General features: G+C 45.7%; 3 protein-coding genes across 7 annotated transcripts; all 3 read right to left on the reverse strand.

Annotated features, from left to right (window-relative positions):
* Positions 1-17,670: 17,670 nt before the first annotated feature.
* Adipor1 (adiponectin receptor 1) lies at positions 17,671-38,775 on the reverse strand. 5 transcript variants are annotated; one of them, XM_036202687.1, is made up of 9 exons: positions 38,559-38,775; positions 34,548-34,614; positions 30,844-31,078; positions 27,074-27,190; positions 26,297-26,468; positions 24,244-24,430; positions 21,216-21,403; positions 18,833-19,026; positions 17,671-18,529 (listed from the first exon to the last, which is right to left on the reverse strand). In XM_036202687.1, the coding sequence occupies exons 3-9, from the start codon at positions 30,982-30,984 to the stop codon at positions 18,401-18,403; spliced, it is 1,128 nt and encodes a 375-aa protein (XP_036058580.1). In that variant the 5' UTR covers positions 30,985-31,078; positions 34,548-34,614; positions 38,559-38,775; the 3' UTR covers positions 17,671-18,400. The 5 variants fall into 5 exon arrangements, with proteins under 5 accessions (XP_036058580.1, XP_036058582.1, XP_036058581.1 ...); XM_036202689.1 differs by having other exon boundaries at positions 34,526-34,614; positions 38,559-38,715; XM_036202688.1 differs by lacking the exon at positions 38,559-38,775 and adding an exon at positions 38,152-38,424.
* A 2,526-nt stretch (positions 38,776-41,301) lies between these two features.
* Positions 41,302-47,166, reverse strand: LOC118593081 (NADH-cytochrome b5 reductase 1). The gene is made up of 9 exons (XM_036202324.1): positions 47,085-47,166; positions 46,678-46,827; positions 46,478-46,550; positions 45,890-45,996; positions 45,354-45,483; positions 44,590-44,673; positions 43,196-43,281; positions 42,429-42,528; positions 41,302-42,104 (listed from the first exon to the last, which is right to left on the reverse strand). Exons 1-9 carry the CDS (start codon positions 47,097-47,099, stop codon positions 41,932-41,934), a joined length of 918 nt encoding a protein of 305 aa, XP_036058217.1. The 5' UTR covers positions 47,100-47,166; the 3' UTR covers positions 41,302-41,931.
* Positions 47,167-55,315: 8,149 nt separating this feature from the next.
* Positions 55,316-58,231, reverse strand: LOC118592823 (alpha-1,3-mannosyl-glycoprotein 4-beta-N-acetylglucosaminyltransferase-like protein MGAT4E). Its single transcript, XM_036201922.1, has 3 exons — positions 58,103-58,231; positions 57,168-57,324; positions 55,316-56,445 (listed from the first exon to the last, which is right to left on the reverse strand). The coding sequence occupies exons 1-3, from the start codon at positions 58,208-58,210 to the stop codon at positions 55,316-55,318; spliced, it is 1,395 nt and encodes a 464-aa protein (XP_036057815.1). The 5' UTR covers positions 58,211-58,231.
* Positions 58,232-68,437: the final 10,206 nt, after the last annotated feature.

Here is a 68,437-nt window from a genome sequence, read left to right on the forward strand (position 1 = left end):
TGTTGCCGCAGTATCAGGAAGCAAGAAATGAAGAGAGAGATGAAGGTGAGTCTCACCTGCTTTCTCCTTCTTACTCAGTCCTAGGTCCCAGCCCATAGGAGCTGCCTCCCACAGTCAAGGGGGACACTTCACACCTCAGTCTAACCTCTCCAGAAACATGAATCATAGACCAGGCAGCCTAGAAGTTGGTCTCCGGGGTGATTATAGATCCCATGAAATTGACAGGATTGTCACAGGTGACCTGTAGCATAGAGTTTAACTAACCTATGGTTAGTTTCTCTTTTTTTAAATTTACTGATAAGAAAGGGATAGAGTCTGATTCTTAGTGCTTATTCCTGGCCTTTAAAATAATAATTCATGTTCTGTCATCATTTACTTCCCCTCCCCTGCCCCACAGGGTTTCTCTGTATTGCCCTGGCTGTCCTTGAACTTGGTCTGTAGACCAGGCTGGCCTTGGACTCACAGGGATCCGCCTGACTCTGCCTGCTGAGTGCTGGGATTAAAGGAGCTCACCACCACTACCCAACGTCATCATTTACTTGTACAGTACCTACCATGTAACAAGTAAATAGGAATTTAGGGATAAGTGAATGAATAGGAATACATAATTGGAGAAAGAAGGCCATAGTTTCTTCCTACCAGTTAGAAATCCTTATAAAACAGAGGAAGATACTCCAATTAGAAAAGGAATTTTTTTTTCAACAGCAAGGTTTATTTTGTTTAAGTTTACCTAGAAAAGGAATTTTTAAGTGATCTGAGACTTTTTTTTTTTTTTTTGAGGCAGGCTTTTACTATGTAGGCATGGCTGACTTGGAACTCATTATGTAGAACAGACTAGCCTAGAACTCAGAGACCTGCTTGCCTCGGCCTTCCAAATGCTGGCATTAAAGGTATGTGTCATCACACTCAGTGATGATCTGAGACTTAACAATATAAAGTGAATCAGAATGGTCTGGTTCAGAGCACCAATCCTGGCTCTTTAGAAAAAAAGATTATCCTTCTGAAGGTGAAGGGATTAAACTCTCCCACTTTCACAACTGAATTCAGGTTCCAGCTCTCTGAGAAGGACAAACAGGTGTCTTTTCCATCAAAGGGATATTTATTCACAAGGCCCTTACATTCAGGGTCGGGGAGAGAAAAAACACAGGGTCTAAGTCAGTCTCACAGTATCTCAAGGACAAACCCAGCAGCCCCCTTCTGAGTCATGTCCAAGCTTAAGCAGATGTGTCCAAAAACTGTAAGACTGTAAAGCCTCAGCCAATTAAAAATATACCAATGTAGCTGCTGCTTGCTTAACCACTTATGTGGTCGACCCTGACACTCTGCTTAGCTGTGCTTAAAAGGAGACTGAAAGTCCCTTCTGGGGTCATCGCTATTTTGTACAGGTGAACAACCCCATATGCATGTTGATATAATAAATGCTCTCTGTTCTTGCATGCTATTTGATTCTGGGGTCTTCCTTCAGCGTTTCCTCAGACCCTACAAAGGCATCCGAGTTGGAAACCATTAGTACAGAACTAGAGAGAAAACTGTGGAGGCTGGTGAGATGGCTGAGCATGTGAGGGAGCTCGCTACCATGCCTGATGACCTGAGTTCCATCCCTGAGACTCACATAGTAGAGAACTCCTGTAAGATATTCTCTGATCTCCACAAACTTGCTATGATATGTGTACACCCTCACATATACACTAACAGGCACACACATATAAAATAAATAAAAATTAGGGCTGGTAAGATGACTTAATATATAAGAGAACCTGCTACAAAGCCTGACAAGATCCATTTGATCCCTGATAGCCACAGGGTGACAAGGAAAACTGAGTATTAGGTCTAAGGTGGTCCCCCCAAATGACAGTGCTGGTGACAATGTCCTAAATGGAAGAACTGTGGCCAACTATACAAAAAGGATTGTTATTGGGTAAACCAAGGCCCAAAGGCAGGTTTCCATTTACCAGGGTATGGCTGCCTAGGGGGCCAGCCTCCAGGCAGCTCAGGGCTCTAAGGGAAATCCATAGCGTCTACATGTACTGGACCTTTCTATCTGAGGGTTTAGGGAAAAAGACACCAATACACTCTCTTGATGGTTTCCTTCTTTATTCTCCTCTGTTCTTCTCATTTCTTTCTGTGCTCTTTCTACTTCATACTTTTTTTTTCTACAGCTTATATACCCCAACAAAGTTTTTCAGGCAATATAGGAATTACAACATGGTTACAGTCCATTTTTCAAGTGATTAAACATTTTAGGTATTACAGGTGAAGAACAAATTATCCCAAGACCCACATACATTCATACCCAAGCAACTCGTTATAGATTAACCAAGTGGACAAGCAAGGTATTCTTCTCAATCAGGTCTTTTCCTGGCAGGCAGTATTTTACAGTTACAAAGAAAAGGCTAATTACTTTATTACTTATCTCAAAAGGTAATCTTATAAGGAATCTTAAAGAAATCACAAACCTAAACTTTTATATATATATATGAAAAAGAATCAGTCAGCTCTACTTTAAATCTTTAGGGTGTATACCCACTCATCAATAGTTTCTTATATCAGGAGATTGAGGGCAGAAATGGGTACAAGGAATTAATCATCACCTTTGGTCATCCTAGCAAGAAAGGTGCATCATCTAGTAATAATTGGGCTGCTTTTTTCTTGTTCTCCTACCTTAATGAGTCCCTCATTCAACTATGCACCTTTCTAAAACTTTAGATTATCTTCTTGGGGTTTTCACCTCAAAGCTATTTGAAAAAAAACCCATCTTAGTCTAACTCTAAGTTATTTTCAAAACTTTGTTTCAGCTGTGATGCACTTTAAAACCTGTGAACACAACTCCTAACATTAAGGTTAAAAGCATTTATGCTAGCTGTGCTAACTGGGACTCAGTTGTTTTCCTTAATCATTAATCTAAGCCATAGTCTCTATGGCTCCTCAATAGAAACTCATGTATTGTAGCAATGTGACACTTCCTTGTTTATATTTTTAATCATCAAAACTCTATTTAAACTAACATTATTTTTTAGTTTTTATTTATTTTTATGTGCACTGGTGTTTTGCCTGTGTCAGGGTGTCCAGTCCCTTGGAACTGGAGTTACAGACAGCTGTGAGCCACCATGTTAGTGCTGGGAATTGACCTCAGGTCTTCTGGAAAAATAGTCAGTGTTCTTAACCATGGAGCCATGCATGTCTTCAGCCCCCTGACCTTATTATTATTATTATTATTATTATTATTATTATTTAGACAGTACAGTTTAGGAAGATAATAATAATAATTCACAGGTAAAAATGCCCAGTAGAATGGGATGTTTCCATGAGATAAACACACTACATCACAGGCAGTGGGGATCTCCCCACACCCATTCACACCATGCCAGTATCAGAGAAAGACAGCTACAGCAAACGTGTAAATGTACAGCAGAAGCAAAAGACATTGAGATCTGTAGTCCCGTGGCCTTGCCTAAACGAGACTGACCCATGAGAGAGCTTCCTCCTGGTGGGCTGACACCTTGAACTTCAGTTGCCACCTGCTGCTCCTCTGACGTGGCCACCAACACCAGGAAGCTCCTTTAATCTGCCAGGAATCTCCCTTAATACACCCTCAAAGGTCAACTACCTTGGGCAAGGGCATCTAGGTTCTAGGTCCAAAACTGCCTGTATCAGCTCAAAGACCACCACCCTGATGACTGTCATAAAATCTCCTTTTCTGCCATTTTAATCTTCTCTCTGTCCCCCCCTCCCACCTGGAGAGATGTCTTTGGCAGTTTGAGCCCCATAAGCCTTTCTTTCTACCCATGGAGTGGTCTAGTCCAGTGGTTTCACTGTGCCCTCACTTACACCTGGTGCCAAAACATAGAAGAACAGTGGGCCCCTTCTAAAGGTCTCTGCCCCTCGTGACTGAACCACACTGCACATTGTAACCCTCCTGGGTGTGGACTCCTACAACCCACTTTATTGACTCCAAAATTTTAGAGTCCATCTCTCCAGCTGTATCTCATCTGCTCTGTCTGTTTCATTGGGTCTCTTTGTCTCTCTTGGCTCCTGGAACCTACTCAACAAAAGTTGCACCTGTGTGCCAGGCAGTCTCCCTATTCCCTCCTGGGTACCCTCATATGTCAAGGACATCTCTCCTCGGTGACTCAGGGCATCTCTCTGATGCACCTCTTTCCCCTTAGGGATGTCCTGAGGTTGAGATTACATCACCACAGTACTTACCCCTCTCCTTCTTGTGTCTTGTTCCTACAGTGGCCCTAAGTCTCTTCCACTCCCTCCTTGCTCTGCTCCTGGAAATTTTTTACTGTTGCCCTTTTAAGGATGTCTCCTTCCCACCTGCTCCATCTCTCACTCATTCCTGGGAACTTGCTATCTCTAACTATGGGCTCCCATTGGGAATTAGACTCATTGTCCCCTCCCTGCTTCTCTAACCTCTTACCCTCCTGGGACTCTGAGATCCCATTTAGGCACACTGTTTTACTGCAGACAGCCTCAGTTCAAACTAGATACAGTCTCGATGGCCGAAGAAGGCACACTGGATTTCCAAATTCTCACAGATTGTGACCACTTCTGCCACCACACAAGCCAATGATCCAGAATCTGTCACCTCTGAGCTTTCTCCAGTCTCCACTCTTGAAAATCTCTGATCTTTAAGCAAACTTCTTTGCTCTCTGCTTGCCCTGCACTTCCCCCATCACTGGATTCAGTATTACAGAGATTTAAATGTCATTTGGGTATGGGTAATATTAATATTAAAAGGTTGTCACCCAATGCTCTACTCTACTAAAAAAACAGGTGCTGGAGATGGAATATGGCCTGCCCACTCCAGCCCCAAGCATGTTTAAAAATTTCCTCCCAAGCCTTTGTCCTGGGTCAGGCTGCCCACCTGGCTCTGTGACAGAGTCAACTGCCCCACTCTGCCTTGGCAAGGTTGGTAAGTTCCCCAACTCCTCCTCTGTTGGAACACCATTCAAGAATGGAGTTGTATGAAGAGAATTCTGAGTGCTTGTGAGCAAACTCCAAGAAAATGAGACAAGAGTCTTGATACCTCAGAATGCAGAAATTTTCTTGAAATGTGCTTTTTGGCTGTTCCTAGGTGTAGCAGATAGGAGTGATTACTCATTATTGCTTGCTGATGTTATTCAATTAAATGTTTAAAATATCCTTTATATGCCTCTATGGAAAAACATGTTTTTGCTATATGCAGCTTGTCCTTGTGATTGTATACAGCTTGAACTCATGAGAATGTTACTCAGGCAAACTCTCTTAACCCTCAGAGTATAAATTGTCTGATGCTCTGAATAAAGTTGGCTATTGCATGCGACTATTGCCTGCCTCATTTATCAGCGCCATTCTCCCACCGCCTCTAGAGTGGTAAACACTCCTCCACAGGTAATTCCCCAGGATCAGCCTTACAGCAAAGTTCAAGACAATATACTCCTTCCTGGGTTGCAAGGAGTCTTGTTGAGTCTGCTGATGAGCCACATGTAAAGTGTTATTGAAGTGATAGGACAACCAGAGCTACCCAGTGAGAGCCTGTTTTGACAAACAAACAAAAGCTTGATATCAAAAGTATGTGTACAAGTAATCTTAGCTTGCTTCCATACGTCCATGTTGATTTCAACTCTTCTTTAAAAAAACAATAAATAGGCATAAAATATTTTAAATGGTATAAAATATAGAGTTGTGTTTTGGGTAACAATAACTACAAATATTTTGGATAGGGTGGATTTTGTATGATTAAGTAAGATTTTGTCCTAGGAAAAAATATGACAGATGTGTAAGGGTTGGGCCCTCAGAGTCAGTACAGAACACACCCAGACACCAAATTCTCAGCACAAAGGAGATGTATTACCTGGAGTGTCAAGCAGGGGCTGGGTGGTGTGGGTGGTAGTGGTGCTACCTCTGAATCAGCAGGTGCTTCTGCCTAAGTGAGTTTTTAAGGAGAAATGGGGAAGTATGTGCTAGGGTGAGCTGGTAAGTGCTGATTGGACAGGCTAGCCAGTATAGCCAAATAATGAATTTTGATTGTTAGACCTTGGTGTTTAGCCTAAGGCATGACTCATCGGCCATATGAGGGGATAGACCTTGAGGGCTAGCTTTAGGAAAGTGATCTAACGGTTTAGCTTGCTAGGGGCTGAGGGGAAAAGGCAAAACCTGCTGGCACCATGTTTACCATGCTCCCGGCCTGTTAGAGAGCCCTTTGAGATGAGGACAAAATACCATGTAAGCTTCAAGTCAGGCTGGGCGATGGTGGCACACGCCTGTAATCCCAGCACTCGAGAGGCAGAGGCAGGTGGATCTCTGTGAGTTCGAGACCAGCCTGGTCTACAGAGCTAGTCCAGGACAGGCTCCAAAGCTACAGAGAAACCCTGTCTTGAAAAACAAAAAACAACAACAAAAAAAGCTTCAAGTCAAGTTGCAGAAGGTCTGAGAACATTATACAGATCCTATCATCATAAACTGCAAGCAAGCCTTGTTACAGGGTTAGATGGAGAGGAAGTTAAGACATGCCAGAAATCTGCTGCCCTGCTCTCCAGCTGTGCAGCCCTGATGAGGAAAATCTCCTCCCCATATATAGGGAAGATGAATTACTCCTCATCTCTCACGTGACCAGGGATGGACTCTAGCCCAATGGAGCATCTTAGAGTCTACACCTACATCCTGTGTCTCAAACAACAGAGAGGCAAGTAGTAATTACTCTGCACTCAATGTCTCCCTAACTGACATCTGAGGATGCCAGGAACAGGGGAAGCTTGTACCCAAGCCTGCCAACCTACTGCCATGGGACCTGCATACTAGTTCAATTGGCCACACCCTCTACTCAAGCTTTCAATTTTCTTCTTTTTAGCAAAAGCTAATTCCAGGGCTGAGATTCTGTAAAAATTCCCCAAGACAATTTTAAATACCAGGAGATAGAAGCTCTGTCACAGGACTAGTCAACACAGCAGGCTCGATTATGGACATTCATTTAAAGACTGAGTTACATGTGTTATCCTGTGGATCCAGCACAGCTGTGTACAGAAAACAACATGGCCTTGAGGAAGAAACCTGGTCTGTGAATGTACACCCAGACCAGGCAGTCTGAGTCACCTTTCAGAGAGGATGGGGACCAGCTCTGGAGCCCTGCTCCAGTCACAACTTGGAAGCCAGTGTGCCTTCTTATGTATAAAGCTTAAGAAATTCAACAGTGGGGTTGGGGATTTAGCTCAGTGGTAGAGCACTTGCCTAGCAAGCACAAAGCCCTTGGTTCGATCCTCAGCTAAAAAATAAATTAATTAATTAAAAAAAAAAAGAAAGAAATTCAACAGCGGATACTTGGACACAGAAATTACGAAGCCCTTTCCTCTCTGTGGACTTATGGTAAAATTAGTCAAATGCTTCTTCCTATAGGGCTAACTGCAACAGCTCACCAGAACTGGACTATGACACAACTTTTTACTAGCTTTGCTATGTCTAAAAATAACAGGTTTATAAGAAATCATGATTTCCTGACTGTGCACACAAATAACAGCTGGCCCCTGACTGAGGGTGGGAGTGACAGGGTGCCACCCTCCACCCCTGCAAAAGAAGAGATGGAGACAGAAGCAGGAGCTGCAAGTCCCCAGGAAAAGGAGCAAGACGACACAGCTGCCATGCTGGCTGACGTCATCGACTGTCCCCATGATGAGAAGCCACCACCAGCCACAGAGCCTGACTCTTAATCCCTTCTGCACCTTTAACCTCCCTTTTAACTACGTGGAGTGGCCTTAATAATTTCATCAATACCCTAACGCTTTGTAGCCAATAAAGTTATGTCTTTAGATTAAAACGAAAAACAGTTGACCCTCATAAATGATAGATAAATAAAATAGACCAACAATCCCTGGTTTCATAGCAAGCTACATGGGCTCTTGTCCTCCTCCTAGGTTTAATGACCAGGCCCTGCTTAACTGATTGCTACCCAGTACCTTCTCCATAAAAATCAAGGACTCAAAAGTAAAAGAAATGGGAAAAATGACCAAGGTAAGACCATCTTGTCGTCCTGACTCCGTTTTGTGTCTGTTTGGACACTTCTCAGCCCTCTACACTCCAGCAGCCATGATGTCCTTGGCAGCACATTTGGGATTGTCCATGACCCTAACCATGGTCCAGATCATTAATGTTTGAACAAACTAAACAAAGTAAAATAACTGGTAAAGGTATAAATCAAAATTAATGTTATGTGCAAAATGACTACTACATCTTGCCAAAACAGATATTGAAAATTTACATCTGACCCTTATCTAGGGTCAGATGTAATTTCGGTCTGTGTAGTCTTTTTGACTTTAAAAGTGCTGTACCCCATGGTGGGCAGTGGCTGCCCACACCTTTAATCCCAGCACTTGGGATGAAGGAGCAGGCAGATCTTTGAGTTTGACACCAGCCTGTTCTACAAAGTGAGTTCCAGGATGGTCAAAACTGTTACACAGAGAAACACTTTCTCAAAACACAAGCAAACCAAAACAAAACAAAATGAAAATGTCTTTGGTGGATGGAGAGATGACTCAGTGGTTACGAGTACTTGTTGCTCTTCCAGAGGACCCTGGTTCGATTCCTGGCACCCATAGGGTGGCTCACAACTGTCTGTAACTCCAGTTCCAGAGGTTCTGACACCCTCACAGAGACATACATGTAGGGAAAACACCAATGATCATAAACTAAAAATAAATCATTAAAAAAATACTGTACCCCTGAACTAAAGCACCAAGAGTCTTTCTGAGGCTCTAGCTCCCTCTTGGTCACTGGCCAAAGATAACGAGCTAATTTGGCTTCATATGCCTGGTGGTCTGTAACTTTCTCACCTATACTACAACAGTTACTGCTGCATTGAGCCCCTGTCAGTGCTGTAGGACAAACCCACTACTGCTAGTTCTGAAATAGCACTTAAGTCCCATCCCACACGGGAATCCCTCCAGCTAATGCAGAAGGTTGCAAGTTTCTAGAAAGAAAAGAGATAATAATGGAAACAAACTCGAAGAAGGCGCGCGCATTCCAGAGGGGGCGGGGAACTCCGCTTTGGCACGTTAGCTACATTTGCCTTTGGTAATTAGGGCAACTCAACCTGCAAATATTTGAAGGAATGCTTGGCTTATGTTTTTCCCAAGGGGAATATTTGATATTCATAAGCCAGTTTTGATTGTTTTGTGTGTCCCAGGCCACGAAGCGAACTATAGAGAATGTACAACCTACTTTAGTTGGAACTGAAAAAGAAGTAAGACATTATGAAATATGTATATGAACCCCTGTCCAAAAAGAAATGAAAGTTTTAGAGACTATGTAAAAAGAGACATTGGAACTGGGGAGATTCCCTGATGGGGAAGAGCTGAGTTAAAAAAAAAGTTAGAAATTGGAGTGTGGCCATATTTGGTAATAACCCCAGAGCTGCAGGTGGAGGGAGAAAGGAGGAGGACCGGGCTTCCTGGCCAGGCAGCCAGAAAAACGGTGAGCTCCAGATTCAGTGAGAAACCTTGTTTTTCAGGGAATAGGACTTAAAGGTGTTACAGGTTTGTGGAAAGTAAGCCAGATAAATTGCCCTTCTGGTAAGTTTTATTAGAATTATTAGCCTCATAGCCATGGGCAGCCATGCTAAGGCCTTCAGGCGACTTAGAGAACGTGACTTCAGGCCTCAGAAAGAGCTTCATTAGCAGAGACAACCGTCATGGACAGCATGCCTGGGGTCTTAAAGAGAAATGAATAGCCTTCTAGTCTCTTCAGCTTTGGAATGTTAGAGTTTGTAGCACCACACCACAGACAGCACAATGGGACCCTGAAGTGGGAGACAGACCCTTCAGCTCCAGGGAACAAAGGGGTTTCAAGCTCTCATAAGTTGGGGATGTGGGAGTGTTGATAATAAAGCACCTGGCCCACATGGTAGCTGCCACAAGGCACTGATAAAAATAAAGTTGCAATTCAAGGTTGTCTGGGGTCTGGGCCATAGGAGGGTCTGCAGCTGCTGAGGTGGGAGTGGGAAGTGGGGGTAGGGATGTTGAGACTGTGAGAGCCGCAAGGTCACAGCAAACTTACCAACTCAATGGAGAGGGAGAGACTAGGTGGGAGTGGGAAGCAGGCTGTGATTTTGGGAAGAGAGCCGCAGTTATATTCCCTTGACCCCCTCTAGCCTCCACACATGTTCGGTTCTCCACCATCCGGCCTGCTATCATGTTACCATGGTGATAATGGACTGAGCCTCTGAAACTGTAAACAAGCCCCCAGCTAAATAATTTCTTTCAGAGGTGCCTTGGTCGATCTGAACAGGAGTGGAGCATGCCTTTAACCCCAGCACTCGGAAGCCAGAGGCAGGTGGATCTCTGAGTTTGAGGCCAGCCTAGTCTACGGAGTTTGTTCCAAGACATCAGGGCTAAACAGAGAAACCCTGTCTAGGATTAAAAAAAAGAAAAAGAAAAAAATTGCCTTGGTCATTGGGGTCTCTTCACAGCAATAGAACAGTGGCCAAGACACACCCTACTAAATATTTTTAAAAATTAGAAGTTGTGTTAAACTCAAGATTAATTCTGAGGAATCTAACTTCTCTACTGCCGTCTGTCCTTTGCCTGTCAGTTTATCATTCCTTCACTCTTTCCACTAGTTATGCATAAAGAGAACAAATTTCTGTCAGTGGAAAATGGTCTGAGGCCTCTTTGAAGAGGGGAAAATGCCTCTGCTATTACCTAAATTCCCTGGGCAAAAACTGGGCTAAAATGTGATTATGAGGTTTCCTGAGCCATATCAGCACTCTGGGGTTTGTTGATAGATTTCTGATCATCCTCTAGACCTATACAATAGTGTTCCCTGGGGCTGGAGAGATGCCTGGTGGCTAAGTACACTTACTGCTCTTGGAGAAGACCCAGTTTTGGTTCCCAGCACCTCACAACGGCCTGTAACTCCAGTTCCAAGAGATCTGATGCTCTCTTCTGACCTCCACAGGCTCCTGCACACACGTGGTGCACATATATACATACAGATAAGGCACTCATAACTTACCGCAACAAATAAACCTAAAAATATGTTTAATAGGACATTCTGACCTGTACTGGAAGTTTCCACTTGCAAAGGAATCTTCCTCTCATGGATGAGCTCTACTGACTGGCTGCTTCATTGCCTGCGGGTTCCTGCAGGCACCCTGTGTCAGGGAATGCATGCGAAGGTCAGAGGTGGGAAAGAACTGACCTCCACACCTGTGCCCTGGTACCCCCCACCCCCAATAATAAACACTTAAAAAATTAGAAGTGTCACACTCGAGATAAATTTTGGAGAATCTGACTTCTCAACTCCATTCTCGTCTGTCCTCCTTGCCTTTCAGCTTTACCATCTTTAAAAAAAAATATCTTTATTATTATTTATTTGTACATGTGTATATATCTGTATTTGTGCGTGTACCTGAGGTTAGGGCCATCCCCTGGAGCTGGAGTTACAAGCAGTGGTAAGCTGCCTGATGTGGGTGCTGGGAATCCAACTCAAGTCCTCTGCAAGAACAATACATGTTCTTAACCACTGGGCTATCTCTCCAGCCCCCAGCTTTACCATCTTTCCTCTAATAATCCATGCACAGGACAGAAGCCATAATCCCTAAGTGTCCCGAGTCAGTTGTCTTCTGTCACTGGATGTCACCTGGTTGGATGATGGAATTGAACTCAGGTCCCCAGGCCTGTGTACAAGCACCAACACTTACGGACTCACCTCTCTGGCCTTGATTAGCTCTTTAAAATAGACAGAGATTAGCCTGTGTCTGCAAAACAAGCACCAGCTTTTGGCCCCCATTTCACTGGGGCCTTTGTTTTAACGAAATGTGTCTATTTGTTTCTACTGAGTGCAATTGTTCCATGAGCTTCCATATTTATAGGAACTGTTGATTTTACCTAATCTAGAGTTTGACTAAATGAACAGATGATCTTAATTTGTTTCAATTTGTTATAAATTTATTCACACTCCTTTTTAAATGACTTTACTTCATTTTGTGTGTGTGGGCCCAAAGTCATTCCTCAGGAGCATCTATCTACCTTGTTTTCTGAGACAGTGTCTCACTGGGACCTACAGCTGCCCAGTTGGGCTAAAATGACTGGCTACTGAGCCTTGGGAATCCACCTGTCTCCACCTCCCCTGCACTGGGATTACTTCTGGGCCTGTGTCCTCCTTTTTACATGGATATTGGGACTCAAACTCAGATCTTCCTGGACTTTACCAACTAAGGTATCTTCCCAGCCTCTGCTTCATCTTACAGGTTTTCTTTCCTTTTTGATTATTTATTTTTATTTTATGTGCATTGGTGTTTTGCCCACATGTACGTCTGTGTGAGGGCGTCAGGTGCCCTGGAACTGGAGTTACAGACAGTTGTGAGCTGCCCTTTGGTTGATGGGAATAGAACCCAGGTTCTCTGGAAGAGCAGTCAGTGCTTTTAACCACTGAGCCATCTCTCCAGCCCCTCATCTTACAAGTTTTAACACAAAGGGTAGCTCATTTTGGTGTATCTGTATACGTCTTGGCATTTGTTATATGGTATGCTCACATGATAAAGTACCCTCACACCCAAAAAGGTTTTGCCATGGAATAGTCTTTCTGTGTACACTGTGAATATGTATTACTGATTGGTTAATAAAAAGCTGACAGGCCAGTAGCTGGGTAGGAAGTTAGGCAGGAAAGCCAAACTGAGAATGATGGGAAGGAAGGTGGAGTCAAGGGAGTTATCAGGAGCCAGAGGGTACAGGAACAGATGCTGGAGGACAGGTAAAACCACTGGCCATGAGGCAAAATGTAGATTAATAGAAACGGGTTAATCTAAGTTGTAAGAGCTAGTTAGTAATAAGACTGAGCTATTGACTGAACATTTACAATTAATACAAGCCTGTGTGGTAATTTGGAAGTGGCTCTTGGGACAGGAAAACTGCTTACAAGGTTTGACTCAAATTGACTTATAAGTAATTAAGCACTCATATAGACTTAGTCCAAATACTTTCAGTTTGTAATGTGATCTGTGACATGAATTTTAGGGCAAAATCTCTAGGTCTGCACATGTGGCTCACAACCACCTGTAATGAGATCTGGTGCCCTCTTCTGGCCTGCAAGGACACATGCAAATAGAATACTGTATACATAATAAATAACTAAATAAATCTCTAAAGGAAAAAAAAAAAAGTAGAAAAAATGCACCTGAAAGTACAAGTGGCCCTTAGATGGGAAGATAGTTTTTCTTGACCAGTAAAGTGAATTTTGCAAGATGCGCTGGGTTGAAAAACATGGATTTTACAATGTGGTGATTATTCCCCATTAAAAATGATTTAAGCCGGGCGGTGGTGGCGCATGCCTTTAATTCCAGCACTTGGGAGGCAGAGCCAGGTGGATCTCTGTGAGGTCGAGGCCAGCCTGGGCTACCAAGTGAATTTCAGGAAAAGGCGCAAAGCTACACAGAGAAACCCTGTCTCGAAAAACCAAAAAAAGATTTAAGTACTATTTTTATATTTGGCATTAAAACATATTGTTTTGTTTTGTTTTTTCAGAAAAAAAACAAACAAACTCCAGGTCAGACAGTCCTCCTGGGCTTGCTCACCTCTCTTAATGTGCCAATTAAAGGGTTGAGTAACACTGAACATCAAAGAGGAAATTTCATCAATATAGCAGTGTTGGCAGGGACAAATGGAGGGGCCCAGTGGTCCCCAAGTCCACTTTTGAGGTACTGACGTATTTTAAATTTGCGTAGAGAAAAAGAAAATGGGACAAGGGTCAAGAGGTGTACATAATTGAGACAGCCTTAGTCGAGGTATGGTCTTGATCACTGAGTTCCTGTTCTGAGAGGCCGGAAGAAGTCCTTTGCTTGAGGAGACAAGGCCATCCTCAAAGATGTCTTCTGTCTCAGGATGCAGTTGCACTTTCAGATAATTGCCCTCATATGAGGAAAGGTCTATTCTGGGAAGCTTTGCTGTCCCTGGAATCCAAAATGACTGATGGTTTAAGATAATTATTTACCTTCATGTTTCCATTAAAACCGGCAACTCGGTGAGTTAATGTGCTTACATATTAACTATATCACATCCAAACAGGATTAGATATTATCCAAACACCTCCTTCAGAAAGATAGAGACACATCTTTATGCTAAGGAAATGTCCCATGAGAAAAAAGAAAAAACAGGAGACAGACGCCAGACTTCAAGGCCGCTTCGTTTTGCTTTGTGAACCCAAATGAGAAGTCAGTGTTTTGTAGCAAGGTCCATTTCTGAGTGTCTGTTATAGGAGATTTAAATCTTCAATAAATTAATCTAAGTTTGTTGATTTCTGATCCACCTACCTCTGAACTCCCGAGTGCTGGTATTACAGACAGCATGCCTACAGGAAACCATGCCCAGTTTACGTGGCACTGGGAATTGACCTTAGGACTTCATCCATGCTAGGCAGGTACTCTCCCAACTGAACATACCCCGTCCATGTTAATGTCTTTTGCCTGTGTTGCAGATACCAATTTTTATGAAAATATAGTAACTTTGTTAAGAATAAAGAACAACAAAAAAATTTTATAAACGGAGTGTAGCAGAAGATGCCTGTAATCCCAACATTTGGCCATTTTAAATACACGGCAAGTTTGAGGCCAGCCTGGGTTGCAAGAGAACCTCTTAAAAAAAAAGAAAGAAAGAAAGAAAGAAGAGAAACACTATTGGAAAGAGTTCTTAAACTGTAAACTACTTCTGTCCTAAAGGAAAGGAATTTTTTTTTCCCAAAAATGGAAAGGGTGAGAGGAAAACTAGAAAGTCCAAGTAGGCTGTAAAAACATTAGTAAAAGATAAAACTTATGATCCCAGCACTCGGGAGGCAGAGACAGGCAGGTCTCTGTGAGTTCAAATCCAGCCTGGTCCACATAGGGTTTTAGGCCCGAGTTACATAGTGAGACCAACTTTAAAAAAAAAAAAAAAAATCCCTGGTTGTGCACACCTGTAATCCCAGGTACTCTTGAGGCTGATGCAGGGTTAGCCTGGGCACTGGAGTGAGTTCAAAGGCAGCCTGGTCAACTTAGTGACACCCTCTCTCAAAATAAAAAGTAAAAAACAATTTCTGTAGTGGGTAGCCATTCCAGCCTTGGCCTGGAAGTTCCAACCCCCAATGAGGCTTCGGTAATGGTCACGCCTACAAGGTGGGGCTGAGGGAGGACACTGAAGACCCAGGATCGAGAGGAGAGGTCTCTCTTGGTTCTGGGACCCTGGATGCTGGAGGTAGACCAAGCAGAGTTCTCCAGAGAACACCGCCGGACTGCGCCATACCTTTCCCAGACCCTGCAACCTACCTATCCCTTCATTTGTAAGTTACCCCACAAAATAAACCTTCCTTTCAACTACGTGGAGTGGCCTTGATAATTCCACCAATAAATTTCTTAGGTCAAAATTAAAAACAGGGATAAAATAGCCGAGAGCTCTACAACTAGATGGGCAGGCAGCAGGACTAGTGACACTGGCCTGGCTTGAGCTCCTGAAACCTCAAAGCCCGCTCCCAGTGACACATTTCCTCCAACAAGGCCACACCTCCTAATCCCTGTCAAGTAGCACCATCCTCCAATGTCCAGCCATCTAAATAGGTGAGCCCATGGGGGCCATTCCTATTCAAACCTCCACAGAAGTACAGTGCAACTTTCTACCTACACTATGTTCTTACCTTTCCATTTAAAAAAAACGGAATTGAAGAACAAGACTTCTGTGTTACCCCTTTCCTATTTGATACCTGATGATTAGATTTTATCCAAATATTTCCTAGGTAAGGATAAAAATGGATCTTAGTGTTAAATTCACATGTTTTCTGATTGGTTTAAAGTCTTCCTTTGCCAGAAAAGGTACCATTGAAGCAGTAGGAAAAATTATGTCACAAAGAATTATTCAATTATTCAGGGTGCTGGAGAGGCTGCTCAGTGTTTAAAGGCACCTGTTGCTCTTCAAGAGAACTTGAGTTTGGTTCCCAGCACCTTGTCTGGCAGCTCATCACAACCGCATTCACCGTCAGCTTCATGGGATCCAACTGCCCTTTCTTTCCAGCCCCTGTTATACTTCCACCTCCCACATAACACTGCTCTATTGACTCTTATCAGAGATACACCAAAATTCCAGGTTCTCTTTATCCAAATCATACAAAACAACCAGTTTCCAATGGCAACATTGACTGGATCAATGCTGGAGCCAAAAGATACCTCTTTGGAGGCATAATAGACTATTTGAGAACAAGCTAAATTTGCTAAAAATAATAAAGGGCATGCCTTTAAAAACACAATAAAAAGCAGTACACATGGATAAGGTGTTACTTAAAAGGAGAGAAAACTTGCCAGGTGTGATGGTGCACACCTTTGATCCCAGCACTCGGGGGGATCGAGCAGAAGCAGATGAATCTCTATGAGTTCAAGGCTAGTCTAGTCTACATAGTGAGTTTCAGACCAGCCAGGGCTGCATAGTGAGACCCTGTCTCCAAAAACAAAACACACACACACACACACACACACACACACACACACACACACACACACACTTTTTAAAAGCTGGGTTTTGGAGCTGAGCGGTCAGTGCATGCCTTTAATCCCAGAACTTGGGAGGCAGAGGCAAGCGGATCTTTGTGAGTTTGAGGCCTCAGTATGGAGACCGAGCTGTTCTCAACTCTATAGCAACCCACCTATTTCTGCCTCCTGGTTGTGGGTATGAAAGGCACAAATCACCATGTCCACTTTTCTCCTTTTGCTTTTAATTTCTATTTCTTGGCCTATGTGAATTGTTTCTTTTCTTTTCTTTTTTCATTTTGTTTTGGAGACTGGATCTATGTAGTCTTAGCTGAGATTCACAGAGATCCTCCTACCTCTGCCTCTGGTATGCTAAGACTGAAGGCGTGCATGACCATGTACGGGTAATTGTTTCTTTATAAGATCATTTGTCCTCAGGTGTACAAACTTTAAAGTGAACATGTAACCCATGGCTCTCAGTTGACTGCTTATTTGCTGAGAATTACTACTAGCTTACAGTACCCAATGAACAGAAGCTCTTAATCAAGTTCTGTATAGTTCATAAAGTATCAAAGAACATAAACCATCCTTTGGTGAGACAATCACATCAACAAAGTGGGCTTTTGTGGGTGGGGTATGTGTGAGGGAATACAGACATACAGGCCAAACGGCCACCTCAGGAGTTGTTCTTCAAGCACTGTCCACTTTTTGTGGGGAGAAGGGGCAGATTCTCTAGCCTGAAACTAGCCAGTTATGTTAGGTTTGCTGGCTAGGGAGGCCCAGTGATCTACTTGTCTGTCTCCCCAGCTCTGGGATGACAAGAGCATCCCTGTTTTTAGATGTCAAACACTGAACTGACTAAGAGTTCTCTAGCACCCAAGCTCTAGGGTATATATCTCTCAACACTTTTGAGACTCTTATAATAATTAATACTACTATAGCACAATGATCTTTATTGTTTGAGAGAGTCTCATAACAGGCAAACACTCTACCAATCTGAGGGACAGCCCCAGCCTGCACAGTAATTTTCCTACCTGATGTCTGTGTGGTTAAGTTGTAGTGGAGATCAGAGGCTGGCAACTGAATTGTGCTTACTCACTGACCACACATGTCTGTCAGCATGATTCAGATTTGTGTCTCAGTAGGAGCTGGAGTCATCAGAAGCCTCAATTCCTTGGAGTTGTGAGCAAGCACTTGAGACAATACACGTTAACTCTTTGAATGCCAAGCGTTGTCTGTACTTTCTTTTATTATCATAATAGTCTTTGCATCAAGGTACATAGCAATGATAGCAGGTTTCTTTTTAAAGCTTAGTATTAAATATTAAATATCTTCCCCATTTTAATTTTACATTACTCTGCCAAGGAAAAAAAAAAGGTTTTAAACTCAAGTTACTTGAAGCCTGGACATACTTCCATGATTAGCCGGGCTACATCAAGGCGGTGACTTCGTCTGTCCTGCCATATAAGCAGATCTAGGCCCTAGAAAGACGGGACCAGGTTATAATTGTTTTTGAAAAGTGAGCTACAAAAATGGGTGGCCTGTTATCAGCCAGGTTACAAAGTAAGGATGGGGGTAAGGGAGGGATATTTTCTTCAAGAAAAAACAAAACATAATTTCTGAAGAATCCCAGTTCATAATTTTTTTTCCCCCAAATGGCTGGAGGAATGGGTGAAATCTCAACATGAGCTTCAAATTCCTATCCCTGAAGGACCAGCAGTCCTTGCTGAGGTGCCTGCCGAGGAGTGTGGCTCCCAGCCAGGGAATGAAAAGGAGGAGGGTTATTGCCTGGTGGCTGTGACAGTGAGCTGAAGATGACTGGACTCGATTCTCTAAGAGGTTTCTTCTAGAAACAGACAACTCAGACTCTCCCTCTTACTTCAGCATAGAAGTTATTTTTAAAAGCACTTGGGAAGTTCCTCCTCTACCCTCAGGTGGGAAGGCTCAGAGAAGGGAGTCGTCGGTACAGCCACCTTCTAGGCCATAACGGAATTCCTGAAGGTTGGAGACCCCATAGAAGTGGACGAAAGCTGCGGCCACCACCAGGACGTGGAAGATCTGATGGGACTGGAACTGTAGGAATAAACAGAGACCCACCTTTAGGAGGACAGAGAGAAGTCGGAGGAAGTATTTGCTTCTGCTGGTTTCCCCTTAAGAACTGTCTGATCTCACAAAAGGGATGCTTGCTAGAGAACATTATAAAAAAAACTATCTGAGAGACACCAGTGTTGACTTTGGTTTTTCTCTTCCTTCAGACACAATGCATAGTCAAATGCTTCACGACCCAAATCGCTTAACACCTCCTCCTCCTCCTCACAGCTTTGACCTTGGGTCAGTCCCTCCCCATCCCGGGCCCTGCTAAGAGTCATTTCTTACCCATATGTCAAATTTTCCGGGAAAGAAGCGCTCAGGAATCCGAGCAGCATACAGGCCAGCTCCGGTGATGTACATCACAGCCATGAGGAAGAACCAGCCCATCTGGCCCACTGTGGTGGCCTTGACAAAGCCCTCAGCGATTGTAAAGTGCATGGTGGGTACAACACCACTCAAGCCAAGTCCCAGGAACACTCCTGAACAGAACAGACATGACGGTCAAGCAGGAAAGACCTATGTGGAAGGCATCGATTTGAATCTGGAATTTATATATTTATGAAAAGCAACTACTTTCTGATAAATAGTACACGTTTAGGGGATTTAGGCAAAGATGACTAACAGCAGACAGTTCTTGTGGGGCGAGGGGATCCTATGCCCTCTTTTGGCCTCTGTGGGCACCTGCACACACATGGCAGACACAGACTCACACATATTTACAAAGAAAATAAATAAGGGGGTGGGACTAGCTGGTGGTGAACTCCTTTAATCCCGGAACTTGGGAGGCAGAGCATTGTGGATCTTTTTTAGTTTCAGGCCAGCCTGGTCTACATGTTGAGTTCTGGGCCAGCCAGGGCCACCTAGTGAGATCTTTTCTCAAAATAGACAAACAAAATTTGAAAAAAATCACAAAAGGTTATTTCAAAAATCATCTATGGCCGGGCGGTGGTGATGCATGCCTTTAATCCCAGCACTCGGGAGGCAGAGGCAGGCGGATCTCTGTGAGTTCGAGGCCAGCCTGGGCTACCAAGCGAGATCCAGGAAAGGCGCAAAGCTACACAGAGGAAACCCTGTCTCGAAAAACAAAAACAAACAAACAAACAAACAAACAAACTCATCTATGGCTTGGAACAGATCATAGAATGCTGGGGCTCAGTGGCTCTGCAGCCAGAAGAGCGGGTTTGCCATAAAGATCACAGAAAGGGATGAAGAGATGGCTCAGTGTGTAACAGTGTTTGCTGCTCTTCCAGAAACTTCCCAGTTTCATGCCCAGCACCCAGGTTAGGCGACTCACAACTGCCTGGAACTCCAGCTTCACGAGATTTGGCACTCTCTTTTGGCTTCCATGGGCACATACACAGATGCATACTAAGACACTCATAATCATAATAAATCTTTTTTAAAGGGAGCATTAAAACTTCTGCATAGGATCAAGCCAGTCAGAATTCCAGCACAGACAGGAGAGGCTCACAACGTCCTTGAAGAGCTGTGGCAGTGATGGATACTGGTAAAGGCAGTCAGTTTTCTTTGAGGGGCGTGGCCAGTGGGAGGCTGTCTGGGCTAAAGTGGATGGCCCCACACCCATGTGCATACAGGCAGAACTGGACTCAATGGACCATTTGAAAAAGAAAAAGGAAAGAAGAGAGAGGCATGAAGCTGGAGGGGGACAGGCTGGGGAGGCCTGGAAGGAAGCTGGAGGGGGACAGGCTGGGGGGGTCTGGAAGGAAGCTGGAGGAGGTAGAATTAAAATACACTGTACACAAGAATGAACTTCTTAATAAAATTTACCTTTTTTGTTTGTTTTTTTAGATTGGGAGAATTTCTGTGTAGCCCTGGCTAGCCGAAACTCGCTCTGTAGACCAGGCTGGCCTCAAACTCAGAGATTCACCTGCCTCTGCCTCCCAGTTGCTGGAATTAAAGGTGTGCACCTCCACTGTCCAGCTACAATTTACATTTTAAAATCATAAAAAGACTGAAGTAAGCCGGGTGCGGTGGCAGAGGCAGAGGCAGGTGAATCTCTCTGAATTTGAGGCCAGCCTGGTCTACAGAGCAAGTTCCAGGACTGGCTCCAAAGCTACACAGAGAAACCCTGTCTCCAAAAAAAAACCAATAAGAAAACAAAACAAAATAAAACAATAGGGTTGGGCTGATTCATCCCAGGGTCTAACCCCTTTACAACATGTCCTCCTACATGCTCAACCTCCTTTCTTCCTTTCCTCCTCCCTCTCTGGTACTAGGGAGTGAACCCTAGGCCTTGTAAATACCAGGCAAGAAGCAAATGCTCTTCCTTGGAACTATTATCCCCAGCCCTTTTATCTTTTACTTTGAGACAGGGTCCTCAGGCTGACCTTGAACTTCTGATCCGACCACATCAATCTCTTGAGTACTTGGGATTAGAGTAGTGGTTCTTAACCTTGGGTCAAGACCCCCTTGGGGGAGGGGAGATGTTCAACAGCCCTTCCACAGGGGTCACTTAGGACCATTGGAAAACAGATATTTACATTGTGATTCAGAACAGTAGCAAAATTACAGTTATGAAGTAGCAACAAAAGTCATCTTTTGGTTGGAGTCACCACAAGTGAGGAACTGTATTACAGGGCTGCAGCAGCATTAGCAAGGCTGAGAACCACGGGATGAGGCATGCAGCACCAAACCCAGTCCTACTCACCTGCTCTTGTCTGCCGGTGCTTAGGAGTGGCAAACCGATCCCACTGTGCCACAATGATGGCAGAAATGCCCAGGACACAGACGATGGAGAGGTAGATGAGCCGTGGCTGTGGGGAGCAGTAGAAGGAGTAATAGAGCCAGGGGACAAAGCTCCCCATAATCAGTAGGGCAATCCCTGAATAGTCCAGTCTAAAAACAAGCCACACAAATCAAGCGCATGAATGGGAGAAGTGAAGAATTCCTGTGGCTCATTGCAGTTAACTGTTTTTCACCTGCACCTAGATTTGACCCTCAACCTTCCCCACAATCTATCCTGGGAACTAAACTGGACTCAATGGAACATTTGAAAACAAAACCAAAAGAAAGAAAAGAGAGGGCATGAAGCTAGGAGAGGACAGGCCAGGGAAGGTCTGGAAGGAAGTTGGCGTGGGGGATAGATAGAATCAACGCACTGTATACAAGAATGAAATTCTCAATAAAACCTACATTTTTTGTTTGTCTGTTTTTTTGAGACCAAGTTTCTCTGTTTAGCCCTGGCTGTCCTGCTCACTCTGTAGTTCCCGACTCCACAGGGTTAAGCACATTTTACCTTCCAGTAAAAAATTCTCTAAGAAAGCCAGGTGTGTTGAGCACACCTATAATCCTAGCACTTGGAAGGTGGAGGGGAAAGGATGGAGAGTTCAAGGCTACAGAGACCTTAAGGCCATCCTGGGCTGCATGAGACACTTTTAGAAATTCTGCCACAATCAAGCTGGTTCTCAGCATCACACTCAGGAAGGGCTCTGAATTATTTCCCCAATCTGATGGAGTTCTGAAAATAAAACCCTTAGATTAAGAGCATAGGGGATTTTTGTTGTATTAGGTAGCCTACACCATCTCCAATTTGTAGTTCATCCTCCTGCCTCTACTTCCTGAGAGCTGGGATTACACTTATGTGCCGCCATGCTTGGAGTAAGGTACTTTTGCTTGTCCTGTTCTTATGGTTCATCATGATGCTATTAAGCTGATAAACACTACTCAAAGATCGGCTTTGGACTACAAACTGCCCAAGATAATTCCAAGGTGGCTGTGAGGGTCCACCATCTTATACCTCTAGCCAGAACTTTATATAAGCTTTGCCCATTACTCTGAGACTGGCTACTAACATTACAGCTAGTCCTTATGAGACTTAACCATTGTTTTGGTTTTCTTACAGAATCCCACACAGAAGCTGTCGTTCCCCAGACAGCAGGAAGCATTTTAAGAAAACAATGGCCTCCTCTCCCAAAAGGTTTTGTTTTCTCAGGGTTCTGGATAATTGTCATCTGTTAGGGGTTGGTTGTAAATTGTAATTATGAGTTGTAAAGGGTTGGGGGTGGAACATTAAGTTTAGACTCAGGATTCTCTTTTGGAAAAGGAAAAAGAGAACTAGATAGGATAGGATAATAAGGTAGATTATTGTATCTATTTATAAACTAAATCAGTAACTATCAGCTTTAGGTAATTCGCATTGGTATGGGTTCTTGTATATTGATATAAATGTATAATTATTTTTCTATTTCTGTTTAAGATAATTTGTATATTAATACAAATACAAAACTATATTTGTCATATTGTACATATGTTCCTACTATTTGAAATATTTTGTATATTGATACAAATGTAAAATTACATTGTCATACTGTATGTATGTTCTACCTGTTTAGGCTATTTTGTATATTGATACATATTAAGGATATTGTTGTCATATTACACTATACATTTCTACCCCTGATTAAGATATTTTTGTATACTGTCACAAATTCGAGGACCTTGGGCTATGTTATGTGGCCCAATAGAGGCTGTGCTTCTTGCCTGCCTATGTGATCTCTTAACAGGGAAGAGAGCCTGGCTAGCCTGAAATGCAAGCAGGAGCTGAGAGCTCTCTTGGACACGGAAGGCTTCCTGATGCATGGTTCAGTGAATTGGTCTGGAGCGTTCCCCATCTGTCTCTGGGAGATGAAGAGGCAATGGCATCATTTCATTTTTTTGTATTTGAGAGTGTGTGGTCCATTTCATCCCTTAATAAATAAGCCTTCTCCCCAGACATCCTAGGATTTCTCAAAATACTTTTGCCTTTAAATTATTGTGTATATGTATGTATGTTCATTACCGCCTGATTATGGAGGTCAGAGTTGGTTCTTGACTTTTACATGTAGCTCCCAGGATTGAACTTGGGTCATTAGGCATGGTGGCAATGCATTTATCCACTGAGCCATCTGACCAACTCTCCTTGTTTTTTGAGTAATTAATTCTTGCTTTCTATCCCGGGCTGACCTGAAATTCACTATGTAGCCTGGGCTAGCCTGGAATGCAAAGCAATTCTCTTGCCTTAGCTTCCTGAGGCTGAGATTACAAATGCTGGCTACCAGACCCGTTTCCCCTTTATCCCACTGGGTAGCTGAGAACACAGGTATAGCCATCCTGCTTGGCACTAACCAAGGTAATAAAGATGTACTCTAGTCACTGGTGTTACTGGGAAGAAATGAAATCATCTATCACCCTTACTAAGAAAGCAGGAACAATCACCACCAGTCAAGTAAACAAATCCCCATGCTGAGCCGGGGACATCAACAGCGCCTGACAGGTCCGATGCGTTTAGTAATGCCTGGCCAACAAAGATAAGCTTTGTGGGGGGTGGGGGTGAGGGTTTAAGAGCACTAGCCCTATGAAGCACAGACTGCCTGCACACGTGACTTTGGCTGAGCCAACACAAAGATAAGCTACAGTTATGTACTTGGCCTTGAAAACAACCCGCTGACACCTCAAGTTTCATCACAAAACACAGTACTGTTTCAGTAGAAACCACAGCCCAGGACTGTTTCCATCTGCTGAGGAGGCTGTGGGAAGTTTACCATGAAGTTTCTCTTGTCATAACAACAGACATCACTCCCTTGGGTACAAAAGGGATTCGGTCATCGTCAGAGCAGCTCAAGCACCTGTTCAGCACTGGGACAAGATGTGACAATAACGCACTGTCACATCTCCCTACTGCTGTTCTGTCAACTTACTTGGAAAAAGTCCGAGAGACTTTCTCTGAATGACAATAGACGGTGTGGAAGAGCCAGGAGAAGCTGAGGCAGAGCACTGCACCCAGAAAGAACATCCCGAAAACCACCTTCTCCTGGAGGGGAGCCATGAAGTACATATTTGGTCTGAGCATGGTCAAGATTCCCAAAAAGAGGAACAGCACAAAACCTGCACAAGGAAAGAGGGAACACAAACCCTGAGGAAAAGTGGAATGTCTGTACCATGACAGCTGCTGCTTCTATCAGTCACCTAGGAGAACCAGCCATGAGAGCTGCCATCAGCCATGAGAGCTGCCATCAGCCATGAGAAACCAACCCAGACACAGACTTTTCATTTTTCTTCTCTAGACAAGGTTTCTTTGTGTAGCCCTGGATGTCCACAAACTCAGAGATCCACTTGCCTCTGCCTCCCAAATGCTGCGATTAAAGGCGTGGGCCACCACCACCCAGCAAGACAGTTTATTTTTGAGACAGGGTGTCATGTAACTCTAACTGGCCCCCAACTCCCTGTGTAGCTAAGGATAATCCTTCCCATCCTCCTGTCTCCACCTCCTGAGGACTGGGATTACAGGTATGCCTAGTGAAATCATGCTAGGAATCAAACCCAGGGCTTCTTGAAGCCAGGTAAACATACTATCAGCAAACATACATTCTCAGGCCACAAAAAAAAAAAAAAAAAAATCTCTGTGAAATGTTGGCATTTTGTTTTTATAGCAGCAAGTTAGGAAATAGGAGTTCCCAACACATGAACGTTCTACCAGGAATCCAATAGGACATACTGTACTATTTTCTCTTGTTTTGGACCTTCTACCCTGTTGCAAAGAGCAGCAGGCAAATGTCAATTAAGGTCAATGGTGATTTAAAGGCAAGATTCCTGATATCAATTATTCAGAGAAACTATATCTCCCCATGGACAAACACTATAGAGTTCCTTAGCAAGTAAAACTGGAATTCCTTTTTTGTTGTTTGTTTCTGTGATTTTGAGACAGGGTGTAGTGGTCTGGAAGACAATGGCCCCAATAGCTCACAGGGGATGACACTATTAGGAGGTATGGCCTTGGTGGAGTAGGTGTGGCTTTGTTGGAGGAAGTGTGTCACTGAGGGTGAGCTTTGAGGTCTCAGATGCCCAAGTCAGGCCTAGTCATGCTCACAATCTCTTCCTGCTGCTTGCAGATCCAGATGTAGAACTCTCAGCTACCTCTCCAGCACCATGTCTGCCTACAGCACCATGCTTCCTGCCATGATGATAATGGACTAAACCTCTGAACTGTAAGCCAGCCCAATGAAATGTTTTCCTTTATAAGAGTTGCTGTGGCTGTGGTGTCTCACACAGCAATAGAAACCCCAACTAAGACACACACCTGTAATTCTAGCACATAGATCTCTGAGTCCAGCCTGGTTTACACAGGAGTTTCAGGCTGACCAGAGCTACATGGTGAGACCCCAGTGTCTCAGAGTTTCTATTGCTGTGAAGATACCCATGACCATGTCAACTCTTTTTTTATTTTGGTTTTCAAGATAGGGTTTCTCTGTGTAACAGCCCTAGCTGTCCTAGAACTCATTCTGTAGGCCAAGTGCTGGGATTAAAGGTGTGCACCTCCACTACCCGGCACCACGGCAACTCTTATAAAGGAAAACATTTAATTGGGTGGTTTATAGTTCACATTATCGTCATGGCAGGAAGCATGGCAGCACACAGGCAGAAATGGTGCTGGAGAAGGAGCTGGAAGTTCTACATCTGGACTGGCAGGCAGCAGGAAGAGAGTGTTACAAAGGGCCCTGCTTGAGCATCTGACACCTCAAAGCCCACACCTAGAGACACACTTCCTCCAACAAAGCCACACCTACTCCATCCAACAAGGCCACACTACCTAACAGTGCCACATCCTGTGAGCCTACGGGGCCATTTTCTTTCAAACTACTATAGTATGCATCACTACCACTAATCGAAGACTAGAGTTCTTGCTGAGAATGTTGCTCAGTGGTACAGCACTTGTCCAAAAAATTGTGTATTTTCCTCATCTAAATCACTCACCAAGCAGATGGGTCCAGATGTTGCCAGTTTCTGTATGGATGCGAAAGATGCTCTTGAAGCAAGCCCGAAAGGAGGGCATAGGTGGTCTGTGGCCGTGTAACAGGTAGTCATTGTCTTTCAGCCAGTCAGGAAGGACATCATATGGGATGACTCTCCAGCGTCCCTCCCAGACCTACAATACACACAGCGCCTTTAGATGGGCCACAGTGTAGACCAGGTTTTCTGAGATACTGCACTGCAGAAGAACCTGACTAGGAGGCTGTCACTCAGGCTTCAGATGGTCCCACAGGAAAATAAGCCTGGACTTGGAGATACCAAGGGGGGGGGGGGGCACTATCAGGGTATTGACCGTATTTTGACCAGTTTATGGTAAACCTCCTTAGGCTCCTTGAATTTTCAAATTATAGACAAATCCTTCTTCTGATGTTCTCCTAGAGAGACCCTTTGTCTCCTGCTCCTCTGTCCCCATTTACATTCTAAGTTCTTACTGGGCTAATACTACATCTTTAAAAGCAGGAATTCTTTCTTCTTTCTTTTCTTAATGTATTTATTTTGTATGCATGTATATGTTCATACATGTTCAAGAGTGGGCATGTGAAGATCAGAGGATAACTTATGGGAATCATTCATTTTTTTACCACAAGGATCAAGGGTTTGAAATCAGGTCATCAAGCAAATGTCCTTCAACCCCAGGTAAATTTGCCAGTTTGAAACATCCCAGACAAGCCTGCTCCCCTCCCCATTCCCCACCCTTCCCTTTCCAGCTCTAGGCTGCACCTTATACACGAACTCCTCCATCTTCTCCATGGCATGGTGGGCTTGCAGAGGAAGCGTCAATACCCGTACCTCCTCCTCCTCTTCCTGAGGCACTGGGCATGTCTGTTCTTCTTCAGCCTAAGGACAACCAACACAATGATCTAGATCTCACCTCCTAACCTGGACTGTTTCTGGGGAGATCCAAAGTAGCTCAAAGTCTCGGCATCCTACCCAGCCTCCTCATAAAGCGGTGCCTCCTCTCCCAAGCATACTGAGTTCACAACACTGCTGTCTGAGATTCACACTTCACCAATACCAGAGTAAAGCTCTATTGGGCATAGAGGAGGCAGACTGACAGAGACTAGCCTTGGAAAGACACAGGCTTAGTGCACCAGCCCTAGATTTTTTTAAAAATTTAATCTCATTTCCTTAAATATTATTACAGGTACATGTTGCTTTACATGTTTTGTACCTGTTCTCTTAAAGCATTTTTAAAAAATTTATTTGTGTGTGTGTGTGTGTGTGTGTGTGTGTGTGTGTGTGTGCGCGCGCGTGCGCGCGTCAAGGCACACAGAACTCAAGACAGTTTGAGGGAGTTGGTTTTCTCCTTCTACCATGTAGGTTCCAGGGATCAAACTCAGCTCACCAGGCTTGGCAGCAAGCACCTCACTCACTGAGCCATCTTGCCAGCCCCCATCTCTTTTGGAGGACAAGTAGTCCACAACTTCCCCCAATTTCCCAAACAGCCTTATCTTCCAGTCTACTAATAATTATCTATCTACCCCTCCTTGCTCCTCTCCCTTTCTCTCTCTCTGTCAGGGTTTCTTTCAATATGTAGCCCTGGCTGGCTTGGAATTCATTATATAGACCAGGCTGGCGCCTCAACCAGGAAGATCCACCTGCCTCTGCCTCCTGAGAGCTGGGATTGAAAACTGTGCACCATCACTGAGCTCCAGTCCACCAATTTTCAAAACAAAACAGAAAGACTGCCTTAGTGATTATGCTGACAATCTCACTTGTTGCTCTCTGATCACTTACTCTGGGATTGCTGTCATAACAACTGTGGCCGGGGTGATAGCACATATGTTTAATCCCAGCACTGGAAGGCAGACAGGTCAATCATTGTGACTTTTGAGGCAGTCTCATCTGCATGGTAAATTAGTTAAGTTCTAGGCCAGTCAGAGCTACATAAAATAACAACAACAAAACCAAATAAAATAAAAATAGGGCAAATGGCATCATGGTTAAGAAAACTTATTTGCGGAGCTGGAGAGATGGCTCAGAGGTTAAGAGCACCGACTGTTCTTCCAGAGGTCCTGAGTTCAATTCCCAGCACCCACATGGTGGCTCACAACCATCTGTAATGAGATCTGGCACCCTCTTCTGCATACATAATAAATAAATAAATAAATAAATCATAAAAAAAAAAAGATTTCAGCGGTTGTTGGTGGCGCACGCCTTTAATCCCAGCATTTGGGAGGCAGAGGCAGGCAGATCTCTGTGAGTTCAAGGCCAGCCTGGTCTCCAAAGCGAGTTCCAGGAAATGTGCAAAGCTACACAGAGAAACCCTGTCTCGAAAAACAAACAAACAAAAAAAACCAAAAACAAACAAACAAAAACAACAAACAAACAAAAAGGAGAACTTCTTTGCTCTTCCAGAGGATTGGGGTACAGTTCCCAGCGCCAGCATGGCAGCTCACAACTGTCTGTAACTCCAGTTCCAGGGGACCTGACACCCTCTTCAAACCTCCACAGGTTCTTGCATGCATGTGGTGTGTGCAGCACCCACATATACACTCACTCACACACACACACACACTCCCCTGACTCATAAAATACATATTTTCTTAAAAAGTCAGTGTCAACCACCTTGACTCTGCAGCAGTTCCCAGGCATGTGGGGCCTCCCTCCAGACTGGTCCACTCCTCCCCAGGCCAATCAAGTGCACCCAACGCAGCAACAGTCACTTACTAATTACTTAAGGAGGGTCTACGTCGCCCTGGCGGTCCTGGAACTCACAAAGATTGTCCGCCTCTGCCTTCTAAGTGCTGGGATTAAAGGATTACAGGTGTGAGTCACACACCCGACTAAGCACAGCAATTCCTGTTGCTGATGTTGTTTTTGAGAAAAGGTGTATATGGCCCAAGCCAGGCTCAAATTTGCAATCATCTTGCCTCAGCCTACCAAATTTTCAAATTACCAACATGTCTTACCATACCCAGTTCCCAGGAAAGTACTTGCCTTAAAAAAAAAAAAAGTGTGTGTGTGTGTGGGGGGGGGGGTTGGGGATTTAGCTCAGTGGTAGAGTGCTTGTCTAGCAAGCGCAAGGCCCTGGGTTCAGTCCTCAGCTCCGACAAAAAAAAAAAAAAAAAAAAAGTATTTCCCCCTTTTAGCTGGGCGGTGGTGGCGCACACCTGCAATCCCAGCACTCGGGAGGCAGAGGCAGGTGGATCTCTGTGAGTTCAAGGCCAGCCTGTTCTACAAAGCGAGTTCCAGGACAGCCTCCAAAGCTACAGAGAAACCCTGCCCCGGAAAATAAATAAATAAATAAATAAATAGATAGATAGATAGATAGATAAATAGATAGATAAATAGATAGATAAATAAATAAATAAATAAATAAAAGGCCCACCAGCACTTGGGAGGCAGAGGCAGGTGGATTTCTGTGCATTGGAGGCCAGCCTGGTCTACACAGCGAGTTCCAGGACTAGGAACAAGAGAGGTGTGTGTCAGGGAGTCTCCACATCAGCTCTGGACTGGTTACTTCTAGGATCCTTTTACCTGAAAGATTTCCACTTGTCAAAGTTGAAGGAGTTTTCTTCTATTACATTAATTCATGTTCACTTAGTGATTATTTATTTTATTTCAGTTCTTCTGCTGGACACTGAGTTTACAAAAGTATTGGTGCTCTTTTGGGAAATTAACTCTCAAAAGCTCACAGTGAGAAAAATAAAGATACCTACAAGTCAGCATGATAAAGACTTGCCTAGAGCTATTCCCAGGGTACTGTGGTTATTTTGGAAGTAAGATGAGATTTTTTTTTTTAATTTTAATTTTTTCTTTTTTTTTTTTCTTTCTTTCTTTTTTTATTTTTCCAGACAGGGTTTCTCTGTGTAGTTTTGGTGTCTGTCCTAGAGCTCGCTCTGTAGACCAGTGTAGTGGATAGCCATTCCAGCCTTGGCCTGGAAGTTCCAACCCCCATTGAGGCTTCGGTAATGGTCACGCCTACAAGGCGGGGCTGAGAGAGGACACTGGAGACCCAGGATCCAAATGCAAGGGATCTCTTGGGGCCTGGACCCTGGACGCTGGAGGTAGACCAAGCAGAGTTCTCCAGAGAACACCGCTGGACTGCGCCATACCTTTGCCAGACCCTGCAACCTAATTATCCATTCATTTGTTAAGTTACCCCACAAAATAAACCTCTCTTATAACTATGTGGAGTGGCCTTCATAATTTCACCAATAGACCAGGCTGGCCTCGAACTCACATAGATCCACCTGGCTCTGCCTCCTGAGTGCTGGGATTAAAGGTGTGTGCCACCACCAATCGTCGGATTTATTTTTTTTAATTAAGGAATTCTTTATTCATTTTACTTACCAACCACAGATCCCCCTCTCCTCCCTCTCCCACCCCTCCAGTCTTTTCCCTCAACCCACGCTCCCATTCCCTCCTCCAACAAGGTATGGCCTCCCATGGGGAGTCAGCAGAGCCTGGTACATTGATCTTAAACAACAGGCTGAAGAGGCTCAGGAGGGTGCCGGGCAAGGGAACAAATCAGGAAGACAGCTTACCTTGGCTGGGCTGGTGGTTGCCCGTTTGCCCTTCTCCTCCAGCAGGGGTCCCAGCTCAGCCAGTTCCACCGTGTCAGTTTCTCTGTTATTAGAAGGAGCTCCATTGCCCTGTGCCACCACAGGCCCTTTGTGGGAAGACATCTGGCTGGTACCTCAATACCCTGCAGCTTCAGCTTGAGGAAAGGTTGGGGTCTCTCAGCCCCAGGGGGCAGAGATCTTCCTGTGATGGTAGACACTGCAAACAAGAACATGAAGGGTGTTGACAACATGGAATTCATTTCTGTCATTCTACACTGAGTATGACATAGCTAATCAGCTCACCCTACCCTAATTGTAAAGGGTAGCTCATGTTTAAATGAAATCTACTGTCTTTTTTAGAATATTATGCTTCACCAGAAACTCTAATCTCAGAGATATAAACCCTCATATACATACATAATCTCATTATATACACACACACACACACACACACACACATATATGAAAAATGTAACACCTAGTTTTCTTGGCCGTCACAGGTTTTATTGTTACAATACCAAGCTGTCACCATCACAAAATGGGTACCCACTCTGAAAAGGCTGCCCATAGGAATGGAGCCCATTTAGTGAGAACAGTAATGCCTACCACTGAGTCCTCAAAGCCCTTCTCCCCAGGAAAGGCCTAGATGTGAAACTGACGACAAAACACCAAGACTTGCTGCAGACTGTGCTCTCAGCACTGTGTAACTGGCTACCACGGCGGTCTCACTACACCTATTGTCTTCTTCTGGGCAGGGGTAGGGAGGTCTGAGATCAGCCTCCCTATGGAGCTCCAGTCAGCCTGGAACTTGATATGTAGACCAGGCTGGTTTCAGACTCAGAGATCCACCTGCCCCTGCCTCCAGAGTGCTGAGAGTGCTTCAGGCCTGTACCACCAGGCCTGGCTTTTTTCTTAAGTGAAACACACACCTGGCTATAATTACTAAAAGATCACACAGGCGTAGTAATGGATTAAATAACTGAATTCATTTGGCCTTTATCTACATATATTTGGACAAATATGCCTTGCATGGGTATACTAAGGATACACACTCACTGGTTAATTCCTCTGCAAAATCTACTACAATGTTTTTAAGGATACAGTCTGGGATCAAGGCTCCAATAACAAGTTTCCACCACACTTCTCTAACAGCAGGCAATGACTTACCTGGAAGCAGGAAGCTGAAGACAGGAGGCACCCCAAGTTCGCCCTTTGCCACACACATACCTAATCACCAGCTCTGCAAGAGCATGTCCCAACCACCATAGCCCATAAACTTAAGCCCCACTCAAATTACTTTCTTATAAACTGGATACAGGCATACAAGATCATTTAGGAAAATCAGAATTCAGTCTTCTCAGAAAACTCTCAAACATTCTAGGATTTTCTGCATTGGACTTGACGTAGTATTTTCAAATTAGGCTTGAGGGAGATATAAATAATATAAAAAAGGAAAGGAATTTTCCAAAGATTTCTACTATGTTGTAAATTACCAAGTCCTCCTTCTTCCACAGACAAGGGCATTTGTTACTTATAGCAACAGCCTTGGCCAGAATATTAACACAGGACAATGCAGAAAAAAGAGTGGGTTTATGATGAGAGAGGAATTTAAACCGAAGAGCCTGACTCTTTCATGTGGAGAAGTAAACATGACTGTTCCCCAAAGGCATACTGCTTCCCCCATGGCAGCTCACTATATAAACAAACACCTCTGGCATCTGCACTAGTTTTTACCCAGGAGTAATCTCGATTCCCTCCCGGAGATTATAATTAGGCATATGTAGGTTATAGTTAATCTTAGGTACCAATGACTGGATTAAGGAGCATCCAGATGGTTGGTAAAGCATTCTTGGAGGTGCTGGGTTTCAGGAAGACACTGGCATTTGATTTGGTGACCAGAGTAAGGAAGATCTGTTGTCACCCATGAGAGTGAGCATCATCTAATTGGCTGCCCCCCCAGGCAGAACAAAACAGAAGAAAAGTGAACTTGGAGGGAGTGTGGTGTTGCACACCTTTAATCTGCACTGGGCGGGGGAGGGTAGAGGCAGGTGGATCTGGGTAATTTAAGACCAGCCTTGTCTATATCAGAGTTCCAGACCAGCCAGAGCTACACAGTTATACCTTGTCTCAAATAAATATATAAATAGATGGGGAGATAAATAATAAATAAATTTTAAGTGTTCTCTCTCAGTGATGGAAGCTTTTTCTTGTAGACATTTAGAATCTAGGTTCTCTGGCCTTTGGACTCTGGGACAAGCACCAAGGGCCTCTAGGTTCTGAAGCCTTCAGCCTTGGTAATGACACCACTGGATTCCCTAGTCCTCTAGCTTGCAGATGGTCCATTTGGAGAGTTAACCTCCATGCTCGTGTGGGCTACTTCCCCCTACCTACCTGCCTGCTTGCCTTCTATTGGTTCTGGAGATGCCTGACTAATATTTTAATCTGCCCTCAGGTGAAGGCAATCCTCAGAACTCATGCATCATCCTATGCTAACATACACGCAAAGCTGGAAGAGTCCAATCTAGTCCCAGTGAGACACAAACAATAACTCACTATACAACACACCTTTATGTCAACACAGCCAGTTCCTCCTCCTTCAAGTGGGCAAGACTGTGACAAGACACTTGCCAACATACACACAGTCACAGTCAACACTTGAGCTCAAGAAGAACAGGAAACTGGAAACCTCAGTGGATAAGCAACTCACATGAAAAGAAATATTGGGAAATCTTAACTGCTGACCTCAAAACATACTTCCTCAAAGAGAAGTCCTACCGAATAAACAGTCCTCAGAGGTTAATCCATAACATTGAGCAACAAACAAACAGACCAACAAATAGCTTTGGTCATCTTTGAGAAGTCTGAAAAGAAGGGCACACTAAACTACCAGTTCCAGCAGGCAATCAGGGGAGAAACTAAACAAAACCGCTTGCATTCTGGAACACAATAATAATACACAGCTCCTAAAATGATGCAGAGCCATAGTTTTGGTCTGAATCTGTATTTCCAAACGAATGAAGGGGGTACAATCCAGCCAACAAACATATGATTTATCATCATTCCACTGGTCAAGGTTTGTGCCCTTTTTTCTCTACTGTGGGGCTTTCTCTTATCCTTTCCCCCAGAGTAAGGCAACTGAGTCATCAACTATTTAACAAACATATTCAGTAGTATGAGGTCCTGTGCAAAACAGAAGTTCTATCACTGTTTGGCATAATCAGATGGCTTAAGTTAATTTGTGACATGTCCACATTAAGTGACATGATCTCACTGCTCCAGGAGAACAGTGCGGGAAGAGAGCTCTTTAAACAGAATGGTCACACATTTAATTCAGTTGAGTGCTGCTCAAATATTCCACAAGAGACACCAGGCTAACACAAGCTTTAAGTTGTACAGTAAGAGTCCAAAGATCAGACACAGAATCCAGCTTGGTATTTTTACTAGTTTCTTTAACTGACCAGAAAAGTTTTGTGACTTCAAATCCATTGGACAAAGTCTTATTCTCTTTTTGATCCAAATCACTTGATTCTACGGATTCTGTCCAGCTCCTCTATCACTAGCTTAGACCCTCCCATCTCCTTAGACCTCAAGTCTCTAAATCTAACAGCCATCCCAGTTAACTCACAACGCAGCCATCAGCTACAATTCATCATACAAAACATACCATCATGCATTAATGTACATACAATGGAGGTCAATGGAGATCATGTCAGCATAGTGAGAAAAGTCCATTGTCCAGTTTGGTCTTCTAAACTGTAGCAACACAGAGACAGGAAAGGAAGAGAGAGGGATCTGAGGTCTGGCAAGAAAAAAGAGCAGTAACACTAGGCCCTGAAAATAACATTGCTGTATGGTAGACCACTCACCAACAACAGGAAATTACAAGCATCTTATTCTGTCAATTTAAATTCAATACAAACCCCTAAGGTGTTAGGCTGATTCCAGGAGACTAGGAGAGCCAAGAAGTACAACTCTCTGCCCACACTCTATGTCCTAATGCATTTTAGAGGAAACACCTTTCCTCTCAAAGGGCCACACCCAACACAGCCAATTATAACTGAGCCAACTCGAGTGCATTTTTGTTGGGATTTCTTCAACTCAAGCTAATAAACTTTACCACTAAGCTTCCCAACTGGATAAATGTAAGCTATTATAGAGTAAAGCTCTGGAGAAGGAGAGGTACTTATGTTCCTACAAATAATATAATCCTGCACCAAACTTGGAGAAAAAGTTGAGTTTTAATCACTGCCCAATTAGCTGGAGAGTTTCCCTTAGAGATTTTGATAATTTATTCTCTGAAGCAGTTTCCAAGTTTTTCCAAGCTATGACACACACTTTCCCTGAGTCAAAGGCTCAAAGGGTCCTGATTTGACCTAAAGCTTTAGACTCTCTGAGAATATGAAGATGAGTTGGGTCTGTGTGCACAGCTCGATTCTCATGATTCTAAAGAAAGACCAGCCTAGCAGTCCAGACAAAGACCCGCTTCTCCTCTGTCCAGTCTTTGTTAGGGAGGTTAATTTCACAGCTCTACTGGGGAAAAATGAGTCAAGGCAAAGGTCAATGTTTGACATTACCAAACCACAGTTTGGGGGCCTTAGCTCTTCTATTTGATGCCAAGTGCCACTGACTCAGAATCTGAAGGGGAAGCAAGCCACAATCTAACTTCCTCTGTAGCGCTCTGCCAGTTAAAGCTATCCCAACTGAAGAAATGAAGCCTTTCTTTAATCTCACAGATGGGTAAACTTTCCTAAAGACCCAGCAAAAGGAGGAGGAGGAGGAGCACAAGGAATAATAAGGGTGATTTTTATGTCACCACCCCAACTCTTCTTGAGACAAGGTCTTACCAGGCAATGCTGGCTGGCTTGGGGCATCCTATGTAACCTAGATTGGTCTGGCAATCCTCCTCTCTCAGCCTCCCGAATGCTGGGATTACTAACAGGCATGTACCATGCCCTTCCGGCTGCTTTTTAAAATCGAGCACATTACAAATAGTTGGTCAATACAGAAGCACAATACAGCACTCACTCTAACCTGTGCACCCTCAAATTCACTTTAAACCATCTAACCTCCAATTCACTTTAAACTGCGCTACCCTAAAGCCCCACTAAAGCACAAGGAAACTGGTACGTACTGAAAAGCCAATCACCTGGAACTGGTTTGGCTAGAACGTATCTTTAGGATCTTTGCAATTCAAGACTGCTACAAACTTCATAAACATTAGTCATACCCCCAACATTTCTGAGCAGCAAATGGGACTAAGTTCAGCATGATGAGAACTGTCCGATAAGCAGATTGGGTACAAAGGAACATTAAGGACAAAATGTAACAAGTTTGCTGAACAGCAGTACCAGACAAGAAAAACACGTGACTTAATAAAGCTCCCAGATGTGAAGATGACACAGCTCCTTAGAGTAACGAGTAGATGGGCAGATAATGCAGCAGGGGTGTGTCAAAGAGTCTCGGTCTGGATTTACACGACTTCCTCCAGAAGCAGAGAACTATTTACTGGCCTACAACAAAGGATAAATTCTATCCTTTAGTCTGAGACTATCTATTGAGTACTACAGAACGTACAGTTCTCGCTACAGAGAGAAGGCAAGCAGAATATGAAGCTTGGCATGGTTACTGATCACCTTTAAGAAGGGGTTACTGCTGGGCAGCGGTGGCGCATGCCTTTGATCCCAGCACTTGGGAGGCAGAGGCAGGCGGATCTCTGTGAGTTCGAGGCCAACCTGGTCTACAGGCACCAAACTACATGGAGAAACCCTGTCTGGGGGGGGGCGGGGGGGATATGGGTTACTGAGGGCTGTAAGCCAGTTGAGAGTGTTGGCTTAGTGGTTAAAAGCACTTGCTGCTTTCCATAGGACCCTGATTTAACACTCAGCATTCACATGCTGGCTCACAGTTCCGAAAGGATCCGACCCATCTTCTGTGGGCACCAGGCATGCACATGGTGCACATACATATACATGCAGACCAAACAGCTATACACAGAACATTTTTAAAAATTAAAAAAATTAGCAGAGCATGGTGGCCCACGCCTTTGATCCCAGCACTCAAGGAGGCAGAGGCAGGTGGATCTCTTGTGAGTTCGAGGTCAGCCTGGTCTACAGAGTGAGTTCCAGGACAGCCAGGGCTGTTACACAGAGAAATCCTGTCTCGGAAAACCAAGAACAAAGTGGGGAGGGGATGTCTATTGGATAATTTGCTTTCTAATAGCATCACCATAAAGCTAAGAGCTAACAGGTGCTGAGAAGAAAAGCGTCACTTTAGCTGAAATGATCAAGAAAGCTTTGCAGAACTATTTTAAGATTTGATGGGTATAGACAGTAGTAGCAGGGCATTCCAGGGAGGCACAGTAATCTAAACAAGGTGTGAAAACGCATGGTGCCCAGAGCAGTGAACAATCCATTTTTGCATCAGGGAATCTTAGAAAAACAAAATGAGGTCACCCTGAAGAGACAGAAGTTAGCCCAACATCCTATTTAAGGTGGTACACTCTGTCCATCGGCAGTGGGGGCTGCCTCCCAGGATTCTCTCTCCCGAGCAAGGAGTGGTCACTTATTTGCTTCTTCCTCAGAAACCGTGTAATTTCTGGGCTACTGTGAACACCACTTGAGATTTCTACTCTGCAAGTGGGTACAGTTTTGTGAAGGTCCACACCAAAGTCCAATACTCTTTTTTTTTTTTTTTTTTAAAGACTGATTTCTCAAGGACCTAGCACAAAACAGGGGCACGGAAGCTACTTCTGGAATAAAGATGTGTAGTGGCTGCAAGCCGGGAACCCTGACATTGCAATCTATTTAGCGCCGACCTGAGTTCCTGGCAGTGTTTTGCTGCTATAAAGCCCCAGGAACAGCGGTTGCACCACCACCGTCAGCCAGCCCTGTCAAACGGCAAAGGCGGTAAACACATCCCCACATTACTTCGGTTTGGAGAAGAGCTACCCATTACCATCTTGGTTTGATTGACCACGACACTGCAATTGGTGGGTTCCTTTGGCCCGTCTGCTAAATACTCGAGGGAAATAATCTGATTAATATAGCAGATCCCATGGCCTCTTAGTGCTCCGCTGACATCTGAAACTGTGTAAACTGAAATTCACCCAGCTTCTTCTTCACCCACGAAGCACCAGAAACTGAGGGACAGCCACTTAATTTTCTTTAAACCAAGTGCTAGAAGACCCAATTTCTCAAACGAAACAGCATCTATCAACCCTAGATCTCTGAAATGAAATCTGGTTCTTTCCCAACACTTTCAGCATCTGTTTACATTCCAGCTGAGTATTACCTTAGGCCTGTCGACTGTCCATCCACCTCCCCTCCAACCCTATCCAGGAGGGATCCCCGTCACGTTTGACCTGCGGATGGCGGTGGGGCCTTAGGGATCCCGGCCACCCGGGGCCGGTGCTCCCGCACCCAACTCGCAGGCTCAAGTCCGGGGGTCGCCAGCAGGGCTGGAACGCGGCCGCCTCCCGCGCGGCTGCCAGGGCAGCAGCACTCCAGGACCGCTGGGCTCCGGCCGCGGCGAGCAGCCCCCCAGAACGGAGGCGGCGCGCGGTGGGAGGGGCCGGAAATGTTTACGGCGGACTTCTCCGAGGGCCGGGCGGTGAGCAGCGATCCAGGGGCGGGCCACTCCCGGCCAGTCCCCTCCCGAGCCTGCAGGGCCCGCGTCCCGCCCACCCGCGGGACACTTACGGCCTGGCTGGCTGCCTCTGCTGGGGGCCGCGGGCCCGGGCGCTACATCCCGCGGCGCTGGAGGTGGCCTGCGGCCGAGGGGCGCCCGATCCTCAGCGCCCTGCCCGCGCCGGAAGGGCCGCGCGACCGCACGGCGTCACCTCCGCAGCCGCGTCACCTTCCCGGCGCTACCCCCCCCCCCCCCAACTCCGATCCAGGCATTCCTGCGCGTGCCAATCACCCGCGCGCTCCCGCGCACGCCCCGCCTCGCCTCTCTTTGAACCAATAGCTCGCTCGCGCTGTCGCGGCTTGGCCTCCCACTGGCCAACTGCAAAAGCCTCTTCTCCGGGCGCACACTGCGCGCGTGATGGAAAAGGGAGCCGGGAGAATTAGAGCGGACCCTGGGAAGGAATGCTGAATTTCCCACCCCACTTCCCGGCTTTTCAGCTCCGAAACACTTTTTTTTTTTCTTCCCTCGGTGTTAGGAATTTAACCTTTAGGCAAGCCCTGTGCCATTGAACCACATATCCAGCACCGAAACACTTTAAGAAAAAGGTTTAATTCTGCAACCCAGGTTGGCCTCGTACTCGTAGCAATCCTATCTCGGCCTCCTGGATGCTGGGATTACAAACGTGCGCCGCCATACACAACCCCGTAACTCTTCATTTCTATATCCAATTTCTTAACACCCCCCCCAACCCTCTTCCTCTTGTATGTTATTTATGGAATGACTACCATGAGTCTGGCACTCAACTGGATTTGAGTTTTGGTTCCTGTTATTTCTCAGAAAGGGAGAAGTTGTTTCAAACAAGCCTAGCTTGACAATTTTCTGCTCCAGTCCATGTTCCCATGTGATCCAGAGGGCACACCTGGAAGACCAAGAGAGGGTGTATTTCTTGCCGCAACTGAACTACACAATATAGAATTTAAGGACTGTCCCATTTTCTTACACTCCAAAGAATGATACACCACTAATACACTTCTATTTGCTGGGGAAGGTGTCCAGATGCTAGATGGATGCCCCAGGAGAGTGAAGTCAGTTTTGTTCTGGTTAAAAGCATGGTCTGTGTTCATGTAGACTCCGTTTCCTTCCCTAGCCAGCCTTAGCTTTCACTCCTCCGGCGTTTGCACTCGGAATCCTCCTGTGGAGTGCCTTTCCCTCACCATCTTCCAAAAGATCCAAGCAGTTTACAATGCTCAGTTCTAGGTTTGGCTTTGGCTGCAGATAATCCTAACTTCAGCTTCGGCCTCTGCCAGCCACTAACCAGCTGTATTTCCTTCAGCAAATCCTTAATCTTCAACTCACAGGATTATCATAAGGATTATATTGTGCAATGCAGTCAGAATTCTTAGCATGGTACCTGGTACGTGTCCCGTTAACAAGATGTAAATTCTTCCTCCTCTGACTCTTTCTCAACTCCTTCTTATTAGGACCCTACACCTCTACAGTGGTGTTGATCATGTGCTGAGATGTTTTGCTACTTGTCTGTCTTAGACTTGGAAGAATTTGAGGAAGAAAATCTACCACCAGCTCGTCTTGGTCACAGCTGTAACCTCAGAGTACATTGCTCGCTCACATGATGTGTCCTTAATAAATGTTTGCACTCATTTCTACACAAAAGTACTAGTAAGCTTCCGTACAGGAAACTCTCTCTGCTGGGCTACTTCGCTAAGTTCTACAATCCCCGCAAGAATTTCCTTTCTGAAGGTGAGGTTGCCCACAGAGCAGGGGCACACACACACTAGTTAACCAAGATGTATTCGATGGAATAACACCAACAGAATTTACTGGAGTCTGTTCTATTGCCACCACTGTGTGTGTGTGTGTGTGTGTGTGTGTGTGTGTGTGTGTGTGTGTGTATGTGTGAATTCTGAGGGTCTCATAAGTCTTCTGTCAGGAGCCCCAGAGGCAGACACCCAGTTCCATGCAGAAAAACATGTTGAGGGGCTGGAGAGATGGCTCAGCAGTTAAGAGCACTGGCTGCTCTTCCAGAGCACCAGGGTTCAATCCCCAGTGCCCACATGCACAGCTCTCAAATGTCTGTAACTCCAGTTCCATGGGATCTGATGCTATCTTCTGGCATTCTTGGGTGCTGCATGCATGTGGTACATAGACATGCATACAGGCAAAATGCCCACACATATAAGATAAAATGGAAAAAAAATTGACCTTCCTATTGAATCCAAAGTACTGTTTTCTCCCAATGAGACTAAGAAAGAGGCCCAAGTGCTGACTTAGTCCTGTCCTGGGAGGAGTGAGTAGACTGAATCTTGAATTCTCAAGCATAGAAGGCTATTTAGGACTGATGGGGCTGGGAGAGGCCAACTCTGTCCAGTCACCAAATCTGTTCAGAGCTGGTGATGTCAGGTTACTTTTTAAAGGGACAGATGTCCCTTCAAATGGAAAGGCAATCCTTTGTTTTGTATGCTGGGTACCCTGGAGGTAAATAATGTGAAGGCAGGCCTTCACAGAAAGAGGGGAGGACTGGCCAAATTAAAGCCCACTGGGTGGGCTATCCATACTTTTAAAAGCCCCTCTTGATGTGTTTTCTTCCCCCCACCCTTAAAGCCTCCAGGGAGGACTTGGGCTCTGGCTCTGCAGGGCAGCTGCAGGAATGAGTCCTGAGTCTGGCGGCGGCTCACATTTCAGCACATGGCACAACTCCTCAGAAGCTCTTTAAAACACCCAGGAGATTCTGTGCTGGGAGCCCTTCCCTTCCAGTGTCCTCAGGCATCAGGAGACAAAGACCCCAGACACAATGACTCCTTGAGATCATCAGGGCCTCAGCTCCATTTATTTCGAACAGCCAGAGACCCCTTGTACAAGCAGCAGTCTTAAGTTGTGGGTACACTTTTCGTGCTAACCTGGGCAGGGGCTGAGAGACACACATGCAAATACGTAGTCAGACTCCTTTCTCTGAGGTTTAGAATTCTGGGAAATAATTCAGTTTCTGTAGGACTATATCTATAGGCCCCACTCAACCTGTACTCACGTAAGTAGTGGGTGAAATGCTGAACATTGAGTGCAATGTACATTTCCCATTCCTCTCGTTACAGACACAAAGAAGGTGAGCCCATGATGTTCTCAGGAACTAGCCAGAATTATGACAAATGGATATAACTCCCTTTTTTCTGGCCCTACAGAAGAGACTGCTCCTTGTGAGCTGCATCTGAACCTTTTATCACATGGAGATTAGGGTAAGGGAGGCTTCCAGGGAGTGACTCAGCCTGACCTGCCTCTCCCATAGCTAGAGGACTGTCGTTTATGCAAGCATCCAGGATCCAGGATGAGATGCCAAAGGCTGATGCTCTTAGCCCAGGCATGAGGCCTCATGGTAGTCAAGAACTGACTAGGGACAAATGCACACATGGGATCAGGGAGGCTTGGAGACGCTCAGTAGGTGAATCGCATCTTTTGTGAGTAGCCCAGCTTGTCTAGGTTAGGATGGCAGGCCAGCTGTACCATAGGAGGTGGCCCACAGAGCAGCAGCAGCACATCCTCTGCTGGAGCGGGCAGGTGCTGCTGGATCATGTCAGCAGTCACAAAGCCCTTGCTATAGGTCCAACCTGGAGTATAGGAAGGGAACATATGCTTCTGATCCACATCAGCAAGAGAAGGTGATGTTTCCAGGGCAGACCACTGGGAAGACCCAGAGGGGCTCCTGAGAAGGTCTCAGGTTGGAGTGGCAACTGTAGCCACATCCCCGCCACCCACCTAAAAAACAGGAGCCTCAAGGAGAGGGATCAGGACATCATTTTGTCTGTGCACACAGGGTTAGGATTCTGGCAGTGTCAGGAGGGTCTGTTTTACTGAAACCAGAACTCGCAGAGGGGCAAGGTCTTGATTTAGGTAACGAGGGACTATCCGGATGTTCAGAAATGACAAGATACCTTCTGGAGGATGGTCCAGAGTGAACCAGAGCTTAAACCGGTTAGGATGTTGGGCCTGCAGTTCCTCTAGGTCCTCCCGTAGGATGATGTCTTTTTCAGTCTGAAATGCAAATGGGGAAGCAGAGTCTTAGAAACCTTCGGCCCCCATCAGGCAAGGCCTTTGCTATGACAACTTTCCAACCAAGAAGGAAAGGGAAAGCTAAAGCATGCTCAGGTTCTAGGAAGAGTCAAGACCTGGCAGTGCTTGTAGGTGCTAAGGATCAGGAAGTGGCCTTCATTTACACATTACAAAGGATTATTTGACCAAGAAGGCCCAGGTTCCTATAGGCTCAGCAGGAGACACCTCCATCTTCTCTTGTTTTCCCTGGGAGGCAGGGAAGAGATTTGGCTTAATATTAGGTCTCCTTTCTTTCTATTCTTTCTCCCCCCCACCCCTGTATCTATTTCTATTTTATGAGTATTTTGCCTGAATGTTTGTAAGTGCATTGCATGGGTGCCCATTGCCCCTGGAACCCAGGAAAGAGTGTCAGATCTTGTAGAACTGGAGATAGAGAAGGTTGTAAGCTGCCATGCGGGGACTGGAAACCAAATCTGCATCTTTTTCTTGCCGGTCCCCCTCTTTCCTTCTTATTGTGATAGAGGACCCTGTATTCCCAGAGGGGCTTCTGGACAGACACTACAAGAGGCACCGGGCCAGTTCTCTCTCTCAATCCTATCTATTCACACAGCCAACTTCAAAGTGCTGGGACTGAGAAAAGCAAACCAACCTGGTTGGCAAAGAGCAGAAAGCACTGAGTTGGATCTTCGGGGACTTTCAGGATGGCCCGGACCAGCTGCAGCATTGGGGTGATTCCTGCACGAGGATACCCCATAGTGAGATGTGTTCTCCCCGCTCTATCCCAGCTCCTTCGCTGGCCAACTCTGCCATCTCAAAGCTTATCATTCACACTCCATGTGTTTTCCTGTTGTATCTAGTACTCGGCCTCCACTTCCATATTCACCAGGCCCTACATTTCTGGGCCTTAATATTCACCTAAGAACACAGTGTAGGAGCCCTTTGAAGGAGTCAATCTAAGACACTTGCTCTGAATGTCTCTTGGAGGTAGGAACACAAACATTATAGATTAGGCCAGATACAGTAGCACATGTCTTTCATTCCCAGCACCCTGTCATATTCCTGTGAGGACAGAGTGAATTCTGGGCCAACCAGAGCTACATAACAAGATCCTGCCTTAAAAAAAAAAAAAAAAAGTCATAGATTACAGACCACTACCATCCCTTCCCTTCTGTTTCAATGATAAGAGTCCTGGAACACTGCTTATAGGGGGTAAGAACATGTTCTTTGGAATCAGGCAGAGTCAGATTCAAATCCTAAATCCTGGCTGTGGCCATTACTAACTAAATAACCCTGTGGTAGCTGGGCAGTGGTGGTGCACATCTTTAATCCCAGCACTTGGGAGGCAGAAGCCAGCCTGGTCTACAGAATGAGTTCCAGGACAGTCAGGGCTACACAGTGAAACACTCTCTAAAAACCAAAAAACCAAAACCAACTAAACAAAAAAACCCCTGTGGAAACCTAAGTTCTAGGAACTCTCCATTTCCTCATCTGCAGAGGAGAAAGGCTCATGGTTACCTGCTTACAGACTAGTGGGTATGTTATAGACAGTGGTACTGTAGTAGTCTGTTTTGTGTGATACAGAGGATTGAATCTAGGACACCCAACATGCTAGGCAAGTGCTCCTCTACCAACGTGCTCACTGAAGTGGCCAGGCTGGCCTAGAACTCTGTTTTTATGTATGTAGCCCAGGCTGATTCTAAACATTTTGATTCTCTTGATTCAAACCCCAAGTAGCTGGAATTACAGGCCTGTACCACCAGGCCTGGCTTTTTCCTCCTCAACTATTCATACCTGTTTCTCTCGAAGTCATTAAATCCACTCAGTTTGTGGAGAACTCTCCTGATTTATTGCTCTCATTCTGTGAAAAATTATTTTTGTTTCTTCTTGCTTATGATTTCAGCTACTGGGGAAGTCTAGGCAGTGATGGGGGGGGGGTCCTTTGATTAATGGCTTGTCCTCTATTACAAAACCTGAGATCATGTAGGAATCTGCATAGCAAAACCCAGCAATGATAAGCAAAAGTATCCCTCCAGCGATACAGACCTGTCCCACCAGCAATCATTCCCAATTTCTTTGCCACTCGCAGTTCCGGTGGAGATTTTTTGTTGGGCTGAATGTTAAAATTCCCTGAGAAGTCAAGGGGAGGGTTAGAGTCAGTTCAGACAGGGACTAAGTAAACAAATGCAGAATTGAAAACATGCCCTAGGTTGTTTTAGCAGCTGCTATGAAATCTGATCCTGGGACTTGGGCAGAGGCTTGAGTTAAACCTGCCCTGACAATTACATGGGAAGGACAGAGGGGTTGGACTGTCTGCCTCCCATCAGTTCTCAGAGTAGGGGCACAGAAGCCCCACCCCAAAGAAACTTAGTGGTCCCACACTGCCTGCAAGATTCAGAGCCAAGTGAGGGAAAGAGAAGGTGTGTGGAGCAAAGACCCTCTGGCAGAGAACTGCTCCCTGGGTGAAGGTGGTAGGTAGGCATGGTGCCAGGGTGAATATCGTTTCCTGGTGGTCCAGAGAATCACCAGGGGGATGGTACAGCACCCAGCTGTTCCCTTGGGAAGGGCTAAAAGCTTTCTCTTTGGGTTCTTAACCAGAGGGAAGGCTCTGAGGGGGTGAAGGAGAAGCACAGGTTTGGTAATCTCCACGGCTGTCCGCCATGGCTGGTGAACATGGTGAAACCTGCCTTTCAGTAGCAGAGGTGCTTTAGGAGACCTTACACAGGCACAGAGCATGCGCACATCCAGACTGCGCCGGGAACTGCAGAGACAGAAGTGGGACAGCAGGGAGGGAAAAGGCAGATAGTCACCTTTCCCAGCATAACTGAGCAGCCCACTCGGCCCTCGGAACTCCACCACATCCCCAATCTTCAGGCTGTCCAGGTACTGAGACATCTTCCCTCCTTCGGGAAATTTGGGGTGCACACCTTTCAGATAAACCTGATGATGCAGAGAGGAAGAAAATGTGTGTGAATGTGTGTGTGTGTGTGTGTGTGTGTGTGTGTGTGTGTATGTGTATGCACACATGTAATGTGTGTGTGCCATGCCTGCCACAGCAAGGGTGGAGAGGTTGGAGAATAACCTCAGATGTTGATCTGTGTCTTTCATCTTGTTTCAGACAGGATCTTTCTTGTTCTTGAAAGGCTAGTGGGTCCCTAAACTCCGAGTTTATGGTAATTCTCAGGCACCCATCTCCCATCTCCCAGTAGAGGCACGCTGGGATTTCAGATGGATGAGCTACTGTGTCCAGATGCTGGGGAATACACACTTAGGCTTGTATGGCAAGGGCTTTACCCAAAGAGTAGGCCATCTTCCCAGCCCTGTGATTTCTTTTCTCTACTCTTACTTTGATGACAAGATCCACATAGCCTTGGTCTTCATCACTGGTGACAGGAGTGTAAGGCCTGATGACTAGACTTCCATCAATTCGGGCAGAGAGGTAGACATGCTTGCCTGGAACCATGGGGAGAGTTACATAAGCTGCTGTGGATGTTCTATGTCCCTGTCACCTTTCGAAAATACTCAAATCTGAGAGAAAAGGATATTTTGCTTCCTGATGTGAGTCCAAGGGACTGTCCCTTGGGGAGGATCCCTCAGCAATAGATCCTGCCTCCTCCCACCTGAGAAACTCCCTCCGCTACTACCAGGATCTTAGCAGCAGCAGGTGAGCAGAGGGTTTGCACAAAGGGAAGAAATCAGTGTTTGCTGGGGTGGGAGGGGGGTTATGATGAGTCCTACAGGAAAGAGGGAGGGCTGCTGGAGGTTAGAGATGTCTAGGGGCACAGAAGCCACACCCTAAAGGAGTGGTCCCTCACAGGCTGAAGGATTCCAAGCCAAGTGAGGAAAGGGGAATGGTGTGTACAGGGAAAAGAGCTAAGCAGTGACTCGCCCTCCTAGGATGCCAAGGAGAGAAGCCCCACTCCCTTTTCCTTACCCACAGGCAGTCCCAGAATGTGGTGGGCGGTGGGCAGGGCAAAGCGGAACCTCCTGGTGTTGTGGCTCACAGTCTAGAGGATGGATGACAAAATGTTTCATCAAAGTCCCTTGGAGCAATCCAACCCCCGTGGATGCTATTCCTAAAAGTAGGGGAACTTCGGTCCCCTCTCTACTCTACTCCCCTTCTTCACAACTTACCGTCTTATCCAGCAATCGTAGCAGGTACTTCTCATCCGGGTCCTGGAGAGTGACCTTCGGCCGGCGGGATCTTCGAACCAGATAGGTACCCACAGCCAGTCCGAACAGAGTCAGCAGCCCCACCCCCAGAGAGGCTAGCAGGACCGGGCTCTAGGGGTAGAGGAGGAGGCGTGATCGCCACGCTGAAGAAGAGCCAGGGAGTGGGTGGGGGACCAGGGATGAAGATCCGAGCTCCAGCGAGGGAGAATGCCAAAGCCACACAAGTGAGCGGAGTAGCGTCCCCAACCCGCAGCTGGTGCAGCGAGACCCCGGCATCCAGGGCTGGCCTGCCCAGCCCCGTGGAGCCGACTGCCCAGAACCAGCTGAGGCGGGGACCCCGGGCTCAGGGCACCGAACAAGGGTCTTACCGGTTGGATTCCCATGACCTAGGGCTGCGTCCGGCTCCAGTGGGGCTGACAGATCCCATAATGCGCCGCGGGGCGGGCCCGGGGGCGGAGCTTTCCGGGGCGTGGTCTATGGGGGCGGGCCCTGTGGCCCGCCTCTTCCCTGCGGATTGGGTGGTCCAAGGATGCGTGCGGTTAGCTAGGCAGTCCCCACCCACTTCTTTCTAGCTTTCTGGTCTCCACCACTTACAGTACCCCAAAGCGAAGGGATGACGGTTCTGTCTAACATGGATTCAGGCTAATTCGAGTGATAAGAAATCTTCTAGCGGGTTTGGAAACTTCATGGAAAGTGGAGTGTTGAGCCAGAGACAGGCTTAAAGTAGAACAGGAAGTCATCAGATGGCAATTCTTGTTTTTTTCCCAGCCTGTTGCCTTGCCAGACAATTGTACTGTGTGGCTGATGTTTCAGGAAACTGGCAGGGCAACTTCATTTCCTAGTCCTTCAAACAAAACAACTGATTCTGCTCACAGTATCAGTTCATCAGAATCAGTCAAGAGGGGCTGGGAAGATGGCTTCGTAGTTAAGAGTTCATCACTCTTGTGCAGGACCCTGGGTTGGGTTCCCAGCACCCATATACTAGACCGTCTGTCATCCTAATTCTAGGAGTTCTGGTGTCCCCTTCTGGCATCCTCGGGCACTACACACACGGTGCACACACATACACACATACGTACACGAAGGCAAAACACTCATACACAAAACAAAGATAAAACAAATATATTTTAAAAATCAAGGGGTTCCTTTTGGTTCAAGTCAAGCTTCCCACAAGCGTGGGTCCTCACCAAGACAGGTAATACTACACAAGAATTATGCCTCTAGCCCCTAGTGGCCCTGCGACCTTGGACAACTTACTCCATTCCTCTGCATTTCTTCATCAAGAGGTGATATAGTTTGTAATCTTTGGGCATTTGGTTCATAAGGTTATTCTGAGGAGTGGTGAGATGTGCTTGTCTTTAGTGTAATGTCTGTCAGAGGGCAAAATGCTAAATGGATAGCAGCTACTGCTGTAAGTCAGAAGACAGCTCCACTGCCCCATGAGGGGTTAGGACTCAGCTCTGCTGACATTGTAAACATGGGACAGGAATTAGAAACTGACACAGGAAGCCGCTGGGTATGTGCATTTGCCAAGATGAACATGCTTTCTGACACACACGTTTCCCAAAGAGAGTGACATTTGCTGTTTAAGATAGAGTGATGGATGAAAGGTCCGTACATGACACTACCGACATCCGAAATGAACACCTTCAGGGCACTGGGGACAATGAAGTCTTGGTTTCCAGTCAACTGTGAGTGATCCAAGTGAAGTTTTGTTTTCTTTTCTGGGCTTGCTGAGATGCACTGGAGCCCCTGACGTCCCCTCCTGGCCGACCACCACTGGCCTTTCCACTGCCTGGTGGGATGCAGCAGGGGGAGAGATACAGAACAAGAGGAGAGGGTACTTACAGTCAAGGGGCACACAACGAGGACCACTGGATCAGGCATGTGAGACTGGCTTCTGCAGACTGCATCCTCTCAACTGCCATGTCACATAGGCAGGACAACAGGCCTTGCGGGTAGGTAGGCCGTAGCCACAAAGGGCTGACGAGACTGACAAGACCATGCCCAACCTCCACGTCTTTCAGGAGTAGCAGCCTGACTAGTATCACATATTAACCATCCTGTAGACCTCACAGGTCATTCCAGTCATCCCATAGGTTACATATTCGCCAGGCTCATTACTCTAAGGCTGGAGCACCACTCCCCTTCTCTGCCTCCCCTGAAGGAGCCTTAAAAAAGAGACCTTGTTTTGTGTGGAAGGGGGAACTGAAGCTTTCCTTCAATAACCCCCCCCAAACATCATTATATTGGCTTAAACAATGATTTAATTCAGCACCTCATGGACCCCCTCTCCCTGAAAACCCTAAAAATAATAGATAGTTGGGTGCTGGGCAGTGGTGGTACAAGCCCAGCAGTAGGGAGGCAGAGGCAGAGGCAGGCAGATCTCTGTGAGTTTGAGACCTTGTATGGCAAAGCACATGTTAGTGAGAGATAAGCATATATATATATACACACACACACACACATATATATATATATATATATGTATATATATAAACATTGTATATGATAAGCACACAATTTTATGTAAATTAAAAAATACAAAACAGATTAAAGGAAGTGGTGGCGCACACCTTTAATCCCAGTATTTGGAGGCAGAAGGCAGGTGGATCTCTGAGAGTTTGAGGCCAGCCTGGGCTACCAAGTGAGTTCCAAGAAAGGCACAAAGCTACACAGGGAAACCCTGTCTCCAAAACCCAACAAAACAAAACAACCCATTTTGTTGGCCTCAAGAGGAGCCAGTGCCCTTAACTACTGAGCCATCTCTCTAGCTGTAATAATTTATCTCTTTTAAAAAGATTTCTTTTTATTTCATGTGTATGGGTATTCTGCTTGCATGTATGTGTGTGTACCAAGTGTGTGTCTGGCACCTGCAAAGGCCAGCAAAGGACATCAGATCCTCTGCAACTGGAGTTCAAAATGGTTGTGAGCCACCATGTGGGTGCTGGGAACCAAACCCATGTCTTCTGAAAAAGTGGTAAGTTCTCAAAACTTCTGAGCCTCCCTACAGCCTCTTCTAGTAGTAATAAATATATCAGTATCAACAGACATCATGAAGCACTGTGGGATAGATTTAATGAAGTAGTTACAGGGCCTTCACACACAAAAAAAATTGAAGACATAACAGAGGCCTTCTCCACTTCAGTGGGGAGCAGCTCATCTCTCTAGAAGTGCGTCTTGCTCCTTTTCTTGAACCCGACGGCCAATCTTCACTAACCTTGGTTCGATCTTAAATATGTTCAGCATCCGACCACTTCTCACCACCTTCCCTACTGTTGCTCTGGCCGAAGCACCACATTTTCTGCGGATTCCTGCAGTTGCATCCTCACTAATCTCATTTCCACCTCCATCCTGCTCCAATTACTTTAATTGTAATTAATGTATTGATTTAATTTAATTCTTTTTTTAAATTTTTTTTTTATTTTTTGTTTTTTTTGAGACAGGGTTTCCCTGTGTAGCTTTGTGCCTTTCCTGGAACTCACTTGGTAGCCCAGGCTGGCCTCGAACTCAGAGAGATCCCCCTGCCTCTGCCTCCCGAGTGCTGGGATTAAAGATGTGCACCACCACTGCCCATCTTAACTCACTTTTTTAAAGGGGGGGTATCTCACCATGTAGCCTTGGCTGACCTGGAATTCACTATGTAGACCAGGCTGGCCTTGAACCCACAGGTACCTGCCGGGTGCTTCCTCCAGTGCTGGGACTGGCTTCCATCTATTGCTTTAGTGCATTGTGCCACTCCCCTGATAGAAAACTTCCACAGCTCCTCTGGAACACCCTCACATATCTGTCTAACATCTCTGCTCCCTCTTCAGTGTGCGGGAGCAGACTCCAGGGGGGACAGTATCTGTTTACTTATGTATCCTAAGTGCTTTGACCAGTATGACTAATAAAGAGGTAAGAAAGGGCTCTGGGAAAAATACACAAAAGAAAAGGTAATGTCTGCTGCTGGTAAGTGAAGAAGTCTTGCACTCCCTGAACACCAGGGAGCTGTTTGGCAGACGTGCCAGACTTCCCTAGTGGAGCAGACACTACAGGCTTCATGTGGCAACAACTCCCTTGCCCTCCAGTCCCGGGGGGAATCTAGTGAGGGGTGATTCACTGAGGCTTGGATGGATACTGCTCACACAGAGGCTCTGCATCACAGCTGAGTCATGCTAATCTAAGGAAAGCTCTGATTTTATAAGGGGACTGCTATCAAACCTGCCCAACCTCTGCGGCTCGGGGAGACATTATCTTTATTATTCTGGTTAGGGAACAAACAGATCTTCTCTAGGGAGGAAGGAGAATTCTCATTGCTTCAATATCACTGGAGAGGCAGCCTCTAAATCTCTGCAGAGGGAGTTGCTGTCTTTATAAACAAACCTGCCCTGGACCCTGGAGAAAGAGATTTAGCTTCCAGGGCTGTTTGCAGCCTGGTTCTAAAAAACAAAACAAAACAAAACAAAACAGAAAGGATGAAAGATGGCTCAGTGGTTAAGAGCGTGGTCTGCTCTGGTACAGGTCCTAAGTTCAAGATATGGTTCCTAGCACCCATGTCAGGTGACTCATTAATGCCTATAACTCAACTCCAGAGAGATCTGATGCCTCTGACCTCTGCAGGGACATGCGCTCATGTGAATATACTGACACCAGTACACAGACACATGACTAAAAATTATTTTTTTTAATCTAAATAAAAAGCTGGGGTAGGTTGGTGGTGGCTGCGAGGTGGTGGTGGCTGCGGTGGCACACACACCTTTAATCCTAGTACTAGGAGGTAGAGGCTGGTGAATCTCTGTGAGTTCAAGGCCAACATGGTCAACAGAGAGAGTTCAAGAACAGCCAGGGCTACACATAGAAACCCTGTCTTGAACCCTCCTCCCCTCACTCGCCAAAAAAAATCTAAATAAAAAAGTAAAATAAAAAAGCCAGAGGGTCAGCAAGATGGATGCTCTTCCAGAGTACCTGAGTTCAATTCCTGGTGGCTCATAACCACCTGTGACTTCAGTTCCAGGAATGGATGCCTTCTTCTGGCCCTGTGGGCACCATGCATACATGTAGTTCACAGACATACATGTAGACAAAACCACCACGTAGAAGTAATAAGCCAATAAGGAAGTGCATGCCTTTAATCTTATCACTGGAGGCCTGGGGTGGGGGACAGAGGCAGGTGGATCTCTATGAGCTCAAGGCCAGGGGGTTTACAGAGCCTTCCCTGGGGGACACAGTCTTTAAAAAAAAAAGATAATGTAAGTGTATTGTTTATTATTTATTTTTAAGACAGGATCTCACTATGTAACCCTGGCTGGCCTGGAGATCTGCAACTCACTATGTAGACCAGACTAACTTTGAACTTACAGAGATCCTCCTGCCTCTGCCTCCCAAGTGTTGGGATTAAAGGTGTGTACTACCATGCCTGGCTGAATTAGTTATTTTTAATGATGTGCACATGGTCTCTCATGACATTCTGTTTTTGTTTGTTCATTTGTTTTGAAAAGGAGGGAAACAGAGAGATTGTGTGTGTGTGCGTGTGTGCGTGTGTGCGTGTGTGTGTGTGTGTGTGTGTGTGTGTGTGTGTGTGTGTGTGTGTAGTGACAAAGGACAACTTGCAGGAATCAGTTCTCTCCTTCCACCTTGTTGGGTTCCAGGAGTTGAACTCAGGACATCAGGCTCAGTAGCAAGCTTTACCCCCTGAGACACCTTGCTGACCCAACATTCTCTCCTTCCTTCCTCCCTCCCTCCCTCCCTCCCTTCTTTCTTTTTCTTTTCTTTTCTTTTCTTTCTTTCTTTTCTTTCTTTTTTTAAAATTACCAGTAACTCCAGGGTTTGGATCTCCAGAACTCATTTATTTATTTGTTTGTTTATTTAAGATTTACTTATTTATTATTTATATAGTGTTCTGCATGTATACCTCCATGCCATAAGAGGGCACCAGATGTCATTATAGATGGCTGTGAGCCACCATGTGGTTGCTGGGAATTGAACTCAGGACCTCTGGAAGAAGAGTCAGTGCTCTTAACCTCTGAGCCATCTCTCTAGCCCCTTCTTCTTCTTCTTCTTCTTCTTCTTCTTCTTCTTCTTCTTCTTCTTCTTCTTCTTCTTCTTCTTCCTCCTCCTCCTCCTCCTCCTCCTCCTCCTCCTCCTCCTCCTCCCCCCCCCTCCTTCTCTTCTTTTCTTCTTTTTTTTCTTTTTGAGGACTACACAGGGTAATCCTGGCTGTCCTGGAACTTTCTCTGTAGACCAGGGTAGTCTCACACTTGGAGATCAGTCTGCCTCTGTTTCCTGAGTGCTGGGATGAAAGGTGTGTGCTGCCAAGTCTCTCCCAACATCCTTTTTCTAATGCAAAGGAGAATAAACATTGCAGTGCAAAGCAATTGACTATGCGAAGTCCTCGTTTCTCTAGCTTTGAGAAAAGTTTAAAAAACAGTAGACAAAGAGGAGGAAAGACTGTAAAAGCCAGGGGGCATGGACGACACCAAGGAAACAGCCTTCCAGACAAAACAGGACCCGCACGTGTGTGAACTCAGAGAGACGCTGACAGCGCGCACAGGAACGCACAGCTCTCTTAGATGGGTTCCCCGCGCCCGGAGATGAAGTGGGCAGGCGCTTCTTTCCGGAAGCTATCTCCATTTGCCAACTCCTCAAAAAGGAAAAACTCAGTTTCCTCCAGCACGGTCTCACTGTGTAGACAAACCACATCTAAGGGGAGCCCTGTGCCCAGCTGCCGATGGCCAACCTAAAACAAACTCAATGGCACTTTTGGAGATGTTTCATTTCATAATGGCTTCTGTTGATCTTTGTTTGTTTTTTGTTTTTTCAAGACAGGTTATTTCTGTGTTGCCATGGCTGTCCTGGAACCTGCTTTGTGGACCATGCTGGCCTCAAACTCAAGAGATCTGTAGCAAGCTTTCTTGTTGTACTTTCTTGGACCACCAGCCCGCAAATAATGACACAGTGATTTATTATTATGAAAGCTTGGCCTTTAGTTTAGGTGTGTCCCCAACTGGCTCTTATAACTTAATTATAACTTATAACTGCTTCTATTAATCTACATTCTGCCACGTGGCTTTTACCTTTCCTCAGTACAGCACTTGCTCCCCATCTCACTGGTGTCTCTCCGCCCTCTCTCACCAGAAGTCCTGCCTATTCTATCCTGCCTAGCTATTGGCCATTCAGCTCTTTATTAAACCAATCAGAAAGTGCCTGGGCAAAGATACATCTTCACAGTGTACAAACATCCTGCAACAGAGATCCATCTGCCTCTGCCTCCCTAGTGCTGGGATTAAAGTTCCACCACTGCCCAGCTGTTTTTTGTTTTGTTTTGTTTTGTTTTCTTTTGTTTTAAATATACCTTACTTGTCTTTTGCTTAGCTATTATGGTCTCCGATTTTGTGTTTATATGGGTTTGTGTGTGTGTGTGTGTGTGTGTGTGTGTGTGTGTGTGTGTCTTGCGCTTTTTCTTTTTCTTTTTCTCTCTTTGTTTTATTCTGGGTTGTTTGTTTATTTTGCTCTTTGTTTTCTAAAGAGAGAGAGAGAGAAAGAAGGCATGGAGTTGGGGTAGTGGGGAAGTGGGGAGGACCTGGGAGGAAATGAGGAAAAGGAAGCCATGATCAGAATATACTGCATGAAAAAAAAATTTTTTTTTTTGGTTTTTCGAGACAGGGTTTCTCTGTAGCTTTGGAGCCTGTCCTGGACTAGCTCTGTAGACCAGGCTGGTCTTGAACTCACAGAGATCTGCCTGCCTCTGCCTCCGAAGTGCTGGGATTACAGGCGTGCGCCACTACTGCCTGGCAAAAAAATATTTTAAAGGAAAAGGTAGACAATGGGAAAACATGCTAGAGAAGTCCAGGATCACTCAAGGGAAAACAGACAGCATTTTTTTTTTTTTTAAATTGAGGTTCATCTCTTATTCATTAGAGAATTAACATCTTTTTAATTTTTGCCCTTTTTTCTTTCTTCTTCTTCTTCTTCTTCTTCTTCTTCTTCTTCTTCTTCTTCTTTTTAAAATAGTCTTTCTCTGTTGCTCTGGTTATCTTGAAACTAGCTCTGTAGATGAGGGTGGCCTGGGATTAAAGGTGTGCGCCATCATGTCTAACCCCATCCCCCTTTTAAGACTGGAGTTTCATGTAATAGCTCTTGCTATGTTACTATGTATTGAGGGTAACTGAGAATTTTTGAGCCTCCACAAGTGCTGTGATTATAGGCATGGGCCATGACATCTGGTTTCCTAGCACAGAGTGTGTGTGTGTGTGTGTGTGTGTGTGTGTGTGTGTGTGTGTGCATGCGCACGTGTGCACATAAGGAGGCCAGAGGATGAGCTGTTGTGATGTTTTAGGAGCACTTCACCTTTGTTTGTGCCATCAACCACCAATTCAGAAAATGCCCCACAGGCTTGCCTAAAGGCCAGTGTTACAGAAGCATTTTCTCGGTTGAGGTTCCCTCTTCTCAGACATGTCTAGGTTTGTGTGTCAAGTTTACAAGAACCAACCAGTGAGGGGGCCACTTTGGAGACTAAATTGCGTAAGTACTGTATTCACAAGGAGGAGAATACTTGGTCAACAGATGGATTTATTTCTCTCTTCCTAGACCCAGTCCTTGCAGAAATCCCCCAGAACCTCTAATCCTCCTCTTTTCCCCCTTCCGTCCAGACTCTGATCTGTATGATTTTTATGGGGAACTCAAGAGATGCTGTCACCAGCAGCTTTATACAACTAATCTCCATCACAGAATCTTCCTCATAAAATACCATCTGGTCCAACTGACCTCTCACCAAAGGTCCTACTAAGGTATAGTGAGCACAGCGTTTGGGGTAGTCCATGGGGTCATAGCCCAGCAATATCTGCCCCTGTTGTAAGTAGTTCAACTTAGTCTGAGCAGAGCCTGTCCATACTGCTACCCGGATGATTTTCTGTGGCTTATCCAGGACCACCAGTAAGTAGTTGCCTTTTACAGGGTTCATGACCCATAAGCAGTCATCATTGAGAATGTAGGCATACTGTGGAATTGTATTCCAAAATGAGAACATGTCCGTGAAGACAGTAGCAACAGGGTTGTCTGGTTCTCCCAAGTCTTTGTCTTGCCCCACAGGAAAGCATGTGTCTTCAAACTCAGAGTAACTGCCCATGTGGTAGAAGATGGAGGAACCGAAGTGAATTGGAACATTTTGAGACAGGAGAAGACTGAATTCAGAGAGAAGCAAGTGAGTGGGAACGTCCATGGGGAAGAGGAGCAAGAAGGAGACCAGGCGGGGGAGGTCCCTGGTGTGGAAAACCTTCCCAGAGATCTTCATGCTAGAGAAGTCCAGGATCACCCAGGGGAGCTCTTCCCAGGCTAACACTGCCCAGTAGATGTCAGACACAAACCTGGGTGCACACATCACATTATCTCCTAGCAACAGGAAGTAGTCAGAGAGATTGCTGGCAAAATTCATGAGGAGGGCAGAATTCGTTTTCTGCCTAGAATAAAGCGCTTCACAAGGTGAGGTATGGTTTATGCTCTTTGCTAAGGAGCCACCAAGCAGACCGTGGACCACTGCCAGCCTCCCGGATTCAATGTGTGGCAGGAAGAGACCTGAAATGTTGGCAACTGTTTGGTTGAGCCATTTGGGGTCAGTGTCTGACAGAAGGACCAATACCAGCATATTTTCCAAGTCTTGTTCTGTGGAAGCTTGGAACACAGACTTCAGGGTGTCCAAGAGGTAACTCCCAGGGGTACGCTGCACTGAGGAGATCCCCACCGTCAGCAGGCCTGAGGAACACAGAGACACCCTCAGTACTTCAGCAAGGGAGGTGGGTCACAGGACTTGCTTCCCAGCCCTTCACCTAATGCCAGTTCCCAAGCCAGGTTCGCATCAGCTTCTCCTGGGAGTATAGGGTTGTGGGAGGTGAATACCTGCTCAAAGGTTTGAGTCTCACTAGCTCACTCAATATCTTGAAAGGCTCATAGGAGATGCTTCACAGAGGGTAAGGCTCTCTTTGGTATGGAACTATGTAGCTATTGCCATGAAGCCAATTCTCTTAGCCTGGCCTTGACCATTAGAGTTATCTCAACTACTGTGGACTACCCAGTCCTGGACTAGAGCCTCCTCAAGTCCCTTTAAATCCTCCACATGTCTGGCCAGTCCAGTTCACTGAGCTGTGCAGTTCAGTGGCCGCTGAGTTCACACTACCTTCTTTTGTGACTACCCGCTTCTTCCTCCACCCCTACCCCAGTCTTCCTGGTTCCTCTTCCATCCATCTTCCCTTCCCCGGAAGCCTGGCATGAATGAACATCACCACGGGCTCCCTCACAGTGTCACTCTGGCCTTTTGGTCCTGCTGGGCATTCAAGGGGGATCAGGTAGGAGGAAAATGAACCTAAGTGGAAACCTGTACTGGCTGGCCCTCAGTCCTTTAGACCCTACTCTCCTTTTCCAGATGAAAGACAATGCCTGGCCATTTCCAGGTCCAGTGGCCCCTTCCACATACTCACACTTTCCCTGGAGAAAGGTTCCAGCCAGGAATGTGTAGTTGGCATGCTGGAGTACACCAGAACTTTTCTGCATCTTGGTGAAGTATTTCAGGTGGTTCTTGATTTCAGAGCTGATTTGCTCCTGAGCTATCTGCTGAATTATTTTCCTCTTTTCATGCTGAATACAAGATGATATATCTTCAGCCCCAAGGGTGATTCTTAGGATCCTCTGGAGACAACTAGGCATGTGTCCTCTTTAGGGCAGTTTGGGTGACCCCAGGATCCATCACATGGAATCTGTTAGGACCCAGCTTTCTGCTCTCCCCTCCTAGTCATGACCTCCCGCATCCCCCCCAACCCAGAACTTGCCAGCCACAGCCATGTGGCCCTGGAATCCTGTAGAGTGAGAACCTGCCCACTAAGCCATTGCCCACATGTCATTTCTTTACCGTGGGTCAAGCTGGCAAACATTGTCAAACTTGACTCAGGCCTCTGCTGGGTTCTGAAAGACAGAGCCTGGCCTTGTCTTTAACGTCTTCTCCATGCTGCCTCAGCCTGAGACTCACTTGCTGAGTCTCACTATACACAGCTCTGCTGCCCAAAGCCTCAGCTGCCCTGGGTGTGTGCTGAGGTTCACACTGGAGGAAGTTACTTCCGATATTATCTGCTATGGTAGGTGTGCTGAGGAGGTGGCAGCAGACAGGTGTTCCTCATCACCTGTGTCCTGCTGGTCAACACCTCCTCTGAAGGTGCCTATGCTCTCTCTATGCCTGGAATGCCTGCTCCTCTTCCTGCCCTTCCCACATCCTATAAGTCCCAAGTCCAGTTCAAAGGTAACCTCCTCTCTGACACTGTCTAGATTCCTTATACCCTCTCCTTTAGCACTGCCATGATGAGCCTAGAGCCTTTAACCCTCTCTTGTGAAGGGTGGAGATGCCTCTAGTCCTAGTACTCACCAGCGATGTGTTATACTCGACACGTGCTGATTTATTCTCTCCAATAAAGAATCCCAGGATGACGAAGGATGCCATGACTCTGATATATCTCCACAGGCAGCCTTGCATGGTTCCAGGAGCCACTGTGGAAGGAAGCTGAGCAGCAGTAGATCCCAAGGGCCTCCCACTCAGAGAGCAGGGGTGCCCTTCCTGTGTGGCATGCCATTGTCCTGAGCCCACCCTTCCTGGACTGAGCGTTCCCAATACTCGATTATTGTCTTAACGTTTTTCGTACAAATTTTCTCTTGCCCCTGTTTTTAGCCATCTCAAGAAAGATAACACACAAAGGCTTCATTCTGCAGAGCTCCTACCTTCTCTATGCTCCCAAGTGAACTGGAGAGGATATGTTTGCAAGAAGAGGAAACGGAGGCTGTAGGTAAAAGTGCTTGCTAGCAAGCTTGATGACCTGAGTTCTATCTCTGGGATCTACATGGTGGAAGGAGAGAACCAACTCCTGGAAATTGTCCTCTGACCTCCACACAGATGCCATCATGTGCATGTGCCTATATATGTGTATACACATACTTAAAGAAAGAAAGAAAGAAGTAAATTCACAAGTGTAACATGTCGCCTGCAGGTAATAGACTTTCTGGCACTTTCCTGCTGTGTGAACTCTGTTCCCATAGACCTTTGTTTACTCCCTTGGGAGAAATGCCCTCAGCAAGATGTTTCCTCCCTCCTCCTCAGCAATGCAGCTTAGTGTGCTCAAGACATTATGTAAACAGTCCCCATTTCACCGTGAGACCTCCTGCAGCCTGAGCACATCTGGTGATAGTGATGAGAAATAGTATGTTTGCTGCTGTTTCTCTGTAAGCTGCCTGGAATAAAAGTTTCACAGAATTCTGGTAAAGGTACTAGCCTAGAGTCCTCTGGTTCTGTTCAATCTCAAATTCAACTTCCATTCCTTGGCAATGGTCACTGGCAGGTTGTGATAGTAATAAACTATTTTTAAAATGTGTTTAGGTATTTTACCTGCAAGTATGTCTGTGTGCTACATATGTGTCTGGTGCATGTAGGGAACAGAAGAGGGTGTTGAATCCCCTGGAACTGGAGTTACAGATGGTTGTGAGCCACTGCCTGGGTGCTGGGAATTGAACCAGGGTCCTCTGGAAGAGCAGCCAGTGTTCTTAACCACTGAGCCTGTCCAGCCTACATAATACTTTTTTTTAAATGGCTGGGGTGGTAGTGGCACACACCTTTAATCCCAGCACTTGGCGGGGCAGAGGCAGGCAGATCTCTGTAAGTTCAAGACCAGCCTGGTCTACAGAGTGAGTTCCAGGATAACTAAGGCTACACAGAGAAACCCTGTCTCAAAAAACAAAACAAAGTTTAAATGAAGAGGAAGTTTAGGGTTAAGTGTTAATTATATTCCCTCCCAAGTATAAAATTCAAGCCAACGTCTTCCTGTGGGGATTAGTGATAATTAAATTAGATCTCATCTCTCAATTCTATACTTACTTTTGGGCCCTGATCCTTTCCAGGATTATGTTAAGTAGATAGACAAGGTTTTGGGTGAAGTCAGAAGGACTTGGTGTATCTACATCACGGTGGACTGCAGGGATCCATACAAACCTGGAAGGAACCAGAAATTTCTATTCAGGACCACATCTTCACCAAATTTTCAGTGCAAAATCTATTGAAGTCTTTCTGAGCAGCAGAAAATGCTGTTCGAGGGTTAACTGGAGAAGAATTTTCTCTGAAATCAAGAAAAAGAAAAAAAAAAACAAACCTTAATGTTGAAGGATGTAGTCCCAGAGTGGCTTCTCTGAGGTTGTTGTAGCTAGTCACTCCTCCCAGGAAACCTCACCTGACAACCATTGTTCAGCCTGAATGGGTGCTGTGTGTCAATCTGGCCTTACATCAGGCACCTGCTACTCAGTGAGGTGGGGACATAGTTTTAAAACCAGCCTTTCAGTCTTGTGACTTGCAATTGGAATGTTACCTGCTAGTTTGAGTCAACAAGTGTGGATTCTGAGTTATCCCTTCCTTATCAGAGGGCCCCATGGGCCGGTCAGCACTGTGTGTTCCCACCTGCCGTCTGTGATACCTGGTGGATTGCCATGAAATTGTACTCAAATATCCAGCTCTCCTTTGGACTTAGAAGTGTGCAGTAGCCCTCTGAAGTTTCCCTTTATTTTTTATTTTTTGTTTTTCGAGACAGGTTTTCTCTGTGTAGCTTTGCTGCCTATCCTGGAACTCACTCTGTAGCCCAGGCTGGCCTCAAACTCACAGAGATCCGCCTGGCTCTGCCTCCCGAGTGCTGGGATTAAAGGCGTGCGCCACCACCACCACCCTGCCCTTTATTTCTTTTTATCTGTTCTTTTTCACTGCTGGGACTGTATTTCCAATACTATTGCTTCCTCCTCCCCTATGTGGTGGTCTGAATGAGAATGGCCCCCATAGGCTCATGTGTGAATACTTGGTCCCCAGTTGATGGAACTGTTTGGGAAGGATTAGGGGGTGTGGCCAAGACAGAGGAGGTGGGTCACTGAGGGTGAGCTTTGAGGTTTTAAAAGACTGGTGCCATCCTCCATGTCTCTCTACCTCATGGTTATGTCTCAAGAGGTGAGTGCTCAGCTCCAGCTCCAGTCCCATGCCTGTATACCTACTGCCATGCTCCCCACCATGATGGGCATGCACTCTAACCCTCTGAAATGCTGAGCCCCAAATAAACTCTTTCTGCTGTCAGTTGCCTTGGTCATGGTGTCTTATGGCAGCAATAGAAAAGTAACAAAGACACTCCTCCACCTTCCTTTTCCTCTTCTCCTTTTCCTTGTCTTCTTCCTCCTCCTCTCCCTCCTCCTCCTTCTCTTCCCTCTTCTCCTGGTCTTCCTCAAAGCTTTATAGTGTTCATTTTTTCTTTTTTACCTTTAGACTTATGTGTTCTTCATCTCAAAGTAATATCCATGTATGGAGTGAGGTATGCTGAAGTTCTTTTTTTTTTTAACTGATACCCCGTTCTTCCAGTACCACTGCAGGAAGACTGTAAACTCTTGTCACATCTGTTAACTGAGTATGCTTGTGTCTGTTTTGGTTTCTTTGAACTATTTGACTGTCTCTACTGTTGCACACACCATCTGTGCTCCCCTCAAGGTTGTAATGGTGGGCGGTTCCTGTGCATTTTCTTACTGATGTGTAGGATGGATTTTTAGATGGAAGGCACGATGAGGTTCTAATCCTGTTTCTTTTCCCCGTAGATGGCTGCATTAGTTATCTTACATGCTGGAACAAAAACAGCTAAGAAGAGTGATTTAAGGAAGGAATAAGTTTGTTTTGGCTCACAGTCCAAAGGTAAATCATGGTGGCAGGAGCTTAAGGTGGCCAGTCACATGACATCAGTTAGGACGCAGAGACAGATAAATAAATACCTATGCTTAGTTTGCTTTCTCCTTTTTATTTAGTCAGAAATCCAAGCCCGGGGGCTGGAGAGATGGCTCAGAGGTTAAGAGCACTGGCTGCTCTTCCAGAGGTCCTGAGTTCAATTCCCAGCAACTACATGGTGGCTCCCAACCATCTGTAATGACATCTGGTGCCCTCTTCTGGCCTACAGTCATACATGCTGTGTACATAATAAATAAATAAATGTTTAAAAAACAAACAAACAAAAAACAAAACAAACAATTAACAAAGAAATCCAAGCCCTTGGAATAGTGCTGCCACATTCAGGGTAGGTCCTCCCACTGCAATTAATGTAATCTAGAAAATTCCTCATAGACCTGCCCAGAGATTATTCCCATGGTAACTCTGTCTTGTCAAATTAACATCATGCTGGGGTGAGGAGGTGAGAGGGGTAAGGAGGTGAGGAGGTGAGGGGGAAGGTGAGGAGATGAGTTGAGGGGGTGAGGTGGGTGAGGAGGTGAGGGAGGTGAGGAGGTGAGGGAGGTGAGGGGGGTGAGGAGGTGAGGAGGTGAGGGAGGTGAGGAGGTGAGGGGGTGAGGAGGTGAGGGGGGTGAGGAGGTGAGCGAGGTGAGGGGGTGAGGAGGTGAGGGAGGTGAGGGAGATGAGGAGGTGAGGGAGGTGAGGAGGTGAGGTGGGTGAGGAGGTGAGGGAGGTGAGGAGGTGAGGAGGTGAGGGAGGTGAGGGAGGTGAGGAGGTGAGGAGGTGAGGGGGTGAGGAGGTGAGGAGGTGAGGGAGGTAAGGAGGTGAGGGAGGTGAGGGGGTGAGGAGGTGAGGAGGTGAGGAGGTGAGGGAGGTGAGGAGGTGAGGGAGGTGAGGGGTGGGGAGGTGAGGGGGTGAGGGAGGTGAGGGAGGTGAGGAGGTGAGGGAGGTGAGGGGGTGGGGAGGTGAGGGGGTGAGGAGGTGAGGGGAGGTGAGGAGGTGAGGAGGTGAGGGAGGTGGGAGGTGAGGGAGGTGAGGGAGGTGAGGAGGTGAGGGAGGTGAGGGAGGTGAGGAGGTGAGGGAGGTGAGGGAGGTGAGGGGGTGAGGGGTGAAGGGGTGAGGGGGTGGGGAGGTGAGGGGGTGAGGGAGGTGAGGGGGTGAGGGGGTGAGGGGGTGGGGAGGTGAGGGGGTGAGGAGGTGAGGGGGGTGAGGAGGTGAGGGAGGTGAGGGGGTGAGGGAGGTGAGGGAGGTGAGGGGGGTGAGGGAGGTGAGGGATGAGGAGGTGGAGGGGGTGAGGGAGGTGAGGGGGAGGAGGTGAGGGGATGAGGGAGGTGAGGGGATGAGGGAGGTGAGGGGGTGAGGGAGGTGAGGGGGTGAGGGAGGTGAGGAGGTGAGGAGGTGAGGGAGGGTGAGGAGGTGAGGGGTGAGGAGGTGAGGAGGTGAAGAGGTGAGGGGGGTGAGGGGGTGAGGAGGTGAGGGGTGAGGGGGTGAGGAGGTGGGGAGGTGAGGGGGTGAGGAGGTGAGGGGTGAGGGGGTGAAGAGGTGAGGGGGGTGAGGGGGGTGAGGAGGTGAGGGGGGTGAGGGGGGTGAGGAGGTGAGGGGTGAGGAAGTGAGGAGGGTGAGGAGGTGAGGGAGGTGAGGAGGGTGAGGAAGTGAGGAGGGTGAGGAGGAAAGAGGCACATGCCTTTAACCCCAGCAGGTACAGGCAGATCTCTGTGAGTTCGAGGCCAGCCTTGTCTGCAGAGCAAGTTCCAGGACAGCTAGGGCTATGCAGAGCAATCCTATCTCAGGGGAAAAAAAAAGATTAACCATCACACAGGTTACAGTGGCACATGCTCCCAGTCAGAGATGTAAGCCAGAGGCATTTCCCGTGCTGCTACAGCTTATTTCTTGTATCTCACAGATCGACTTCTCCATACGGGTTGGGGAGAAGTGCCCCCATAGTTCCCATTGGCCTTTCTATCTACAGGAAACTATGAAGGGTCAACTGTGTCCTCATTGCTACAGTTGGCACCTGGGCTACAACTCAATTCACATTTTTAAGTTCCGTTTGCTATCACCTCAGCAGGTCTTGGTATCTTGTCTGGTGATGTGATCCAAGCCTACATTCCAAAGAGTCTGAATCTTTGTCAATGACCCCTTTGAACTGGGTTTGCTGCATGTATCTATACCTTCATACAATGAACAAATATTCCACACCTGGACTTAAATACTTTGATAGCTGGACCTTGGTGGTTAGCCTCAGGAGGAAGAAGTAGCCAAATAAGGGAATAGGCTAGCTTTAGTGTCATAACCTAGCAGTTATGCAAGGAAGGGTGTTGCAGAACATTATTTGAAGATGTGTTACATTGTTTATGCTGTGGAACATTTGTTTACTGGTGCAAAGATGTGCTGCATTCTTTTATATTGCATTTATTTAACTCTGTGAAGATGTGTTACTTTGCCTGTCTAAACACCTGGATTGGTCTAATAAAGAGCTGAAGGCCAATAGCAAGGCAGGAGAAAGGATAGGTAGGACTGGCAGGCAGAGAGAATAAAGAGAATAAGAAATCTGGGAGAAAAAAAGAAGGAAGAACAGAAGAACAAGGAGAGGAAGATGCTAGGGGCCAGACACACAGCCACACAGACACACAGCCACACAGCCGGCCACAGAGTAAGAGTGAAAGTAATATTGAGGAAAGGAAGAAGCCCAGAGACAAAAGGTAGACGGGATAATTCAAGTAAAGAAAAGCTGGCAAGAAACAAGCCAAGCTAAGGCCGGGCACTCATAAGCAAAAAAAGGCCTCTGTGTTTTGAAGGTGGAAGTTTCTATCCTACCAGGAACTCCCAAATACCTAGCAGTTGCTTCCCAAATTACCACACAGAGGTTTATATTAATTACAAATGCTCAGCCAGTAACTCAGGCTTATTACTAACTAGTTCTTACACTTAAATTGACCCATAATTCTTATCTATGTTTAGCCACACATGGCTCGGTACCTTTTCTCGGTTCGGCATTCTCATCTTGCTTCCCCTGCATCTAGCTGGCGACTCCTGACTCCGCCCTTCCTCTTCCCATCATCCTTAGTTTGGTTGCCCCACCTATACTTCCTGCCTGGCTGCTGGCCAATCAGTGTTTCATGAAACCAATTCAAGTAACAAATCTTACAGTGTACAAGAGGATTCCTCCATGGCAGTGTATTTATTTAGGAGCTTGGTGACAATCCTCCCAAAGGGGTGAAAAAGACAAGAGTAAAAAATAACCAGCAACACTTTGTGTACCAACACGAGGCTCTAGAATTTCCATGTAGGGCCTGAGAAAGCTGGGGTGGGGGGGAAGACGATACGGCTCCTTTAAGAGTTTCTGCCTGCTTGTGGGCCCTTGAGTAGCCAGTAAGCCAAGTAGTAACAGAAAACAAAGTAAAAATGCCTGCCACAGCGCAAGCACTGGCATTTTAGAGCTCTAAGAAGGTTGAATGTAGTTCTTGGTCACATGCCTCCGACCTGGCTACCAGCTTTAGTCTTGGCTCTCAAGAACCCAGAAGTAGGCAGAGCCAGGTGTAGGTTAGCAGTTTAAAGGTTTGCTCACACAGTCAAAAAAAAAAAAAAAAAAAAAAAAAAAAGGCTAAAAGATAGGCAGTAAAAGAGGTTCAGTTGAAAACAAACAAACAAACAAACCTCTAAACAGATCCTAGAGTGTTTTACAATGTGCATAGGCTTAAGAAAGAAAGAAAAAGGATATGGACAGCTATAGAAAGAAACAAATAGTTTAGAAATAGTAAAGTCTTTAAAGAGACTGTAAACATAATATAAAAGAAAAAAGCCATGTAAGATGTGAAATACACAGGGAGTCTGGATCCTATATAGTATTGTGTTGATTTCGAGTGTTTTGAATGCTGACAAGCAAGCAATAGCTGCTGAGAGACATGGGATTGTGAACTGGACTGCTAAACTGAATGAATCTAGATACTTTAGGAATGCCTTAACTTTAAAAAGGAAGTAAAAATATATTTGTCAAATGGAAATAAAAAAATACTCTTGAGTTTTATTCCCATAGGAGACAAGAGGTTGTGGATCCCCTTAGGAATAATATGGATCAGGTTTGATCAAGGGAGACCTCCTGAAACTTGACAGGTGATATCTATCAGCAAAAGTTATAGCTGGTCTTCCCAGGACTTGGCCATGATCTCAGATTTTCTCAGGGACCCTTAAAGATGTCTTTGCCTACAGCAGGAAACAGTTTGGAAGATACTATGTCCACATTCCTAAGAGGGATGTGGGAGGCTTTTGGTTATTTGGTGGGTCACAAATGTTTGTTATCATTTAGGGGAATATAAGAATATAGGATAAAAAGACAACTATTAATTTCAGATATTTTTGCATTGGCATGGATTTTGGTATATTGTTACAAATTTAAGGTTGCTACAACACACTGTATATATGTTTCTACTCTTGTTTAAAGGACTTTTGTATATTGATACAAATTTAAGGTTATTTTCATTACAAAATACTATGTATATGTTTCTACTCTTGTTTAAGGTATGTACCTATGCAGTTCATTTAAAAATGTAAGGTAATGGGACAGAGAGATGGCTCAGAGGTTAAAAGCACTGGCTGCTCTTCCAGAGGTCCTGAGTTCAATTCCCAGCAACTACATGGTGGCTCACAACCATCACAACCATCTATAATGCATTCTGGCGCCCTCTTCTGGCCTGCAGGCACACATGCAGGCAGAACATTGTATAAATAATAAAAAAATAAATATTAAAAAAAGTAAGGTAACATTCTAGTTTTACTGGGGCCCTTCATTTGCCAGCTGAGCCATCCTCCTGTCCCTCTAGAGTCTTTATGTTTACCACATTGCAGACATCTGAATATGCTTCCAAGATTTGTTGTGGGATATCTGTACACTGTGTGAAGGTATACTGCTATGACTGATGTAATAAAAACTGAACAGCCGATAGTTAGGCAAGAGGTGTAGGTGAGGCTTCCTGGCAGAAAGAGGAGGTAGAAAGTGAATTAAGGATCAGGAGATGCAAAGAGACACAGCAAGGAAACAGGAGGTGCAAGATGGAAGAGAGGTAACGCCACGTGATAGAACATAGAGTAATATAAATTGGTTAATTTAAGTTATAAGAGCTAGTCAGAAACAAGCCTAAGCTATAGGCTGAGCTCTCAGAATTAATAAGAAGTCTCCATGTCATTATTTGGGAGCTGGCTGGTGGGAAAGAAAAAGACCATTACAGTCCAGCAATCCAAAGCCCCCTTTGGGATCACCTAATTAACATGACCGATCAAAACAAACCAACTCAGGTAGGCAGTGGTGGCTCATGCTAACCCCAGTAGCTGGGAGGCAGAGGCAGGTGGATCTCGGTGAGTTTGAGGCCAGCCTGGTCTACAGAGTGAGTTCCAGGACAGCCAAGGATACACAAAGAAACCCTGTTTTGAAAAAACAAAAACAAAACAAACCCGAAATATGTGAGTGGCGACATCAGGTAGGAAGGTCACAGCAAAGCAGGACCATCTCAGCCCTGGGTCTCAGATGCTATCTGACAGCATTCTTAGCCTTTTGATCGATGGAAGCTAGGGATCTCTTTGTATATCCCTAGGGATTTACCTAATAGTCACAAAGATGTTAGGCCACATTCAGAAGTAGTAAATAAATGGCTATTAAGAGGTCACGAGATCTCATGTGGATTTATTATTAGGCCCTGGACCTGTAACATTCCACCCTCTCTGAAATCATTGAAGTTCTGATCAGCCTGTGATCAAGCCAGTATGTCTTCCTCCCAGAGACTTTCAGGCACCATAGCAATGCCATGCTACAATGCTGTGCTCCAAAGCCAAGCTGTGTTTGGAGATCAGAGGACCAGCATGTGGATTCCAGAGAGAGGATTTATGTCATTAGGTTTGGCAGAAAGATCTTTACGTGCTGAGGCATCTTGCTGGCCTTACACAACCTATTCTTTTTAAAGATTTATTTGCTTTTATTTTATATGTGTGTGCACCAGGAGTGTGCCTGGTACCTGTGGAGGGTAGAAAAAGGGTGTTGGATCCCCTGGAACTGAAGTTACAGGTAGCTGTGGGCCACTCGATGTGGATGCTGGGAACCAAACCAGGGTCTTCTAGAAGAGTAGAAAGTGCTCTTAACCACTGAGCCGTCTCTCCAGCCCACATATTGCTTAATATATTAAAAAGAATGAATTTCTTTGGTAGAACAATGTATGGAGAAACAGCTGTTAGGAGCTTCTTGCACTTAACATGGTGAGCTATGTCAACCATTAATGAACATCTGGGGAAAAAGCAAATCAAGACCACAATCTCTCACTCAGCCAAGTGCCTGCCATGCAATCATGAGGTCTGAGTTCAGATACACAGTACCCACCACATAAAACTCAAGCAGAGTGGCATGCTAAACTCCAGTGCTTGGGAGAGTGGGGGTGATAGCAACAGGTGAGCCCCTCAAGTTCATTGCTAGCCAGTTTAGTGGAATGAGTAAGTTCCAGATTCAGTGAGAGATCTTGACTCTTAAGAATTAGGTAGAGATGGGCCAGGCGGTGGTGGTGCACACCTTTAATCTCAGCACTCGGGAGGCAGAGGCAGATCTCTGTGAGTTTCAGGCCAACCTGGTCTACAGAGTGAGTTCCAGAACCACCAGAGTTATTACATGGAGAAACACTGTCTTCAACAACAACAACAACTAGATAGAGATGGATTGAAAAAGCACCCAAAGTTGAGTTTTGGTCTCCATACATACCTACCCACACCCCAATGTATACGTGTGCTCAGACACAAACACACATAGCAGTCCCTCCTGCACACACCATAGTGAGACCTAACTTCACACCCATTAGGATAGCTGTGATGGGAAAGATGGACAGTAAAAAGTGTTGGTGAGGATGTGAGGAAACCACATGCTCTCACAGCTGGTAGGAATTTGAAACGTGCAGCTGCTGTGGCAGTTAGTGGGGTGATTACTCAAAAAGATAAGGTTAGACA

Source organism: Onychomys torridus, chromosome 11 (genome assembly GCF_903995425.1).
Source record: "Onychomys torridus chromosome 11, mOncTor1.1, whole genome shotgun sequence".
In the NCBI taxonomy this organism is placed as follows: Eukaryota; Metazoa; Chordata; class Mammalia; order Rodentia; family Cricetidae; genus Onychomys; species Onychomys torridus.

Coding starts and splice junctions, on each gene's coding strand:
- Adipor1 (XM_036202687.1), bottom strand. CDS start 30,984: ATGTCTTCCCACAAAGGGCCTGTGGTGGCACAGGGCAATGGAGCTCCT. Junction 26,469..27,073: donor TGGAGGAGTTCGTGTATAAG/GTGCAGCCTAGA, acceptor TGTGTATTGTAG/GTCTGGGAGGGACGCTGGAG. Junction 19,027..21,215: donor GCACCGGCAGACAAGAGCAG/GTGAGTAGGACT, acceptor TGTTCTGTTCAG/GAGTGTTCCTGGGACTTGGC.
- LOC118593081 (XM_036202324.1), bottom strand. Junction 46,551..46,677: donor TACGATTGCTGGATAAGACG/GTAAGTTGTGAA, acceptor TCCATCCTCTAG/ACTGTGAGCCACAACACCAG. Junction 42,529..43,195: donor TTCTGCTCTTTGCCAACCAG/GTTGGTTTGCTT, acceptor TTTGCATTTCAG/ACTGAAAAAGACATCATCCT.
- LOC118592823 (XM_036201922.1), bottom strand. CDS start 58,210: ATGCAAGGCTGCCTGTGGAGATATATCAGAGTCATGGCATCCTTCGTC. Junction 57,325..58,102: donor TCGAGTATAACACATCGCTG/GTGAGTACTAGG, acceptor TCTTGTATTCAG/CATGAAAAGAGGAAAATAAT. Junction 56,446..57,167: donor AACCTTTCTCCAGGGAAAGT/GTGAGTATGTGG, acceptor TGTGTTCCTCAG/GCCTGCTGACGGTGGGGATC.